Source organism: Rhododendron vialii, chromosome 4a, assembly GCF_030253575.1.
Source record: "Rhododendron vialii isolate Sample 1 chromosome 4a, ASM3025357v1".
NCBI classification, from domain to species: domain Eukaryota; kingdom Viridiplantae; phylum Streptophyta; class Magnoliopsida; order Ericales; family Ericaceae; genus Rhododendron; species Rhododendron vialii.
The window spans coordinates 35570758-35642846 of NC_080560.1; the positions used below are offsets into that span (position 1 = coordinate 35570758).

A 72089-nucleotide genomic window follows, 5' to 3' on the forward strand; every position below is an offset into this window, starting at 1 on the left:
CGTTTTCCTTTCTTTTTCCCCGACACAGTTCTTTATCTGCGATATCTTTTTTATGCTCTTCCGACGATGGAAAATACGATGTAAAAATTATATCTTGATCTCGTATGAATTGAGAGAAAACAACCAAGAAAACCCTCTCTTTTTTTTTGTCTTCATTTAAATTTTTTCGTATTTGTTAGTTTTGCGTCAAACTTTTATGACTTATTAATTTGTATTGATGAGAGAAACGGACAAAGTAAAACAAAAAATTGATCGAAATTGATAAGGCCCAAATCTGCCCCATTATTTTCTAACTACGTACAGATTTCTTATTCCGTTCATACGGTCCAAACAGAGGAACCATCAACAACACTTTTGTGTATGACAATGCAACCAACCCAACAGAGGAATCACAGGAGCAACTCAACACAACAAGCAATAGTAATTATAGTATTAAATATTGGGGAGAAAAAAAGAACAACAATTAAGTACTACTATGAACTACTCTATATTTTCCACAGCCCGACTATGGGTACACCAAATGCATACTAGATTGTGTGGGCCATCCGTTGAGATGCCACACAAATGATTTGGGTACACCAAATGTACACCAGATTGTGTGACACATATGCCGAAATGTTACACAAATGATTTGAGCCGTTTAATTCATTTAAAATATTTTTCTTAGGATCTTGGATCAAATTTGCTCAAGTGAATATCGATAAAAGCTTGAACGATTCATTAGATATTTCGTCTCTTGAAATTCAGGAACAAAAAATTAAATGAACTAGTGAAGCTTTTAACGATATTTAATTTAATTGAACTGATTTTTTAAACCGACTCTTGAAAAAAACCAAATCATTTGTGTAGGAATCCGAAGTAATGTCATAAAATTATGTGTACACCCGTAGGATTTGTTTATACTATATATATTGCATTAGTACTTCTGTTTGCGTCACTCGACAAGCCATACTTGGTACATAATCAGATAGCACTAATTGAAACGAAACTGTGCGTAACTATTTAACAAGTTACTTTGGGTCTTTTTTTTTGAAAAAAAAAAAAAAAAAAAACCCCATATCAACCTATTATATTATATAATATGGGTGGATTGGTTGAATTATAAGTGGGCGGATTTGAGCGGGTTACAAAATATGGGTTGGGATTGCCACCTCTAATAAAAACCCTATGGTGGAACTTACCCTTGAAAACTGACTTACAAGGGGAAGGTGTCCAAAAGCTTTATATGTATATGGCCAAGTCCATACTTAGCTAATGTGGGACATTAGGATCGTAACATAAACAATAATCGTTAGGGTCTCGGGTTTGAACTCATAAAACAAAGTCGAAACCCTCTGGTAGTAATTTAACTCTAACCAACCAACATCTTACCTATGACAAAGCAAATAACTAGTTAAAGGCGGGCATATTATTTCCAGAGGTCCGTAAAACCCAACATGCCGTTTGTAACACATGCGCAAGGCAATGTCGAAGACAACTCGCCAAAAAGGTTAATGAAACAAAGCCTCAAAAGATGCAGAGTCGCAGAGCAAAGATAATCACAGTATGAATGTTTCAATACATTTTTCCACACAAAAACGGAAAATCGACATTGACATTTAAACTTCAGCCTCAAGGACAATGATACCACAGTAAGAACATGTTTCAATACAGCTTTCGATACGAAAATGAAAAATCGACATTGACGTGTAGACTTCAGCTATACACGAAGTTACAGTATATACTTGATATCACATTAAAAGGAAGACACCAATTATTGCTGGTACTTTGGTACATTTCCCATCTTTAACAGCATATATATCCACACAAAGGTTTACAAATTGAATTACTGAGTGTTTCTTGTATTTTACATACCTACACGAGGATGATACCTTGTAGACAATAAACTTCACAATATTCGGCAACCCTTAACCTGACGTATTCCACCTGCAAAATTTAAGAGGACAGTAAGATTTCATGTTAATTCACGTCATTCAATTCCCGTTTCTTATTATTGCTGAACAACTTTTCTCTTGGTATGAGAAGGAAGGGGGGAGGGGTCTTTGGGCTATTGGAATCCTCATGTTTCCAATTATATTACTGAATTTAGTTTTTGAGTATCACCTACTACTGTTAAAATTTTCACGGCTGCAACATTAACCTTAGAAACAACAAGAGTCAGCCAGACATTTAAACCCATGTGTTCCAGACAATCTATATCTAAACCAGAAGAGAGGGAACAAGATGACTCCATGTTGAGACGGTGACTTAAAAAAGCATACATGATACGATTAGCATATATTTTCAGAATTCAAATTACATTATTGCTCCTACCATTTGTTTGCCTGAAATGAGGCTATAAAGCAACGACGTGCCCAAACGGTTGCAATGTCCATACTAGACGTGCCAAGGACACGCATAAACATAGGTGACACATGGGATACATAAGAGAGAATAAATGGTGAGAACTGAAGAAAGATGATGGATTTTGATTATTCCATTCTGTTTTCTTGTTTTTTAGGGGCAATTACTCCATTTTGTTGGTCGCCAAATCTAACAAAAAGAAGAAGAGTCTTGAGAAGCCCAATCCTTTTTTTCTTTCCCTTTCTCACAATTCAAAGAGGCTGTTAATACAGAAAAATGGGACCTAGAACTGAACACCAAATAATTTTGTTTTAATACTGGATAAACGATATCAATAGGTGTTAAAGGTACGAAAAGCTCACCAACCACATACATGCTTCACGATCTCTTGCCTCAATGGATTAAACAGCATAGAGGCGTACAACCAGGTTAATCTTGGTACGACACACAGGGCAACCCCACTTCTTGCCTTTGATCTCATTCAAACATGACATGCATCCAGCCATGTGCCCGCACGGAATGCAAGCCCCCTCAACGGGAGCATCCAAGCATATCACACATAATGAAGAAACACCACCATCTAAGACCGCATTCTCACAAGGAGGGGTTGAAGGGAGTGAAGAGGGAGTTTGAATATGATTCTGAATGAAATGACTTGGATAGCCACCCGAACCAACTTCTTGGAGTTCATTATGATTTCGCACCCACCCACTTTGACTGCTGGAGGATGTGCTTGCTCCAGATATAGGATTAGGATCAACATAAGGTGATCTTGATTCCATAGCGAATTGGATTGAGGCATTGATTGCCATAGCTAGTTCTAGGTCTTCTGCATATGATGGAGCGGTTGGTGGAACAACTTGTGCCTGAGCAACCGGTTCCTGAGTGTTGATGGGAAATGCAGATGCAGGTAGGTAGTTCATGGCAACCAAGAGGTTAGCAAAATGAGGAGTAAATGAACAAGATATTCAGGAAGTGCTTGTATGGGTAACGAGCCAGTTAATCTGTCCAAGTCAAAACTATGACCATAGGCCGGAATTGAAATTTCAGAAGAGTACGAGCATGGTTCTTTTTACATATAGATACTAAAGTCTGAAACTGACATTATGGGATATAATTTATTGGCCAGAGGAATTAAAATATTTCATGCCTTCACAATTTGCTTTGGGATTATCATGCATCAATTATGTGCTCATGCACAATGTGACAGGCTCACGATTCATATAAAAGCTTCGTTGTACCTGGAGAATTCCTTTGCATGCATTGCAGAAACGTTGCAGTTGTTGTTTGTCAGTTTCATTTGCAGGTGCAAGTTTAATGGGTGTCTCTGAAACAGTAGACACAAAGCTCAGGGGTGTTACATGCATAAGATAAACAATGGTTGCCTAACGTAGGATGTTACTTAATTGTGGTTTCTGTAACTTCTGAAGCCAAAAAAAAAAAGGCTCAAATCTTTTTCTAGCTGTCGGTAAAAGATTTTATCATGCGATGCAAGCTTTGCCTTTTTCTTTACTTTAAGAAGCCACAAAAACAGATCTCAAATTTTCTTTCCTAGCTAACGGGGATATAATTTTTTAGTCCAATAATATGGACAGTAGGTATGGGGGTACATACTGGCTATAATTTTCCTACCTCTGCTTGTAGCCCAATTCCTGAAATGCTTAAATGGTATTTGCTAGCCACAACCATCTTTATGTCTACCAACACTAAGCATATGCTCATACACCAACTTCAACATTTTTTGTTGTGAGTCATTGTCCCAAAGATTATCTTCCAACAAAGTTCAAGGGCAAAAACAGACGGAAAAAAAGGTACAGATGATAATTTACCCCACTATTACAGCTCCAAAGGCAAGGCAGACATGAAGCGTGCAACTCATACTTTGATTTGATGTTAAGCTTCCAAATGAGAAATCAGGAATAGGCATTAATAGGAAGACTTGGGGTTCCTAACCTCGGGCATAATATTTAACGCCTCGAGACTTACACCTTGTCTCTCAGGAGGTCAAAATACCTCGTCAGCGCCTCTAGTGTCTTGGAAATATGCATGAAAATGAAATCAATTATGTACACACATATGTGTGCACAGAAACTATAAACTCCAACTATGTTGAGGAATTACTGTTGGGAATATCAGAAATTATCACTGTATGATCAGACTGGATAAACTTTATTCCTCCCATATTGGCATTCGACAGTGCAATAAGATCACGAGGCTGGGAATCCTGCCATTCATACAAAAAACTCCATGCATTATGACCATATAATGGAGGCAGAATCAAGATAGTCATGCCGAACACAGCAAAATACTATTTTGCCCCTTATAAGACACGGGAAAGAGTATTTCAACAAGCAAGCATGCACCAGGTCAAACCGTGAAACAATAAACTCATGGCAACAATTAATGAATTGGAAATTTCTGTCGTTGAAATGGTATTTGCTAGTTGTCTTAGACCCTTTCATGCGCGCATATATAGAATTAGAATGCACTCATGACAAAAATGAACTAGTACAAAGTATGTTTCCTAAGTTATTGTCCAACAAAACATGTACGATACAGATCCCATATCCTTATCCGAGTGTTGTGTCGAGCATGTACCACAGATAACAACCATAAATCAATTCATGAGCAAGTTGAGAACCACTATTGTAAATTTGTAATCAGCACTACTGAGAACAAGAGCAACTGAAAGCGTTTCTAAAGACCATTCGAAAAATGGCCAGTAACAAGCCTGAATCTCACTTAATATTGTATGAAAATAAGCAGCAGAATGGAAGGCATGACCAAAGAGACTTCAAACTAATCCAAATGGTCAGCGAATCAGAAATTTACAAAGAAAATATTACCTTCAGACTAGAATATATGGCAAGCTCCAACTTCAAAGGCATCACAAGATTACGAGATGCACATGGTAAAACCGTCACCCAACTGCCAACGCGGAAAAATGAATAGTATCAATATCCAGTGGTTTGTGAGGATACTTGTTCTACAAAAGAATAAAGTGCAATACGTTAGCAGTTTGTAGAATGCATTGATAAGAATCCAGACGTTTGGCTATATTTCTTTCATAAAACACAACAAAACAAGCCAGAAGAGATATCAGAAATAGAACCAAAAAAACCCTCAAGTGGTTGGCTTAGTGTTCAAGGCCTGGGACTTAGGGGGGTTTGCTCCTAGGTTTCAAGTTCGAAACGTCTTAGGTACTATCAACTCCTTTGGGGCCAGTAGTCCATACAGAGCATTTGCTCCAGCTTCAAAATGGACCCCACTAGTGGATAGTGGCTTTATGGTCCCCCAAGATTAGTCGAGGTGCGCATAAACTGGTCCGAACACCTGCTTATCAATAAAGAAATAGAACAAGCAAGAAAAAGGTTGCCCGATATTTAAAAGTTAAAACACCAGACCTATGTGGCTTGTCAGTCATAACTCATATGATGCTAGCTATATATTGAAGTTGTATGCAAAAATTGTGTAAATGTGTCTGTATAACTTCAATGGGACTCAATGCCACAAAAATATTCTCCTACCAAACATGCCATGCCAGTATCCTCCTTGTAGAGTAACTTCATATAAGGGAGATCATACTCACACTTTTCTTGAAAGCAGTTGGGGAGCTAGCACTTCAAGAATGACAGGACCAAAAGGTTCTCGTAGCCAACCAGAGAACAAGCAGATATGACTCTAATCAGCATTAAACATAAAAGAGTCAAAGGACAAAATCACATTGAAAATGGGAAAAGAGTAAACACAATATCCTTGCGACTTCACACCCTCTCAAGATATTGAGAATACCTCGATTGCACGTACAACTTTGCTGCGCCGTTTAACTCTTGCAACATCAAGTGGAGTTTGGGAATCATCATTCATCACTAATGCATTTGCTGAAATTTACACGATGCTAAAAATTAAATTAGCTCAGAGAGTTTCGGAGGATTACTTCTTGTTGTGAAAAACTTAAGCTGTAAACAAGTTGCATTCTGAAATCTTTGACCAACAAGATAATGTACCACCTCCATGTGAAAGAAGTAACTTAACACTTCGTTTAAGGCCTTTTTCCACTGCATGATGTAATGGAGTCCCGGCATGGCTACCTACAATAACATAATAACTCATAAAAATGGTCAAAATTTGCAACGGTTTGCTTTAAAATGATCAGCATGAGAAGAAAACATCAGAAAAATCCAGCTACAACAAATGGACTCTTCAAACACAAACCAGATTCAGCATTAGTGTCAGCACTTCTGATTTCTTTCATCATATCCACATCACAAGTTTGATTAATGACTTAATGTCTACCACTGCAGAGAAAAGTTGGGCCGATAGACTGAGCTTCATCTTCATTATGCAATTCGTACTGATATGGCTCATAAATTATTTTAGACTAATCGTTGTACCACATCAACACCACCAATTCCTTACAACCTACATTAACAATTCTTATTTACTAATCAATAACATTTAAGCAGCGTTTTGGTTCACTAGAATGATACCGGGTAGAATTTTTCACTCTTGGAATGTTCATTCGGACATATGGGTTGTGTTAAAATGATAGAATGTTCTACATTACCGGATCCTTGTTCAGCAATTCGAGTAAATGGCGATTCGACTTTGGTTTGCTTAACAATGACAGAATGCACATTGGAAATAGAACCATCATTCACCGGGTGGATGGCCATTCGACTGAAAAATCATTTCATTGCTTCCTATAATTTTGGGGTAAACTCTTTACATTCTAGGTAACAGCAGAGTAAACTTCATAATAGAACACCAAGTATATTGGAAGTCCATATCATTTTGTTTTATGTTCAATTCAATACATCGGATAAACAAAAAAATAGTTGGACCTTAATATACAATTGGATGGCTCACCACTTACAAGGCTTAGCCTTTTAAGTGGATATGGGTCATTCAATGTATACTGGGCCTAAGTGATGTGGTGGACTCTTTGCCGTTACTCCCATACAAATTGAGCCTTGAGCACGCAGTGGCGGGTTAATGTATCAGACGAACTCCCAACAAATGGTATCAAAGCCGATGGCTGACGATCTATGGGAAAACTCTCAACGCACCATTGAAGGGGCTTCCACAGAGAACACTCGTGGAGCGGTATAAAGTCCAAAAAGGTGACTCCCGATAAAGCAAGGTGGCTCGATGTTGGAGTACTGTATTGGATGGCTCATTGTCGATGGAGTTGACTCGTCGAGGAGCATGGTGCTATTGAATTAATGAGCACATTGGCTCTCAATGGAGTTCTCGTCGGGGAGCATGGTGCTGGTGACTAGGCACGTTGGCTCTCAATTGAGATGACTCTGAATCGATTGAGTGGGTGCAGAATAAGCCCAGTTCGAGAGATAGGGCTGAGAGTATTAGATCAGAATCAAGGGGGAGCTTGGATGCAGAGAGAGGTTAAGACCCAATGTTCGGTTCACACATGAGGGGGAGATTTGTTAGAATATGTGTGAACGTTGAGTCCCACATCTGATAAACAGAAAAATAGTTGGACCTTAATATACAAATTGGATGGCTCACCACTTACAAGGCTTAGCCTTTTAAGTGGATATGGGTCATTCAATATATATTGGGTCCAAGTGATGTGGTGGACTCTTTGCCGTTACTCCCATACAATTGGACCTTGAGCACGCAGTGGCGGGTCGATGTATCGGACGAACTCCCAAGTTCCCAACACTAGACAACCAAACAAAGCATTCGGGGGAGACAATAATTACATGCCTGAAAACTAGACGAAGTATAAATGGCATGTTTTCCACTTTTTAGAGACAAATTCGAGACACATACCGGGACAATATGCATTTACATTAGCACCCAATTCAATCAACGTTTTGGCAACATTGTACTTCCTCGAACGCATGCAAGCCAAAATCAATGGAGTCCTCCCTAATTCATCAATCCACTGCCAAGAAACAACAACTCAACATTAAAAAAATAATAATAATTCGACTTGTTTCCAATCAAACAATTCACCTGGTTTCCAGTTGTCCATAACTTTGTGAACGAGAGTTATTCCCACCAAAAAAGTGATTAAAAGAAAGCAAAAAATGGATCATATTGTCTTGTATGTGTTCATTTTACAGAGAGTTTTACACAAAAAAAATCCAAAATAAAGTTGTTGACTTATATCATCATGTGGAAACTGGAAACTAGTTGGAATTGGAAAGCTATAAGATTCTTGTAAAATCTTGTACTTTACGAATTGTCGATGTCAAAAAAAAAAAAAAGAGTAAAAGGTAAAAAAGGGAACATATTTTCTTGTCCGTTTTCATTTGACAAATAGTTTCACAAAAATTCCAAAATGAGTGTTGACTTATATTATTATGAGGGAAACTAGTTAGAAAGCTATAAGATTCCTGTAAAATCTTCTATTTTTTGAACTCTGGAAAATTATCTGAGAAAGTTTAATGACGTGAATCAAAAAGTTTACTGTTGAAAATTGAAAAAAACCTTCGTGTGAATCAGGTATTTTGGTCCTCTCCTTCATGACATCGGAACGGCATTAATGGCCTTTTTGGCGTAAGTTTTTAGGGCTTTTTTGCACAGTCTTTTTGGTTGTTTTCTCTTAGGCTTCGTTTGTTTTGACGTAAAATATTTTATCTATTTTCTGACGTGGCGTTTGGTTGGAAAAAGACCGTAAATTATTTTCCCAGTGAAACATTTTCGGTTGTATGGATGAAAATATTTTACTCTTGAAACGGTGTAAGTCGTTTTTGGTTAGTTGTTACTTCACGTGCTTAATCAATATCGTGAGTCTGTCGGGCTCCTCCACAGCCTCGTGTCATGTCTTCTGCTGAGGCACCAATCTTTGAACCGGGGGCCGGTGTTGTGTGGGTGGAGCACAACATCATGCTGCGCACCATCCAAGCCGTTTGTTCGGCAATCCCACAGTCTAAATTTCATCTCCACTGTGTAACATCCAATCCGTTTATTACCGAGATGAGATTTGGACCGCTGAATTGCTAATCACGATCAATCTATATGCCATTTGTGTCCACTCTATTTTCGTTAGGGAAGATTTTCGTTCAGGAAAATACTCTTCAACTATCAACCAAACACCCAAAAAGACGAGGAAACGGGAAATTTTCTTTTTGGGAAAATTGTTTTTCATGAAAAATATTTCACACCAAAAAAAATTTTACACGAAACAAACGGAGCCTTAATCTTTACCGGAAAAGACCTAAAGACGACAAAAATACAAACTTTTTGGCTCTTTTCATCTTATATGAATTTTTTTTCCAACTTTGTTCCATGTTTTTGTACTTTCTCGATTCTTTTGCGGAGATGAAAAGTACAACGTAAAAATTTGACTTGTACAAATTAGGAAAAAACAACCAAAAAGACGTGCCAAAAAGCAAATACAAACGGGCATCTATACACGGATATGGAAGTGATCAAAAGGGTGAGGGTTAAAAAACGGTACCTCAAGTTCTGCTCCTTGGGCGAAAAGGGCTTTGATTTTGTCAACGTTACCGGAACAGGCGTGCTGATACAACAATTGGCCTTTCGCTGGTTGTTGCCCCATCCGGAAACGAAGCTACTATACTACACAGTTTCTGGAGGGATCGATACAAGAAGATCAAGATTTCAATACTTCCTCATTTTAATAACCAAATTTTAAATCATCGCAAACCCATATCCAATACTTATCCAAATGTGTACCCGTTTTTTGGTTTTACGCCTTTTGTATTCCCAAATAAAGGACAATCCAAACCTTACCCATTTTTTTTCAAAAAGAGAGGAAGAGCGTGCTGCGCCAGAGGTTTAGTAGCTTTGATGCGGAGCTTCACATTCTCTTCTCTCTCTTGTTTACATGTATGCTATTGGCTATTTAAAAAAAAAATGAATTTTGGTTGTTGCCATTGAAGATGCAAGCTCCTATCCAAGTTAAATTTCTGCAAAAAAAAAAAACACTCAAATATACGAGTATAAGAAAGGGTGTGGGCCGGAGATGCTCTTACCGGTTGGAACTTGGAACCATGCACAGTTTGGAGCCATTGTAAGGTGGGCACTTAAGAGAGAGTGCCATTATTTTTTATCAGTTGTAAGCGAAAATAAAACTTCTCTCTTTTTTTGTTTTCTTACTCCCCTTACAAATCTGGCAACTAATTCTTCTTATAGCAATAAGAGTTTTTGCATAGCTATGAAATAAGGGTTACTCTTGTTAATTTGTTTGGAACTGGAAAGGAAAAGAAGAGAATGGAAGTTTTAAAAATTTTCCTCTCCTTTGTTTGGTTTTGAGAGGAAGAAGAAGAGAAAATGACTAAATAGAGTGTTTGGAATAGTAAAATTTCCTCGTGACTTTCCTTCAATATTTTCTGTTTCTTCTTCACAGTTTCCACAAGTTCCAAACAAGATGTAAATTGCATACGTCAAGAAAGTTTATTTCAAATCCATGAGGAGATAAAGAATGTCTGTATCTATAATGTAACATTTCTTGATCTTCTCAATCCCCACAAGTTCCAAACGGGACGTCAATTGCATACGTCAGGAAAGTTTACTTTAAATCCATGAGGAGATAAAGAATGTCTATAATGTTTATAAATTTAAATACTATATCCGTCCCACTTTTTTTTTTTCCAATTTTTTTCCATTTGTATTAATTTTAAATTGCTTATATATTTTAATATGTGTTTAAAAAAAATGCAACATGAATCTTATTTGATAATTCTTGATTAGTTCAACTACACAAAGTTTTCAAAATTATGAAAAATACTATTACAATAAAATGAAATATATAAACAATTAAAAAAGAATACAAACGTCCAAAATAGACTAATAAATTGAGCCCGACAAAGTATCGTTAAAATTGGACCAATTATTTATATTGGAAAAAGGTAATGACATATATATGAGACGTGACGTAGATGGAGAAGTTGAGGTCTAAACGTAAATAGCAAATCGGATTAGAATTTCGGATGTTATTCATGATTACAGATATTACTTGCGATTGAATGAATGAGATGTGTTTTTGTTAGCTTCTTACAAGCTAAAATAAAAGCTTAGACTGTTTATGAGTTATAGAATAGTTTTTTATCAGGTAAATGCCTAGATTAATCTTAATCAGTCTACAGAAACACTTTTGAATTGAGTGCTTTTTTGTATCGGATTTTTACAAATTCAAATGATTTTAAAAATCTATTTGGAACTTAAAATAATCTCACTATTTTTTCATCAAATAACTAGAAAATCTATTTTTTTTTTTTTTTTTGCCAAGGGTTAGGATAATGTTATTGATAGGAAAAAAGAACCAATACATCAAAAGGGGCCTTTGTCCTCATGAAGAGGAACTAAAAGCCGGGGCGGGGGTGGAAATTCCCACATACGAATCCCACTCCGGGGGGGGGGGGGGGGGGGAGAATTCCCACGTACAAATCCCACTCCCTCTCACTGCATTCTTGGCCACATTATGCGCCACAGAATTGTCAATCTCTAAATTAAGCCGTTAATTCTGTCTACAGTACCAAAAATTCTCCGATGAGTTGATTTGTGTTTCACTCTCGTAGATGAGATACCTTTGTGTAAATACAAAATAACGAATCCTTTCCTTTCCTGTCAACGACTCAACTACTGCATTTAAGATGTTCTAAGATGGGAGAGAAAAGATGAAGAGTAAAAATCAAAACACAATCTTTTAATTGGAAAGATCATTATTGTGAGAAAGAATGATACAACTGGCTATTTTCTTGGAGTTCATAAAATTAAGAAGTGGAAAGAAATAAGCGACAAGTTTTACTACCACGTTCCTCCTCGCAAAATTCATTTGGGGTTAAAATATAGTATAGTAGTATTGATAGATATATCATATATAGATAGCTACGGGGAGCTGAAGAAATATTACGCGGTGTGTTTGAGGACCGGTGAATTATTCAATGTACGTAGTTGGGAAAGTCAGACGCGGAGATCAATCTCGATCTCTTTGTTCTTAGTGTAGAAGAGGGGGAAAAAAAATCGCTTTATTTCTTGTAAAGAAACTTGGGGGCCACGTTATTGAGGTCAGGTCAATTCAATTATTCAATGTACGTAGTTGGGAAAGTCAGACGCGGAGATCAATCTCGATCTCTTTGTTCTTAGCGTAGAAGAGGGGGAAAAAAAATCGCTTTATTTCTTGTAAAGAAACTTGGGGGCCACGTTATTGAGGTCAGGTCAATTCAATTATTCAATGTACGTAGTTGGGAAAGTCAGACGCGGAGATCAATCTCGATCTCTTTGTTCTTAGCGTAGAAGAGGGGGAAAAAAAATCGCTTTATTTCTTGTAAAGAAACTTGGGGGCCACGTTATTGAGGTCAGGTCAATTCAAAACCCGGACAATTACGTTGAACTTTACTACAAGTTAATAATTAACTAGATACGATTTTACAAATATATATAGTAATAATTAATCAATTTGTAGTTGTCAGATTAATACTATAAGCTATACATGAAGTCAGATGAAACCCAACTGGGGAAGTGGTCTTGCGGGCAAAGTGTGTTTAATAAGAGACGACCTTGTGCTAAAAGCTAAGAAGAAAAAAATTAAAATGATAAAAAGTGATTTATAATATTATCCTAATGATGACCCGTATTTTGCACGGGATTATAAAAAACATTACTGACATCTATATTGTATGACCTAGCGATGACCCGAGTTATGCACGGAGTTATAAAAAAAATTGTAGGGATGCCTATATTTTATGACCATGTGACTGAATTAAATAACAGGTGCTCGTCATTGAATCAATGAACATGAGATTAATATTCACTATGACATGGGAAATATCTCTCGACCTATAAAAGGGTGCGTCCAATTATTTTTCAAAATACAGAGAGATCTCGTCACATCAATCAAAATCGAAAGTTTCCACAGCATCAATTTGCAGTTGATTAAAACACAATCTTAACCACAAAACTGCTAAATAGAATATCTGAATTCAAATGGTGCATGTCACTCTAGATAATGGATTTGTCCAGGTCCAGGACAAATCCATAAAACACGGGAAGTGCTGGCAAATAGGGCTTTTTCAAATCTATTAAATTAACTTATATACGGGTTGAATGAATTAATTAGATTTCTTCTACCATTTTTAGACCGATCTTTATTCCACCGTTTCATTTGAGGGTTTGATGAGGTCGAGGTGGATTTTGGGAAGAAAAGTGTTGGTTGTAGGACTTGGGACTTTCGTCCTCTTTGTGGCTTATCTCCCCTCCTCCATGGGGATGGATGCCCATTTTGATATTTTTCGTTGCTATCATTTATAAAACCTTATCCTATTGTTTGGAAAAAAAGAAAAAAAACAGATTTTAGAATAGTTAAGTAAATTTTTTTGTATAGAATGGAGTCTGGTTCTGTGTAATGTCGGGCTATTCCTCAAGGATCAGTAGGGAAAAATGGAAGTAGAGACAGAGTTGAGATTAAGTTCGATCAACGTCGAACTTTTTATGTTTCTTTTAAAATTTCAAGCTGCCACCAATATCTTTTTTCTCACTTTCCCTTCCCCTAGGGTTTCACACCCTTGTACGATGGTGGGAGAGTAAGGTTATGGTACTAGTCCTAAACATCTCCTTCTATACTATCGTATTTGTTTTGTTTTTCTCCTGTCTCTCGAGTAGTTAGTTTCGTCTATTTTGTCTATAGATTGGGTTCTTCCGGAGAAGACGTTGATTCACAATAATATTCGTGCCAATACTGCTCTCACCCTATATGATGTTTTTGGCAGGGCAACTCCTGGTGGCTTGTGCAGGTGAAGTGGAGTGCAGTTGGTATCTCTCTTATAATGCACGTAGGCAGGGTTCGATTCCTGTACCCATTCCCCTACCTAAGTCTCATAGGATAGAATAGATTAGGATTAACGAATGGCAAAAAAAAAAACCTCCTGTTGGCTTGTTAGATCTATACCTTCGTAAATTTATTGATGCGTTTATACTTGGTTGAATTACATGTGATTGTCTGAATATTTGTTGTCTTTTGTCTTTGGTTAGCACTATATCTCTTTTGAGATTGCTAATTATTGGTATGAATTTTCGGCAGATTGTGAGTGCTATTTGCATCAGGCTCAATATCTGGGTCAGGATGAAGACATCAACTATCTTGTATTTTTCTCGTTTTACATTAATTAGTTGAATGATAATTTGACCCAAAATATTTGAGCTCCGTTATGTAAGTGCCGCTGAACTGTTATTAATATAGTCTTCTCCATTTAGTCAAAAAAAAAAAAAAAAAACCGTCAAAGTTTAGGACGTTGATCAGATGAGTTCATCCCATATTTGTAAGGTTGGGTGTCCAATTAGTTTTGGGCTGAGTGTTCAAAGACTATTAGGCCGAGGTGTCAAAAAAAATTGCTAAACCAAAATTACTACATTTATTCTACATTTTTTTCCCATGGGTGTTCAATGGACCACCTGTAGAGCCGCCTACGCCAAACAAATAGTTGTGTAGGGTCTTGGGTTCGAACTCATAAAACAAAATAAAAACCCTCTAGTAGTAATTTAACTCTAACCAACCAACATCTTAACTATGACAGAGCAAAGAACTAGTTAAAGGCGGGCATATTATTTCCAGAGGTCAGTAAAACCCAACATGCCGTTTGTAACACATGCGCAAGGCAATGTCGAATACAACTCGCAAAAAAAAAAAAACAATGAAACGAAGGCTCAAAAGATGCAGAATAGCATAGCAAAGATATCACGATTCACAATATGAATGTGTTTCAATGCTCTGGTACTTTGGTATGTTTCCTATCTCACCAACCACTTGCATGCTTCGTGATATCCTGCTTCAGTGGATTAAATAGTATAGATGCGTATAACCTGGGTAATCTTGGTACGACACACAGGGCAACTCTACTTCTTGTCTTTGATCTCATTCAAACACGACATGCATCCAACCATGTGCCCGCAAGGAATGCAAGCCCCCTCGACTGGAGCATCCAAGCATATCAGGCACAATGAAGAAGCACAGCCATCTACGACCGCATTCTCAATAGGGGGGCCCGATGGGAGTGGAGAAGAGGAAGTTTCATTGTGATTCCGAATGAGTTGAATTGGATTGCCTCTTGGACCGACTTCTTGCATATCATTATGATTTCGCATCGACCCACTTTGACAGCTGGAGGATGTGCTTGCTCCAGATATTGGATTAGCATCAACATAACGTGGTCTTGATTCCATAGCGGATTGGATTGAGGCATTGATTGCCATAGCTAATTCTACGTCTTCTACAGGTGATGGACGGCTTGCTGGAACAACTGATGCCCGAGTGTTGAATGGGAAATAAGGATGCATCACCTGAAAAGATGAAACAGAAAATGTTAGAGATTTACAAAATTAAAGAGTCGTCGTTTTGGTTTTGTAAATTTTCTTGTTTTCTTGGAATGTTTGTTTTCCTCTTTGTGAGCTTTATCCCACATTGGTTAGGTGAGAGATGTTGGAGTGGTATATATTAGGAAAAATTCATAATATGATTAAATAATGATCTAGTGTAGTGCCACCCTAGCTATGGTGCTTTGCACCAGAACACACACGCACGGTGTGTGCGTGGGCTGTGGTTCATTGTGGCGCACTTTGCACTTAACGTTAGGCGTCTTGTAGGCGCCCTTTCTTATTGCGAGTTGTCGCGTGTTACACGCGCGGCAAGTGAGTCACACGGAGTAGTTCCAATAGGGTGCAACTTGAGCCTACGGCATGGGCTGTGATGCATTGCAGCGCACTTTGTACTTAGCGTTAGGCGCCTACCTTTCTTATTGCGAGTTGCCGCGTGTGCCTAGCCTACGGGTGCACTGGTTCATGGAGTTGCGATCGCATTGGATCGAATCCGATTGAGTGTGAATGAAAAGTACACCAGTTCTGTGCGACTGGTTGATCAAGACCGTATGATTTTTAATCCAACGGTCAGACTAAATTGGGTGCGTACCCATTCGCAATGGATGCGAGTTGTCGCGTGTTACTGCTTCGTCCGCCAACCTAACCGTTTGAATTAGGTTGATTTACCCCGAGCGTAGGGCTAGGTCATTGTCAGCATAAAATCCGGAAGTCCGGAATCGTTCCCACAGAGATGGTCTTTACAGCTTGCTAGGATTTTTAGATGTTTATGTAAGGGTTTGCGGCGTTAAGACGGCCAACTTTTAGTTTTGCTTTGACAGGTGAAGATTGCTCTTATGCAAATGACTAGACTAGAAATGAGTTTAACTTAAGAATTAAAGGCGGCAAGGCAATGGAGTTCATAACGCCCGTACTTTGGGTTGGCTAACCATTCTCAACGAAAACACGGTTGAATCGCACGGCACAGGCTATCAACCGGGAGATGTAGCTATGAAAATAGTTAGACTTGATATAGAGTTTGAACAACAAGCTTAACACAAGGCGTGACATAGCTCACGGAACCATGTGAGCGAGCACATGATCACCGAAGATTAACAACGCCAAGACTTGCATTCAAACTAAATATCAAGGTCAAGAACTAGAAGCATGGGTTGGAAAGCGAGCAAGTTCTTTGGTTCTTTTGGCAAACACGAGTCGAGACATAGCTCACGGAACCATATGAGCGAGCACATGATCACCGGAGGTTAACATCGACAAGTTTTGTTACATAAAAGGCGAACCACTCACATTTCCAAACCAAACCTCACGTCTTAAGTTGAGAAAGGCAAGATTTACCCAAATCACATGACGTTAATCACTCCGTAGCCAAGTCTAATCAACTACTCATGCATATTAAGAAGGCTAGAAAGCATGGAAGGAATGATAAACATGATTAACCGATAAAAACTGAAATAAACTTGAATTTATGAAAGATCCAAAGCATACGAACAACTTTAATACCTGGCAAATTTACGGAATGCAAATACCTTAATTGTTCTTGAGAAATTACAACTTGGAAGATTAAGAAAACATTAATGGGGAAAAACTAAAAGTAGTAATGTGCTATCTCTCAAAGAGGGAGAGGGGAGGTCCTATTTATACACAAAGGACTCTCTCTCTCTCCTCAAAAGTCAGCAAAAACTCATAAAGTAACCTATAAAAAGAAACTTTCCATAAGTGGAAAGTTTGAAAAAGCAAGAAAAATATCTTCACGGACAAAAGGTTATCGATAACATAGGGATTGTTATCGATAACAATACTCTACTAGTCACCCAAGGCCACAATGTTATCGATAACCTTGGCAAATAGTTATCGATCTCCTCACTTCTGGACAAATTCTGGACCGAAATGGTGAAAAAGGTATCGATTACTTGGAAATAGTAATCGATAATGTTTGGGTCAAAGGAGCTTGGTAGAACAGGAAAGGGGTAATGTTATCGATAACATTGGTCCAGTAATCGATAACATTGCTCCAGAATTGAAGATCCAGCTTGCTGAACTGGTTGAGCATTGTATAAGACGTTGTCGCAAGGTCCATCTATGGCGGCACCACTGCTATGGCCTCGAGTGGTTGGACATCAGTGTACTATCCAAACGTTCTTTGGCACGCAAAATCGCCTTAATCGCTCGTTTTACCTGAAAGGCTCAACAAAACACCTTACGTGCAAAATCTGACTTTAGCGATCAAAAGAGCATAGCAACATTACAAATTGGAGGATTTGAACACCCAAGATCTAACAATCTTGGGTGCGTATCAGTTACACGCGCGGCAAGTGAGTCACACGGAGTAGTTCCAATAGGGTGCAACTTGAGCCTACGGCATGGGCTGTGATGCATTGCAGCGCACTTTGTACTTAGCTTTAGGCGCCTACCTTTCTTATTGCGAGTTGCCGCGTGTGACTAGCCTACGGGTGCACTGGTTCATGGAGTTGCGATCGCATTGGATCGAATCCGATTGAGTGTGAATGAAACAGTACACCAGTTCTGTGCGACTGGTTGATCAAGACCGTATGATTTAATCCAACGGTCAGACTAAATTGGGTGCGTACCCATTCGCAATGGATGCGTAGTGGCCTATAAATAGACCACTACTTGACAGAATCCAAACACACACAGATGCCGAATTTTTCTCACATCTCTCTATATTTTCTAGCATTCATTCTGCACTCTGTTTTGCTGCAGAAAACAGAATTAAGTGGTTCTCGATTCTTATATTCGTTTAGCAGGTATTCTGTCCGTTTCGTTAGGGCAAATGTAAACGGAAAAACTTCGAGTTCGGGCTTCGATTTATCTTGAAGGCAGATTTGCTGGAACCCTTTGCATACCATTTGGTGGGAGTAAATACTGTCTTTAGGAAAGCGACATAGTCGTAACTCGAAGTGTATTTCAGTATTTGTGGAGGTTTCGCTAACAGTTCAGAATTTACAGCAATCGTTTATCCTTCAATCTAAAGAGAGTATTTAGCGATGGCGATGTCTCTACAAAAGATGACGCAAGACTTTCTGAAATTGGAGCGGTTTGAAGGCGGAAATTTCGGGCGTTGGCAGAAGAAGATGCACTTCTTGCTAACTACCCTGAAAGTGGTCTATGTTCTGACTACTCTGAGTCCGGTGATACCGGAAGAGCCAGATGATGAAACTATGGAGCAGGCTCATGAAATGGGCAAATGGGAGAATTATGACTACATTTGTAGAGGACACATCCTCAATGCGCTGTCAGATGCACTATTTGATGTTTATCAGAATTCAATGACGGCAAAGGAACTTTAGGATTTACTTAATGATAAGTATCTTTTGATGACGCTACAAGTAAGAAGTTTCTTGTTAGTCAGTTTATGAATTATCGCATAGTTGATACAAAGCCGGCCATTGATCAGTTGCATGAGATTCAGTATATCCCCAGTCAGTTTAAGGTAAAGAATATGCATATGGATGAATCTATTGTAGTCTCCTCTGTTATTGACAAACTACCTACATCTTGGAAAGACTACAAAAAGAAACTCAAATATAAGACCGAGGAATTTACCCTTGATCAGTTGGCCTAACACCTTCGGGTGGAGGAAGAGACAAGGTGTTAGGAGGGTAAGGATATTACTACTTCCAAAGTTCATGGTTCCAACAAGAAATACAAGAACAAAGGCGGTGTAAGTCTTTTGGTAAATAGAAGAAGCAGAAACTGGATCCTACCGACACTGTCTACTGGCATTGCCGCAAACCTGGGCATCTTAAGAAAGATTGCCGATCCCTAAAAAGGAAGAACTCTGGTGGAAATCCAGGTGCATCTGGGGCAAAGAATTCTATTCGTTGTTGTTATTTCCGAGGCAAATATCCTCGAAGATGCTGGAGATTGGTGGATTGATTCTGGTGCAACAAAGCATGTCTGCAATAACAAGAGGTTCTTTATTAAATATAATCCAGTTGCAGATGGCACCGTTATGTTCATAGGAAATGCATCAACTGCAACAGTTAAGGGTAAAGACAAAGTGGATTTGGAGTTCACTTCTAGCAAGACGCTGACTTTGACTGATATGTATCATGTACCGGAAGTTAAGAAGAATCTCGTGTCTGCAATTCTACTTAATAAGTATGGCTTTAAGATAGTGTTTGAGTCGGGCAAAATTGTTGTGTCCAAGAGTGGTGTGTTTGTTGGTAAATGCTATGTAACCGAGGGGATGTTTAAGCTTAATATCAATAACATAGTTGTTTCTGCTTATATGCTTGGCTCTTTTTCTTTAGGGCATACTCGTTTAGGACATATCAGAACAAGAAAAATGGATTGCATGGTTAAATCAGGACTAATTCCTAAATCTGATAGTGAATCAAAGATAACCAAATTGTCGTTTCCTAATATTGAGCGGACTTCTTCATTACTTGAATTGATTCATAGTGATGTATGTGATTTTCATAGCACTCCAACTAGAGGCAGTAAACATTATATGTCAACATTCATAGATAATTATTCAAAATTTTGCTATGTTTATTTGCTTCATTCCAAAGATAAAGTACTTGATAAATTTGTTGCATATAAGACTGAAGCTAAATATCAATATGGTTTGAAGGTAAAACGTCTTAGGTTTGACAGGGGTGGTGAATATCACTTCCCTAATTACTGTGAATCAGTAGGGATAATTCATGAAGTAACTACACTTTATACACCACAACAGAATGGAATGGCCGAAAGGAAGAATAGAACTTTATCTGATATGGTAGTTGCTATGCTAAGTAATGCAGGATTAAGTAAAGGCTTGTGGGACGAAGCCATATTTACCGTTGCTTATATCTTGAATAGAGTACCTCTCAAAAAGTCTAACATTACTCCATATGAGCTCTGGTAAAAAAGGAAACCAAACCTGAGTTATTTTAAGACTTGGGGGTGTAGGGCGATTGTGAGGCTGCCTGGACCTAAAAAGAAGAAACTAGGTCCATAAGGAATCGAGTGTGTATTCCTTTGATATGCTTTACACGGTAAAGCATATAGGTTTCTAGTGGCTGAGCCTAATGATATTGTGTCCATCAACACCATCATTGAATCTCAAGATGCAGTGTTTTATGAAAACAGATTTGACAGAATTCCATGGTTAAAGTCTAGTAAGAACTTGGAATCTAATAAAGATTCAAAAGAATTTCCTTTGATATCCGAAGAGGCCAATGAGCCTTTAGAGGTTCCAGTTGAAGGAAATGAACTTGAGGAACAAGTTGAATTGAGAAGGAGCAAATGAGTTCGGACAGAGAAAACGTTTGGTCCTGATTTCATAGTTTATCTAGTTGAAGGCACTAAAGAGACTTCGTGTGCTCACAATGTATTTTCCCTTCACGTGGAAAATGATCCTTTGACGTTTGAGGAAGCAATGAAATTGCATGACGTGGCTTTCTAGAAAGAGGCTATCCAAGATGAGATGGACTCTATCATGGGTAATAATACATGGGTTTTGGCGGATTTACCATCCGGTCTACACCAATTGCTTGTAAATGGATTTTCAAGAAGAAAATGAAAATTGATAGAACTATTGATAAGTTCAAGGCCAAACTTGTAGCCAAAGGTTTTATTCAGAAAGAGGGTATTGATTACTTTGATACCTATGCCCCGGTTCCTAGAATGTCAACGATTAGAGTTTTAATTGCTCTTGCTTCCATATACAAGTTTGAGATACACCAAATGGATGTCAAGACTGCATTCCTTAATGGTGAGTTAGATGAGAAAATCTATATGAAGCAACCAGAGGGGTTCGTTGTGCAAGGTTATGAGCACAAAGTTTGCAAGCTTATAAATTTTCTTTATGGACTTAAGCAAGTGCCTAAGCAATAACATGAGAAATTTGACAAAGTGATTGTGTCAAATGGTTATACTATACACCAATTTGATAAATGCGTGTATAGTAAATTTAATGGCAAACGATGAGTCATTATCTGTTTGTACGTAGATGATATGCTCATTTTTTGTACAGACCAAAAGAACATTCAGAATACAAAAGATTTTCTTTTTGCTAACTTAAGTATGAAAGATATGGGTATTGCTGAAGTAATATTGGGTATAAGAATTAAAAGAAGTGGTGATCATTTAATTCTATCCCAGGAATATTACATTGAGAAGATTTTAAAGAGGTTTAATCACTTTGAAAGCAAACCGGTGTCTACTCCGTGTGACTCTCAATCGCCATTAGATCATAATGAGGGGAGAGCGGTGTCACAACTAGAGTATTCTAGAGTGATTGATAGTTTGATGTATGTCATGACAAATACAAGACCAGACATTGCATATGCGGTAGGGAGGCTTAGTAGCTATACTAATAGTCTTGGGCATGTGCATGTGCATTGGCACGCAATACATAGAGTACTGCGATACCTCAAAGGTTCATAGACTATGGAATAGTCTATAGTGGGTATCCTTCTGTTCTAGAAGGATACATTAACGCTAGTTGGATTACTGAGCGAAATGATCACTCTTCAACGAGTGGTTGGGTGTTTACACTTGATGGAGGGTCAATCTCCTGGGGATCTAGGAAGTAAACGCTGATAACAGACTCGACCATGGCAACCGAGTTTGTAGCATTAGCTTCTGGTAATAAGGAGACAGAATGGCTGAGAAATCTGTTGCTGGAAATTCCAGTGTGGCCTAAGCCTATGCCACCTGTATCGCTGCATTGTGATAATCGAGCTACGTTGTCGCGAGCATATAACCAAGTGTATAATGGAAAGTCCAGGCATATAAGACTAAGACATAGCTATGTGAGACAATTGATTGTTGATGGGGTGATAACCATTGATTTTGTTAAGTCAAGTCAAAACTAGGCGGATCCTTTTACGAAAGGCCTTGTAAGTGATTTGGTGTTGAAAACGTTAAAGGGACTGGGACTGTTGCCCAATTAGTTTAATCACTCCTAGTGGAAACTCAACTCAACTGGTTGATACTCTCATCTCTTGAGTTCAATGAGAAATTACACCACATGTCGTGATTGGGAACACTTTAAAGTGATATTGCACATTCCAAGGTAAAGTGTTTTGTTCCTATAATGTGAATACAAAGGAGGTTGAACTACTTAGTTCTTAATAGATTGTTTGTGCTAATGTTAGAGGAGCACGGATAACGATTTACTTATGTGAGTGTGAAGGTGGTGCCACTTCCTATAGGTCACAGGGCTAGACCTTAAAGCATTCATGAATTGAAGATAAAAGACCCAAGGCTAGTACACAAGTCAACCGATTGTGATATCTACATTAATTGGAGGATTATATGTGAGACACGTCCGGTTGGTCAATAGACGGCAACTAGTTCAAAGACACATTTATTATGCTGCCCTGACCAGCTTTGATATGTTTTCACTAAGTGAATAGTTGAAGTCGTAAGACACTATTTATGTATGCATAAACCTTGTAATAAGAACTGAGAATATTTTATTTGTATTTCGAAAATGGTGGGGGATTGTTAGAGATTTTCAAAATAAAAGAGTCGCTGTTTTGGTTTTGTAAATTTCCTTGTTTCCTTAGAATGCTTATTTTTCTCTTTGTGAACTTTGTTCCACATTGGTTAGTTGAGAGATGTTGGAGTGGTATATATTAAGGAACATTTCTAATATGATTAAATAATGATCTAGTGCGGTGCAGTCCTATGATGCTTCGCATCATACCGGCTAGTGATTCGCACCACTACACACTCGCACGCGCACGCAGCGTGGGTTGTGGTGCATTTTAGCGCTTTAACGGCGCACTTTGTACTTAGCACGTTAGCGCTAGCTCGCCCTTTCTTATTGTGAGTTGGCAGTAAGGTGATACTGACGTGGTTGCCGTGTGTCACACGCGTGGCAAGTGAGTCACGTGGAGCTGTTCCGATCGGGTGCAACTCGAGCCTACGGGTGCACTGGTTCGTGAATTTGCTATCGCAGCCGTCGGCCATGAGTGGGCACGATCCAACGGATTGGATCGAATCCGATTAGGTGTGAATGAAGCAGTACACCAGTTTGGTGTGACTGGTCGATTAAGACCGTAGGATCTGATCCAACGGTCAGACTCGATGAGGTGCGTACCCATTCGCAACGGGTGCGTAGTGGCCTTTAAGTAAACTACTACTTGACAGAATCCAAACACACACAGATGCCGAATTTCTCCACATCTCTCTCCATATTTTGTAGCATTCATTCTACATTCTGTTTTGCTGTAAAAAACAGAATTCAGTGGTTCTCGATTCTCGGTTCTTATATTTGTTCAGCAAGTATTCTGTCCTTTTCGTTAGTGCAAACGTAAACGGAAGAACTTCGAGTTGGGGTTTTGATTTATCTTGAAGGCAGATTTGCTGTAACCCTTTGCATACCGTTTGGTAGGGGCAAATACTGTAACGACTCGCTCCATCTTTGTACAATATTGTCCGCTTTGGACGCCCAAAGCCCATAGACTTCCCAGTGGGGTCACCCATCCTTGGATTGCTCCAGGATGAGCACGCTTAATTGTGAAGTTCCTATGCGCTTTGGCCCGCCCTCACGGCTTTAAAAGGCCTTGTACAAATAGGAGGGATATTTTCTTATAAACCATGACTTGCCTCATTCCGTCTAGACGCTTCCTGCAGTACCGCCGGCCACCGGAAAGCGGGGTGTCACAATCTACCCCCCTTAGGGATGCAACGTCCTTCTAGACGCTTCTTGCAGTACCGCCGGCCACCGAAAAGCAGGGTGTCACAATCTACCCCCCTTAGGGATACAACGTCCTCGTTACACAGGCCCAGCAACCTTCCCCTGGTGGCCATGGTGTGGCACTTAGTTTTGTACAGCACAATCAATGTGCTTGTACCAGATTCTAGAGGTGGCCCCCACCATGTAGACCAGGATTGTGCTCTGATAACATATGTAACAACCCGCTCCATCTTTGTACAATATTGTCCGCTTTGGACGCCCAAAGTCCATAGACTTCCCAGTTGGGTCACCCATCATTGGATTGCTCCAGGATGAGCACGCTTAATTGTAAAGTTCCTATGCGCTTTGGTCCGCCTTCATGGCTTTAAAAGGCCTTGTACAAGTAGGAGGGATCTTTTCTTATAAACCATGACTTGCCCCCTTCCGTCCAAACGCTTCCTGCAGTACCGCCGGCCACCGAAAAGTGGGGTGTCACAAATACTGTCTTTAGGAAAGCAACATAGTCGTGACTCAAAGTATATTTCAGTATTTGTGGAGGTTTCGCTAAAAGTTCAGAATTTGTAGTGACCGTTTTTCCAACATAAAATTTTCTTTTCGGGGAAATTGTTTTTCATGGAAAATATTTCACACCAACAAAATATTTTACGCGAAACAAACGGAGCTTTAATCTTTACCGGAAAATACCGAAAGATGAAAAAAAAACACGAACTTTTTGGGTCTTTTTTGGCTTACATAATTTTTTTTCAACTTTGCTCTATATTTATGTACTTTTTCGATTTCGTGTTCTTTTGTCGAGACGAAAAGTACGCCGTAAAAATTTGACTTGTACGAATTCGGAAAATACAACCAAAAAAATGTGCTAAAAAGCAAATACAAATGGGCATCTATATACGGATATGGATGTGATCAAAAGGGTGAGGGAGAGTAATGAAATTACTAAAACGGTACCTCAAGTTTTGCGCCTTGGGCGCGAAGAGGTTTGATTATGTCAACGTTCCCAGAACAGGCATACTGGTTTAGCATCAACCCACTTTGACAGCATTCTTGGATTTCATTATGATTTCGCATCGACCCACTTTGAGGGCTGGAAGATGTGCTTGCTCCAGATATAGGATTAGCATCAGCATAAGGTGGTCTTGATTCCTTATCGGATTGGATTGAGGCATTGATTGCCATAGCTAATTCTACGTCTTCTACAGGTGATGGACGGCTTGCTGGAACAACTGATGCCCGAGTGTTGAATGGGAAATAAGGATGCATCACCTGAAAATACTCTTCAACTATCGACCAAACACCCAAAAAGAAGAAACATAAAATTTTCATTTCGGGGAAATTGTTTTTCATGGAAAATATTTCACACCAAAAAACATTTTACGCGAAACAAACGGAGCCTTAATCTTTACCGGAAAATACCTAAAGACGAAAAAAAACACAAATTTTTTGGGTCTTTTTTGTCTTACATGAATTTTTTTTCAACTTTGCTCTATGTTTTTGTACTTTCTCGATTTCTTTTGTCGAGACGACAAAATTTGACTTGTATGAATTCGGAAAAAACAACCAAAAAAATGTGCCAAAAAGCAAATACAAACGGGCATCTATATGCGGATACGGATGTGATCAAAAGGGTGAGGGAGAGTATTGAAATTACTGAAACGGTACCTCAAGTTTTGCGCCTCGGGCGCGAAGAGCTTTGATTTTGTCAACATTACCAGAACTGGCGTACTGATTCAACAAGTGGTCTTTAGATGGTTGTTGCCCCATCCGAAAACGAAGCTAGCTACTACGTACTACAGAGTGTTTCTGGAGGGATCAATACAAGAAGATCAAGATGGGTAGTCCACTCTAAAAAAAAATTTCAAATGCCCTCATTTAACACCCTTTGATATTGAGGCTACTACACTATAATGAGATTTCAGTAGAACCAAATTAAAAATTTGGGTAAATCATCGAAAACCCATCTCCAATGCTTATCCGGATGCATACCCTTTTTTTGGTTTACCCTTTTGTATTCCCAAATAAAGGACAACCCAACCCAAACTCTTGCCATTTTTTTTCCAACGGTTATTTCAATAGAAGGAGAACAGAACGGGAAGCTCCGCATCTTTGATGCGGATCTTTTGCATTCTGTTCTCTCTTATTAATTTACATGTATGCAAAGGGTATTTGAAAAATGAAAAATTTTTGGATTAAAATTTTGCTTAATTTGCCATTGAAGATGCTCCTATCGAATTAGATTTCTACACAAAATTTTACTCAAAAATGAGTATAAGAAAGGGTGAGGGCCGGTGATGCTCTTACCGGTTGGAACCATCATGAGCCTAACCTTGCACAGTTTGGAGGTGGTCACTTAAGAGAGAGTGCCATGATTTTTGATTAGTTGTAAGAGAAAATAAAACTTCTCTCTTTTTTTGTTATCTTCCTCCCTTGTATAAGAGTTTTTGCACAGCTTTGAAAGTAAGAGGGTTTGTTTGGAACTGGAAAGGAGAAGAAAAGAATAGAAGTTTAAAATTTTCCTCTCCTTTGATTGGTTTGAGAGGAAAGAAGAAGAGAAAATGACTAAATAGAGTGTTTGGATTAGTAAAGTTTCCTTTGGACTAATTTCCTCACATTTTCCTTCATTATTTTCCATTTCTTTTTCTAACAAGATCCAAACAGGACGTAAATTGCATGCGTCAAGAAAGTTTATTTTAAATCCATGAGGAGATAAAAGAATGTCTATAATGTTTACAAATTTATATACTATATCGATCCCACTTTTTTTTTTTTTGTTCATTTTTGAAATTTGTGTTTATTTTTAATTGCTTACATATTTCAATATGGGTTTAAAAAAATATGTTATATGAAATCTTGTTTGATAGTTGTCGATTAGTTCAATTACACAAAATTTTCAAAATCATAAAAAAATATTATAATAAATTGAAAAATATAAGCAATTAAAAAAAGGTTACAAACTTCAAAAATGAATTAATAAATTGGGACGGACAAAGTATCATAAAAATTGGACCAATTAGAGGTATCATGACATAATAGCCGTGAGCTTGTAGATGGAGAACTCGTTCGTTCCTTTTGGGTGTTTGAGCTTTTGTGTGGAAATTTAGCTTATGAGTCTCCTAATGATGTGATTGCTTTTATTTTTTATCAACTATGTTGGGCGTAATGAAGTTGTACAAATGAGAATGTTCTCTCCAAAGCCAATTTGGCTAATAATGATAATCTAGATACTGTGTTTTTCTGGGGTGAAATCTGCTACTTCTCGTCCCTCTCGAAGACCCTCTTGGAGTGGAGGCTGGAATCCACCTCCGAGTGGTGACTCCAGGATTTTGGAAGTATGGGATTATTCATAAACATTAATTTTCTTTAAATTATAAATAAAAAATACTTAGCAATGACAATGACTAATCTAATTCGACAAAAACACATAAAAAAACTCAACAAACATTTCAACTAAGAAAATAATAAAAGGGTATCAAAGGGCATGTATTAATAATCTTTTTTTCAGTTGTACCAAAAAAAAACTCAAGAAGTAGTGCCCAAACACCCTTCCACGGCACACATTTTCGTGGAGTCCATACACGTAGTGATAGACTCCATGGAAATGTGTAGTATTTAAGAGTATTGGGGCACCACGAGACGGTGCCCCAAGACCACCAAATATTTTTTTCTACAAAGGGTGAGGTGGGCTTCAAGTGAAGAAGTAATTTGATGTGGTGTGGTCATCAAATTGTATGGTGATGTTTTGCATTTTAACTTTTGCGGAGGAGAAGATGGATTTTAAGTGAGAAAATTATCTAGTGTGGTGTCATCATCAAAATATAATGGTTTAGTTATTAAATTTGAAAATAAAATTAATATATTAATAGTAGTTATTTTTTCCTCCGTGGGGTCGCCCGACCCCATGGCTAATACTGTGGCGTCGCCACTGCCACCTCCCTTGTCTATTTTTAAAGTTAATTATGATGAAGCTTACTCTTCCTCCTGTAGCTTAGCTACTTTTGGCATCGTTGTTAGAGACAGTGGTGGAATTGCTCAATTGTGGTGTTGCGGGAAAGCTAAGGTCTCCTTGGCGGTTGCTATCGAGGCTTGGGCGCAGAATTGCCTGTGGTATGGCAATTCTCGAGACTAATTGCAAGATTATACTAGTTGACTGCATGAATGGTTGTAACAGAATTAAGGCCTGTGGGAGATTTATGACATGATAGAAGATATGAAGAGTTGGGCGGCTAGTAAGAAGTGGACCGTTGTCTGGTGTAATAGGGAGAAAAATAGAGTGGCGCATTGGCTTGCCTCTAATATTTTGTCTAGAAGTTTACGCTTTTCTCCACGTTGTATTCCGCCTGATTTAGCTTCTCTTGTAGCCTTTGATAGGCGTGCTTAGTTCGTTAATGTATTTTGATCTCCTTTAAAAAAAAAACCTGTTAATAGCAAATCGTATTAGAGTTTTGGTTGCTATTCTGATTACGGATATTACCTGCGATTTGAATGAGTATGGAAGATTTGTTAGTAATGTATTGTAGTCGATGATTACTTTATGCACTTCAAAGGAAACCATGCCATACTCCGTTGACTATCACTTATAAATTGGATTATAAGATTATGATTATATGTTATATACTTCAAAAACTTAAAATAAGTTTAAGGGATCATGTGTTTTTTGGTAGCTTTTTACAAGCTAAAATAAAAGTTGATTTGTGTTTCACTCTAGTAGATGAGATGCCTTTGTAGAAATACAAAATAACGAATCGTTTCCTTAATTTCCTGTCGACTACTGTATTTAGTTCCGTGGTTTTCGGTGTGGTTTTGTTTCTCTTGTTTTTTGATTTTGTTCTATCGGCTTGTTGATTTTTTTTAAGGTTGGGGTTTTTCTTAATTTGGCGTTAGATTCTTTTGGTGTTAGCCATTGTTAATTTGTTTCGGTGTTAGTGGGTTTTCGGCTTTCGTTTTGATTTGTGGTGTTTTGATTGGCATCTTGCCTTCGTGTGGTTCTGGTTCTCTGGTAGTGTATGCTGGTGTGCCAGTGATCCTTTTAATCTTTGAATTTCTTTTCAAAAATTAATCAAATTTCTTTTTGCTGTTTAAAAAAGGAGTAAAAATCAAAACACAATCGCTTGGAAAGATCATTACTTTGACAACGAATTATACAACTATTTTCTTGGAGTTTATAAAATTAAAAAGTGGAAAGAAATAAGCGACAAGTTTTGCTACAACGTTCCTCCTCACAAAAAGTCATTCGGAGTTATAATATAGTATAGTTGTATTGACAGATAGGTATATAGATAGAAGTATAGATAGATACGGGGGAATTGCAGGATGGTGTTGTGCAGTGGTGCGCACAGCACCGTGTTGCCGCGCAATTTCGAGCCGTCGGATTGTACATTCGACGGCTCGGATCTCATCTCGGTAATTAACGGTTCTCGATCGTTGGTTGCCAAGATAAGATCCGAGCAATCAAATGCACGATCCGACAACTCGGATGTGCGCAGCATAGTGTTGTGAACCTCACTGCACAACACCAACCCGAAGTCCGATATGGGGGAGTTGGAGAATTACACGGTGTGTTTGAGGACCAGTGAATTATTCAATGGCGCGCTGCCAATTCCGGAACCATTTTCATGATCAGAAAAAGTTATTTGATGGTTGAACAATCGCAACACATTTGTCTTCAAACTTCACTTTGCAAGACCATCCATTTCTTTTCCGACTAATAACATCCATTTTTTCCCCAGCTAGCATTGTATACATTAGTGGAGTTAACAGCCAAAGACATCTCTCTGTAGACTTGAACTCTAGTCTGTCTGTAAATGAATTAAGCCATTCGTGAACTGTTCGGGGCTCAACTCGGTAAATGCTCATTCGAGTTGGATTCATCTACTAAATAAACCGAACCTGAACCCCAATTTTAGGTTCGTTTCATAAATGAACCGATCATGAAACGTAACAGTATTCGACTCGATTAGGCTCGCGAACCTAAAGTATATGTATATCAAGGGGATTTTATATAGTTACATAGTGAAAACTTTAAAACTTATACAAGTCTAAACGTTTACAATTATTATATAAAAACTTACTTATATATGTTTTTATCATTTTACATGTACATGGACAAATTTAAAAGTTAACTAGATACGATTTTACAAATAGTAGAATGTACTAATCAATTTGTAGTTGTCAGATTAATAGTATAAGCTATAAATGAAGTCAGGATGTACATAATTCTCCTGTCAAAGTGTGTTTAATAAAGAGACCTTGTGCTAAAAGCTAAGAAGAAAAAAATAAACAAAAGAAAATTGATAAAAAGTGATTTATATGATGACCCGTATTATGCACGGGATTATAAAAATAAATTATTGACATCTATATTGTATGACCTAGCGATGATCCGAGCTATGCACGGAGTTGTAAAAAAATTTATTAATGTCTATATTTTATGAACATGTGACCGAATCAAATAACCGGTGCTCGTTATTGAATCAATAAACATGAGAATTAATATTCACTATGATATGGAAAATACCTATAAAAGGGTACATCCAATTATTTTTCAAAATAAAGAGAGATCTCGTTCACATTTATCAAAAATTCAAAGTTTCCACAGCATCAATTTGCTGACCCACATGCCAAATATTATTTTAACTCATGTATATCTATATCTATATATACAACAACAAAATCAATATCCCACTGTTTTTATAATTTCAAAATATTCCAATTAGAGCTAACATGAATTAATATCACTAATTAAAGTACTGTGTATATATTCTTTTTTTCCAACAAAAATTTCAGTAATGTTCCTCTGGCTAGCTAACAATGTTGGAAGTGGGGCAAGGTGATGAAAAAAAAACTCATTTTTAAATTCACGACTTGATATGGCCGGCTAATGGAAATTGATTAAATTAAAGCACATTCTTAAATGGTACATGTCAAATGGTGACACTCTAGAATCTAAGGTTGTGAGCCTTAACCACAACGCGGTAATAAGTCAGCTCACCAAATTTGAGTCTAATCCGAGCTTGTCCGAAATTTGCCTAACTGGGTAATTTGCAATTAAGCATCGTTTGGGCTTCCGAGGCTTCGACCGGTCTAATTGATCATGAAATTGGGTCTTCATGTATTCTACATCATGGAGTTTGGTTCTGTGTAGGGGTGATATTAAAAATCGGAAAACCGAAGGGAAAATGACGGCCAAGGGCTTGTTTTGATAATTAATACCCGTCAAGAAGATTTTCAACATTAAAAAATGTTCTCAGCATGTCCTTGGTGGATATTAATAATCAAAACACGTTTTGGGTCGTCATTTTCCCAAACCAAACCGGCCGAAAAATATAACGCTTTGTTCTGGTCTTTAAGAAGAACCGGTTTGGTTCAGGGTTTTTTAAGGCTAATTTTGGTTTCAGTTCCGGTTCGGGTTTTATTGGACAAAAACCGATTTTGAACCGAACCGAACTTCTGTGTAATGTTGAGCTATTCCTCAAGAATCAGTAGGGAAAAATGGGAGTAGAGACAGAGTTGAGACAAAAGAGGTTGGACGAATTTCCGTTTGACCAAAAAAAAAAGAGTTGGACTTTTTACATGAACGACGAGATTAAAGTTTGATCAACGTCGAACTTTCTATGTTTTGCCAAAAACCCTAGCCTGCACCAATATCTTTCTTCTCACTTCCCCTCTCCCTACGGTTTCACACCCATGTACGATGCTGGGAGAGAAATGTCGTGGTACTAGTTCTAAACATCTTCTTCTATACTTTCATATTTGTTTTGTTTTTCTCCCATCTCTTCAGAGTTTTGTCTCTTGTTTTCTTGATCAAGAGAGTAGTTAATTTCGTCTCCAGATTGTGTTCTTTTAGAGACAATGTTGTTTCACGGTGATGTTAGGTCCAACTCGTGGTAGCTTGTCAGATCTGTAGCTTCAGAATTTCATTGGTGCATATAATTGGTTGGAGTATATCTGATTGTCTGGGTATTTGTTATTTTTTCTCTTTTGAGACTGTTAATTCTTGGTATGAATTTCGACAGATTGTGACTGCTACTGTTTGCACATCGACTGCCTTGTGTTTTTCTCGTTTTACATTAGTTGGATGATTAGTTTGACTTTGTCCAAGATAGTTGTAATGAGCTTAGTTATGTAAATGTTGTTGATCTGATATTAATATAATCTTCTCCATTTTGTCAAAAAAAAAAAACGTCAAATTAATTTTAGAACGTTGATCAGATGAGTTTATCCAATATTTTTAAGGTTGTTGAATTAGTTTTGGGCTGAGTGTTCAAGTCTATCAAGCCAAGGTGTTCAAAAAAATGGCTAAACCAAAATTACTACATTTATTCTATTTCTTTTTCCCATGGGTGTTCAATTAACCACCTTCTTATTGTTGTAGAGTCGCCTATGCCAAACAATAGTCGTGTAGGGTCTTGGTTTTGAACTCATAAAACAAATTTGAAACTCTCTGTAGTAGTAATTTAACTCGATAACCAACTAACATCTTACCTATGGCAGAGCAAAGAACTAGTTAAAGGCGCGCATATTATTTTCAGAACTCTGCCAGGTTTGTGCTTAGAGCCTTATCTTTATTCCCCAGCCGGTCCCAAGCCCGGATAAAGGAGGAGGGTTGTGCATTAGATAGCTGACAGCCAGTATGTAAAAAAAACCCGTCAGATCTCTATGACATGAATCCAAATATGATAACGAAACATGCTAGGGGGTTCCCTTTAAGCGACACGTTGTGCCTGCCTTCGGGTGCTTCGAAAAATGAGCAAGAGGCGCCACACCGGCGCCCGGGTGTGGTGATAAGTGAGCAAGGGTTCCCGTGTGTACCTGGACGAGCACGGGTAAAGAAGCTAGCCCAGAATTATAGGATTCGTTTAGCAACTTGGAATATAGGGACATTAACAGGTAAGACTAGGGAGCTAGTTGACACCATGCTTAGGAGGAAGATTAGTGTAGCTTGTCTTCAGGAAACTAAGTGGGTAGGGGAGAAAGCTAGGGAAATAGAGAACACAGGTTATAAGCTCTACTATACGGGTAAGAATAGACATAGAAATGGAGTAGGTATCGTAGTAGATAAACACCTACAAGATTCGGTAGTTACAGTCACGAGAAAAGGAGATCGGATTATTTTAATTAAGCTTGTGATCGGAGGGAGCATAATTAATATTATTAGTGCTTACGCACCCCAAGTAGGTTTGGATGATCTCACTAAAGTGCAATTCTGGGAGCAGATGGATGACGTGGCTCAAGATATACCATTTGGGGAGAAGCTATTTATAAGAGGCGATTTCAATGGCCATGTGGGAGTGCATAAGCAAGGGTATGAGAAGGTGCATGGTGACTTTAGTTTTGGTGACCTTAACGATGTTGGTCGAAGAATTTTAAATTTTGCAGTAGCTTTTGACCTTAAGTGGGAAATACCCGCTATAGGAAGCGAGAAGAGCATTTAATTACCTTTAAGAGCGGAGTCAATAGAAGCCAAATTGACTACTTTCTCGCTAGAGGTGCGGACCGCTTGACATGTAAGGATTGTAAGGTTATTCCCGCAGAGTGTCTAGTGGCACAACATAGACTTTTGGTGTTAGATATTAGTCTCAAGGGGAATATTAGAAGGAGGAAGGAAACTAGATGCCCACAAACTAAATGGTGGGGCTTAAGAGGGGAGAAACTAGAGGTATTTAAGGAAAGAATGTCTCAAGAAGTACAGTGGGGAGTGGAAGGTGATAGTGACAATATGTGGAATACCATAGCTGACGGTATTAGAAGAATATCGAGAGAAGTTCTCGGAGAGTCGAAGGGAAAATGTCCAATTTCTAAGTGACATGGTGGTGGAATGACGAGGTTCAAATTAAGGTAAAAGCCAAGAAGGAGTGCTTTAAAAAGAGGCAAAAAGACCGGAATGAGAAAAATTTTCAAAGCTATAAGCAAGCTAGCAAGGAAGCTAAGAAAGCTGTTAGGGATGCTAAGTTGAAAGCCTATGAGAATTTCTACGCTAGACTCGATAGTAAAGATGGAGAAAAGGTTATTTATAAACTTGTCAAGTTGCGAGAAAGGAGAGGTAAAGACGTTTCTCAAGTTAAGTGTATAAAAGATATTAATTCGGTGGTGTTGGTAAAAGACAAGGCGATCAGGGATAGATGGAAGTCGTATTTCAAGAAGTTGTTAAATGAGAAACATGAAGGAGGCTTTGGCGGGGAGGAAGAGTATGTACCTGGTAAGAATATAGAATATGAATTTTATCGGAGAATACAAAAATTCGAAGTGGCCAAAGCTTTGAAAATGATGAAACCGGGTAAGGCCTTAGGACCAGATGATATCCTTATTGAAGTGTGGAAAAGTCTAGGTGACCTGGGGGTGACTTGGTTGACGAAGTTGTTTAACAAGATTATTATGATGAAGAAGATGCCCGACGAATGGAGAAGGAGCACTCTAGTACCTATCTATAAGAATAAATGAGATAACCAAAACTGCAACAACTATAGAGGTATTAAATTGATGAGTCATACGATGAAATTGTGGGAAAGAGTTATTGAGCATCGCTTGAGGATGGTGACTACGGTGTCAGAGAAACAGTTTGGGTTCATGCATGGAAGATCAACCATGAAAGCTATCTACTTATTAAGGAGAATGGTAAAAAAACATAGAGCAAAGAAGAAGGATCAACATATGGTTTTTATAGACTTAGAAAAGGCTTATGATAGGGTGTCTAAAGACATCATATGGTGGGTTCTGGAGAGAAATGGAGTGACCAAAGGGTATATCCAGGTGATTAGAGACATGTACGAAGGTGCCGTTACTACCATTCAATCACCAATAGGGGAAACGAGTGAATTCCCAATTACTGTAGGATTGCATCAAGGGTCAGCCCTGAGCCCGTACCTTTTTGCCTTAGTTATGAATGAATTGACTAAACAATTTCACGAGGATATCCCATGGTGTATGATGTTTGCAGATGATATTGTCCTCGTAGATGAGACCGCTAGAAATGTTAATACGAAACTAGAAATTTGGAGGGATGCATTAGAGTCAAAGGGTTTTCGAATAAATAGAAGTAAAACTAAGTATATAGTGTGCAAATTTAGTGGTACCAGCAGTGTGCACAGAGAAAGAGTGATGATCCAAGACCAGGAGGTACCTAAGAGTGATCATTTTAGATACTTAGGATCACTTATTAGTGGAGATGGAGAGATTGCCGATAATGTGACCCATAGGATTCAAGTGGGGTGACTTAAGTGGAGGAACGCTACTGGTGTACTATGTGACAAGAGAGTTCCTATAAAATTGAAGGGAATATTCTATAGAACTACCATTAGACTAGCGATGCTTTACGGGACAGAATGCTGGTCTATTAAAAAATAACAGGTGAACAAGATGAGTGTAGCAGAAATGAGAATGTTGAGGTGGATGTGTGGTAAGACTAGAAGAGATAGGATTAAAAATGAAACGGTTCGTGACATGGTAGGTGTAGAATCCATAGAAAAGAAGTTGAGGGAAAATAGGCTAAGATGGTTTGGGCATGTCTACCGTAGACCAGGAGATGTAGTAGTTAAGAGAGCAGATATGATAGCTTTGAGTAGCAATGTTACAGGGAGGGGTAGACCTAAATTGACATTAGATGCTGTGGTACGCAACAATATGAGTATAGTAAGTTTGTGTGAACAAATGGCTCTTGACAGAGCTCAATGGAGGAAAATGATTCATATAGCCGAACCCAAGTGATTGGGAATTAAGGCTCGATTTGGTTTGGTTTGGTTTGGTTAGTAAAACCCAACATGCCTTGTATAACACATGCGCAAGGCAATGTCGAATACAACTCGCAAAAAAAAAAACAATGAAACAAAGGCTCAAAAGAAGCAGAATTGTAGAGCAAAGATAACACAATATGAATATGTTTCAATGCTGGTACTTGGGTATGTTTCCTATCTCACCAACCACTTGCATGCTTCACGATATCCTACTTCAGTGGATTAAACAACATAGATGCGTATAACCTCGGTAATCTTGGTACGACACACAGGGCAACTCCACTTCTTGCCTTTGATCTCATTCAAACACGACATGCATCCAACCATGTGCCCGCACGGAATGCAAGCCCCCTCAACCGGAGCATCCAAGCATATCACACACAATGAAGAAGCACCGCCATCTACGACCGCATTCTCAATTGGAGGGGCCGATGGGAGTGAAGAAGAGGGAGTTTCGTTGCGATTCTGAATGAGTTGAATTGGATCTCCTCTTGGACCGACTTCTTTGATTTCATTATGATTTCGCACCCACCCACTTTGAAAGCTGGAGGATGTGCTTGCTCCAGCTATAGGATTAGCATCAACATAAGGTGGTCTTGATTCCATAGCGGATTGGATTGAGGCATTGATTGCCATAGCTAATTCTAGGTCTTCTACAGATGATGGAACGGTTGTTGGAGGAACTGATGCTTGAGTATTGAACGGGAAATAAGGATGCATTACCTGAAGTTGTGAACGGACACAGTTAGGAAGGTAGTTCATGGCAACCGAGAGAGGTTAGTAAAATGAGGTGTAAATGAACAAGATATTGAGGAAGTGCTCATATGGGCAAGGGCGGAGGTATGTAGGGGCCAGGGGTGGCCCCGGCCCCACCCAGTTTTATATTTTGGAGTATATTTTACATAATTTTTTTAAAAAAAAATTGATAAAAATTTAGAAAACTTACAAACATAATTAAAAGTAAGAACAATTTTTATTTTGAGAAATTATACCTTGCAGTAATGATAATGTGTATGCCGAATGATATGATAGCAACAATATTTGAGATTAATCCTTCAATTTATCAAACTCGTCCCATGGAAACTCGAATGATCGGATTTAGTCTTGAAAAAATCATCGAACCAAAATTTGTTTAATATTTCGGCCCCCTCCGACTTCGATTCCTGGCTCCGTCATTGCATATGGGTAACGTGCCAGTTAGTTTGTCTAAGTCAAAACTATGACCATAGGAAATGAAATTTCTGAAGAATAAGAGCATGGTTCTTTTATAGATACTAAAAATGGTAACCCGGGCCCAAGTCAGTTGGCAGTAGCCAATCAACTTAAACTGCACCATAGGAAGTCTGAAGCTGTCATTATTACATATAATTTTTTAGCCCGAGCAAGTAAGATAATTCATGCCTACGAAATTTCCTTTGGTATAATCATGCATCAATTACAGTTAGTGCTCATACGAGTCATACACGACGTGACAGAGTTACGATTCGTTGAAAAGCTTTGATGTACCTGGGGAATCCCTTTGCATGCATTGCAGAAATGCCGCAGTTGTTGTATGTCAGTTTCATTTGCAGGTGCAAGTTTAATTTGTGTCTCTACAGCAGAACAGACAAAGCTCAGGGATATTACACACATAAGATGAACACTCCTTATCTATGGCGTTAAATAATACTCCCTCCGTCCCGCAATTTTGGTCCATCTGTTTTGGATTTCCCATAATTCTTGTCAATTTTGACTAGTCAAGGAGACAATTAGTTCTACCCCACTATTACAACTCCGAAGGCAAGGCAGACATGAAGCATGCAACTCATACTTTGATGTGAAGTTAAGCATCCAATTGAGATCTCAGGGACAAACATTAATAGGAAAACTTGGGTTCCTGACCTCTAGTGTAACATTTCACGCCTCAAGACTTACACCTTGCCTCTCGAGAGGTCAAAATACCTCATATGCGCCTCCAGCGTCTTGGGAATAGGCATGAAAACGAAATCAATTATGTGCACACAATAACTTTAAACTTCAACTATGTAGAGGAATTATTACTGTTGGGAATATCAGAAATTATCACTGCATAATCAGACTGGATAAACTTTAGCTCTTCCATATTGGCATTCCACAGTGCCACAAGAGTGCGAGGCTGGGAGTCCTGCCATTCATATAAAAACCTCCATGCATTACAACCGTGTAATGGAGGCAGAATCAAGACAGCCAGGTCAAACCGTGAAACAATAAAATCATAGCAACAATTAAAGTACTTGAAATTTCCATTGTTGAAATGGTATTTGCTACTTGCTAGTTGTCACAGACCCTTCCATGCACATGAAGGATTTCTATGCACAGTTCATGACAAAAATGAAAACCAAAGTATGCTTGCTAAGTTCTTGTCCAACTAAACATGTACGATACGGATCCGAGCATGTAACAAAGATAGGAACCATAAATCAATTCATGAGCAGGTTGAGACTCACTAAGGTAATCAGCATTATTAAGAACAAGAGCAACTGAAAGTGTTTCTATAGACCATTCAAAAAATGGCCAAAAACAAGCCTGAATCCCACTCAAGTATTGACTGAAAATAAGCAGCAGAATGAGACTTAGAAACTAATCCACATGGTTAGCAAATCGCAATTTATAAAGAACATATTACCTGCAGATTAGAATATATGGCAAGCTCCAACTTGAAAGGCTTTGCAAGATTACGGGATCCACAAGGTAAAACCACCACCCAATTGCCAATGCGGAAAAATGAAGAGTATCAATATCCAGTGGAATGTGAGAATACTTTTTCTGCTCGAGAATAAAATGCAATGCGTTAGCATGTTCGTAGAATGCATCTATAGGAATTGAGACATCTCGCATATTTCTTTCAAACAACAACAAAAAAACAAGCTGGAAGAGAGATCAGAAACTTAACAAGCAAGAAAAAGGTTTACCGATATTTAAAACACCAGGCCTATGTGGCTTGTCAGTCATAACTCGTAAGATGCTCGACATCTATTGAAGTTGTATGCAGAAAATGTGTATATGTCTGAGTATAAATGCTCCTACCAAACATGTCATGCCAGTATCCTCTCCCATTCTCCTTCGTAGAGTAAATTCAAATAAGGGACATCATACTCACACTTTTCTTGAAAGTAGTTGAGGAGCTAATACTTCAAGAAAGACGGGACCAAAAGGTTCTCGCAGCCAACCAGAGAACAAGCAGATATGACTCTGATCAGCATTGAAGAAAAAAGAGTCAAAGGAAAAAATCGCATTGAAAATGGGAAAAGAGAGAACACAATATCCTTGCGACTTCACACCCTCTCACAATATACCTCGATTGCGCGTACAACGTTGCTGCGCCAGTTAACTCTAGCGACATCAAGTGGAGTTTGGTTATCATCATTCATCACCAATGGATTTGCTGAAATTTACAAGACACCCAAAATTAAACTAGCTGATAGAGTGGAGGAGGATTGTTGTTTGGTATGAAAACTTAAGCTGTAAACAAGGAGCAGTATGAAATCTTTGACCATCAAGATAATATACCCACCTCCATGTGAAAGAAGTAACTTAACAATATGTTCATAGCCGTATTTCGCTGCATGATGTAATGGAGTCCCTGCTGTTAAGTTACCAGTAGCCCAAAAGCCTAAGCTGTTAGAAAATGGACCCAACAATGTATACTACGCCTGTCTTGAACATAGAGATGCAAATATCCATACATACCGCGAATGAATGCAAAAGGGGGAAACATAGTGCAAACGGGAAACAAATGCACATAGAGAGATTTGAACTCAAAACCTCTTACAACCTGCGCTCTAATACCATGTGAAGTTATCAGCAGCCCCAAAGGAAACAAGCCCAACAATGAATATCGGGAAAATGACGGCCCAGGACGTATTTTGATAATTAATACCTGCCAAGAACATGCTGAGAACATTTGTTAATGCTGAAAATGTCCTTGGCGGGTATTAACTATCAAAACACGTCCTTGGCCATCATTTTCTCATGAATATCATGCTATCTAACACTTGCATTGCTATGTACAATATCATACTAATAAACTCATAAAAATGGTCAAAACTAGCAACGATTTGCTCTTTCAAAAATAAGAATGACGAGAAAACATCAGAAAAATCCAGCTACATCAAATTGACTCTTCCAACACAAACCATATTCAGCACAAGTGTCAGCACTTCTGATTGCTATCATAATATATATCCTCATTAGTCATTACAAGTTCGGTTTATGACCTAATGTTTTCCACTGTAGAAAAGTTGGGCTGATAGAGTCTGAGGTTCATCTTCATTATGCAATTCTTACTGATATCGCAGCTCACAAATTGTTTTGGACTAATCTTCGTACCATGCTTCAAAGTTCTTACACACTAATCACTAACATTTAAGCAGCCTTTTGGGTCACTAGAATTATATTGGGAAGAAATTTTCACTCTTGGGATGCTCATTCTGACATATGGTTTGCCTTAAAATGATAGAATGTTGCTTACTACTGATATCCTTGTTCAGCAAACGAGTGAATGGCGATTCGATTCCACTTTGGTTTGCTTAACAATGACAGAGTGCACCTTGGAAATAGAATCATCACTCACCAGGTGAACGGCCTTTCGACTGAAAGATTATTTCATTGTTCCTTATAGTATGGCAGTAAACTCCTTACATTCTGGGTAACAGCAGAGTAAAGTTCAGAATAGAACACCAAATATGCTGGAAGTCCAAATCATTTTCTTTTATTTTCAATTCAATTCTAGACAACCAAACAAAGCATTCGGGGGAGACAATAATTACATGTCTATAACCTCGACGAAGTATAAAAAGCATATTTTCCACTTTCCAGAGACAAGTTCGAGACACATACCGGGACAATACGCATTTACATTAGCACCCAATTCAATCAATGTTTTGGCAGCATAGTACGAAAGCGTGCAAGCCAATATCAATGGAGTCCTCCCTTTTTCATCAATCCACTGCAAAAAACGGGGGGGAAAAACCAACTCAACAGCAAAATAAATTCCACTTGTTTCCAATCAAACGATTCATCTAGTTTTCAGCTGTCAATAACTTTGTGCACGAGAGTTATTCCCCCCAAAAAAAGGGATTAAGAGAAATCCAAAATCTATATATTGTTTTGTATATGTTCATTTGACAAATAGTTTTACGAGAAATCCAAATTTAAGTTGTTGGTTTATATTATCATGTGGAAACTAGTTGGAAAGCTATAAGATTCTTGTAACATCCTGTGCTTTAACTCTGGTAAAAGCTAATCCAAAAAACTTAATTCTGAACAATTCAATAACTTTGTGCACGAGAGTTATTCCCCACCTCCCTCCCCCCCCCCCCCCCCCCCCCCCCCCCCCTTACCAAAATTCTTGTTTTCTTTCCAATCGACGGAGAATCGACGGGAAATTGTATCGTAAGCTTGCTGGAATGTGGATGTGAAAAGTGGAGTTTGGTTCCTTGCCGTATTTCAGGACTTCTTTGGAAACAAACAATGAAGTGGATGAAGTATGGAAGAAGATTAACAAAATGGACTTTATTAACCCTCAAAGTAGAAGAACAATCAATCGAGATGATTGAGTGAACAATTACAAGTTAATTCTACTCCTAGAAAAGAAAAGATAAAGGCCTGATTGGCGTTGTTTGTGTGTCCTTGAAACTGCTACTAACTTGTACTTAAATAGGCCTCCTTACATTACATTTGAATTCAAAACTTCCCCCCCAAAGTGGCAGTTGAAAACTTCTCGGATTCTGATTATGAACCTCCTTCAACTGTTGATCATGCCCACGTTGAGAAAATTGTCTCGTTGATTGCGGTTTCCATCCTCTTCAATCGTGGAATCATGGGATCCACGTCCATTTGACACCTGTCACCCGATCGACGGTCCAAAATGCCACAAGAATACGCCACGTGTAGGCCAATCGATGGACAAGACTTTTTATAGTTTCACCATCGATTCACCTCCACTCTGAATCATTAAGTTAAGTCCATTCTATCCTCACATTTGCTCATATTTACCCCTGCCACGTGTCACCTGATCGACGGGTAAAAATAGAAATCTTAATTGTGGTACAAACAATGCCCCCTTTATTTGTTTGAGTTAAAAAATCATTTAACTCGAATAAATAATTCCTTCGCCTTTTCCAAAAGGCGTGATTAACACACGGGGCTCTTCCAACGTATATATATTCTCTTGTTTATAAAAAAAATTAGGGCATCGTTTGAAACCATCAACTCCCGAATCGATGGCGCGCAAGAAAGCTCCTCAAGGCAAAGCAATGGCTTCCAAAGCTTTCTCCAAATCGTCGTCTCCTCAGTCAACTCAGAAGAAAACATCGAGTTCTCAGAAAACGGAAACCCCAACAGAGTCCTATCCCCCAAGGTATCCTCAATGCCTACGGGAGGCACCACAGTTTCCTCTTTATTTTATTCCTGTAGTTGGTTGTCCCTCTAGATTCATACTGGGCCCTATTTACTCTCCAACTCCTCCTGATTCACTACCAACCTACTATCCGGTGAATTTTGATGAGCCCTTGCTCCTCTCGCTCCCAGGTCTCCATCGCACTGGTTGGAATACCAGAGGGACAATCCGATCATGGCCCTCTGTATTTCCATCTTGGACAAAATGGGTAGACCGTATGAGGGGATACTTACACCTCTCGTGGCGTGCCATGGGAATTTACGAAACCATAGACCTATCCACACAGGCTTTTGAATTTAACCCTAATTTGATTGCTGCTGCCGCCTGTTTTTGGTCTGTTTCATCCAACACCTTTGTTTTTCCGTACGGCCCCATGAGTCCCACAGTTTTAGACATTGCTCATCTGATTGGCCTACCGTGTATAGGTGCAGAAGTTAACGCTGCCTTGGATCATCGTCCTTGTGATCCACCGTTTGAGGCCTCTACTGATAATTCGTGGAGTTATTCACACTTTATATCCCTTTTTTGCACTTCTGATCTCAGAGAACCATCATTTACTGAGAAAGTGGCATTTTATTTGTATTGGCTCAACAAATACGTGCTATGTGTGTCTGGTTTAAAGATCACCAAGGAATATGTCCGTTTGGCTATCTGCCTAACTCAAGATGCACAGCTTGCTTTAGCTCCCTTTGTACTAGGGACATTATATAAAGGGTTGTGGACATTCACAAATAATAAGATCACTAGTAACTGTGGTGGCCCTTTTTGGATTCTCCAGGCATGGCTGTATGCCTATTTTCCATTTCTTAAACCCTTAAGTTATTTTCCAAGAAGGAAAGATGGGGGTAAGTGTTTGAGCTACGCAGAATATTTTTTAGCTCATGAGCCCAAGCATGAAGACTCATCCTTCAAAAGGTACTTCACAGCTTTCCATAGCCCTCTTCTCGAGGACTATCCTACCTGGCTGCCTTTTAAGGACTGTCGGTACTCGTCATCACGAAGGATTGAACCTATCCTCAAATTTTTGGTGCCAGCCCAAACAGTTAATGAATTTTGGGCTAGTGTTTTGATATCAAGATTCCTGTCGATAGGATTCTCCCCATCCACCACACGTTTTTCCAATTGCAGCTTCGAAGTTTATATGCCAAACCAGTGTGCTCGGCAATTTGGTCTGTCACAAGGGATCCCTGTCCCTCATACACATCCAAAGATTAAGGACTTAGCCAAAACAAGGCCAATTGTGACCCAGACCTCTCTAATTACAGAACTGATTGGACAATTTCAAGGCATCAAGGCCAGCTTCCAACTAGCAAGTTTTATGGCCGAACCTTCTCTTACTTCAGAATTCAAATTGTTTTGGGACTGCATCAAGCCCACCATCTTCAATAAAGATCTGAGCAACTGTCTCTTGAGACTTGATCCTGAAGAATCCTCGTCAGGTATCTTTTCATAAAATCATTCCTCTTTATTTTGTAGACATAGAGTCCTAAACCTTATTAACTATTTCTCATTGTTTTAGTTCCTAAGGAAGCTTATGTCTCAAGAGGCCCAAAAGGCCAAGACAAAGGGAAGCAACCTGAGGTTTCACTTCCCTCTAGGAAAAGAAGCAGGACTCTTCAAGCTCGAAGTGCTTTGCAAGATCCCCCACTGATGGCGGATGCAATGAAAGGTCTTGACTTGCCTGATCGACAAGCCAGTTCTCCAGAAATTGCTGAAGATTCTGAAACACTGGTGACATTTAAAAGGGTAAAAATTTCATCCTTCTGTCAATTTGGACTATAGATATCATATGTTACTCCTCCATTGATTTATTTCTTTCACATTTAGAAAACAAGGAAGAGACTATAATTGGCACCCCAATCAGGTGATGAATGCAGTAAAGATGAAGGTTTAACTACAAACCAATTAATTCCTGTCAATTCTTCTTCTATTATTCAATTTGACCTTCCATTTAATGTCCCTTCACTTTTAACATGTCCAGCACCAATTTCGGATGAAAATGTCAAAATTTCTGAAATGGACCACGAATCAACCTTTCCAGAGGTTCAAACATTTGATCCAATTACTGAGCTCATCTTAAGCTCAGCACCTAATTCCCCTGTGACTCTGGGAGTTGATCCCCTTGTGGAACAAGGAACCACTAGTGTTGAGCAACCAGAAATCCACTCTCCTACTCAAGGAGACAGAGTACGGGAGCCTCCTTTTGATCAATCAAGAATTCGTTCTCCTATCCAAGGAGAATTTGTGTCAGAGCCTGTAGAACTATTGGTTGAGGCTACTGAACTCTCGGGGCAACAGCAAGTTGAAAGGGAAGCCCTCACTCCAGAGTTGATCCTCATCCCTACTACTCCAATAACTTTTTCCTCACCTGCCCATGGGGCTGATGCTGAGTTACCAACCAACTCACTAAATTCTGACTTGGACCTCATGCTGACTAAAACCAAGCAATACTCTGAGTTCTATTCCAAGTCCATTTCTGAGTTTTCTGAATCTCTGACTTCTCCACCATCATCTGAGCTTAGTGAGGAAACAAAAGATGAGATAAAAACCTTTTTCGGGCTACTTGAACTTCCACTGTTGGAGCTTGCCACTAAACACTCTGCAGCTTTTTCTGGCTGTATCACTTGTTTGATATCCAAGAAAGTTTTCCCACTGTCTGAGCAAATCAAGCTTGAAGAATTTGGCTCAATTGTAAAGGAGAGTTTGACAGTAGCAGCCTACTGTCAGAAAGAAATGAAGAGCAAACAGGATACCCTTAATCAATTTGCAGCCATCTCAGCTAATTTGGACACAATGGGGAACAATATACATCAATTGAAAGATGAGTTGCAACAGATTGAGGACGAAAAGGCAGCCCTTCTTGCTCGTTTGAGTCAGCTTGACAATCAACAAAAGATCTTATTATCACGCAAGGAGTTGATCAGTCAAGAATTATCCAAGGTCTCCTGTGATGAGCAAAGCACTAAGGCCATCATTGCTATGGCCAACACTGATCTTTTGAAATATCAGGAAAAATACAATGCTACCAACAGCAAGTGGAGCTATTTCTCCAAGTTGCTCTTAGAAGCCAAACTCAGGAACCAATGATTAATCTGTATATTACAACTTATCATTTTGGCCTCTATGTTTCAGGCATCTCATTAGTTGGATTCTGTATTTTCTTGCAATGTTTAGCCTTGTTTGCAGGCTTTTACACTTCTTTTCTTGAAATATTGGTATTAATTTCGAAGTTTGTTTGTCTTATTCCTGTATTTATCCAAATTACTAGAATCTCTTAGCAACTCACGTCCCTAATCGATAGGGAAAATCAACCCTGCTTACTCATTTCTTTTAAAATTTGAAACAAACCCACTGATAGGGTCAATTCATAGGAAATCACGAAACCACTAACCAAAGTTATTCCATTCCTTGGTAATTGATATAAATTGTGGCTAACTATTTCCTTCTTTACCGATGGGATAAACCAATGACAAACCATGGAAAATACCAACCGTCATTTCCTCCATTTCCTGTTAGTGGGAGCTGATCATGGGTAATAACTGCTTTTAATTAACTGCTTGGAAACTGAACCGTTGTTCATATTTTCCTTATAAATTGGACCTTTGTGGAATGATTATACATCGATCCTTTTCTTTTCAATTGACTTCTCATCTTCATAGTCAAATTAGCACCATGGACATCGATCTAAGCACTCCCTTGCCTTCTTTTGATACCGTCGATCGGCCACTCTCTCCCACTACAGCCATTTCAGGCTGGGATGATCCTTTGCCTTCTAACCCTCCATCCAGTTGGGGTAATAATCCACCCACTGAAAGGGTTGTCGTCAGAATGGAGGATCCTCCTCTATATCCTAATTCGAGTGTTCGACGTTCACACGTCAAAGTCAGTTATCAATTTCCCTGGGTCAGAGAGGAACCCCAAGCAATGTTACTGGATTCACTACTTTCTATGCCATATAGGCCAATGCCATTTCAGCTGGCAGAGGTAGGTGGCAAACCAAGCTTGGAGAATCATGAATCCCTTTTCAAGAGGGCCAAAAATCAACAAGCTTATTGGAAGGAAATGGTTAGAAAGCCACTTTTCCCTGTTGGCTTTTCTGATGACCAACCTGACATCTCCCCCCTACCTGAGAACCCTGATTGGTTTCAAGAGTTAGAGAATTTGAGGTATAATCCTCCACTATCTCAAGCCCATGTTGGGTATTCGATTTATAGAGATTCTGACGAAACTACAGCCAAAGAGCTATTGGCTGCTTTTGCCTTTTTGGATATTCACATTCTGGAGGAACATGTCCCCTATTTGAACTTCTTATGGGCATGTGAAACCCTTCAATTTTATGAGAGTAGCCTCATTACTACCCATCTTCATGGGTTCAAATCTGCACTGCCTCTTATAAGGCTTTGGATGAAGACCAGCATTGCTGCTTTCTATGATCCCTTTTGGGTTGATTATGAAGTTCAACATGACAAAATGGTTAAACTTCATAACAAAGTGTTAGACTTAAACCACTTCAATTGGGAACTGCCACCAAACTCCTCAAAAGCTCTGTTCAAAAAGCATCAAAACTGGCTTCGGAAGAAAAACCACAAGAGAGCTCACCTCTTGGCTCAAGCTGAAAAGAGTGTGATGGCCATGAGGCCATTAGTAGATAAGAAGATAAAGATGGATGCAGAGGCAATGGCTAGGGACAAAGAGCATTCATTCCTGACTTATGCTTGGGAAAAATTTCATGTTTTTGTTACTTGGAGTTTCCCACATTATTTTGAGATCATTCGGATTGATGCTGAGGGTAACCCTATCAATGCCTAAATTTCCTTTCTAGATAGGAAATTTTATGTTTATTTCCTTTTGTGAGCAGGAAATACAACTTGTTTTGTTCTGAATGAAAAGTTTAGCCTAAGTTTATAGGCTATTATCAATGATCTGTTTAAGTTTGAATTATTTATCCATCCGTCGATTTATGTTTTCATTCGTTAATTAACTCCCAAGGGGATGGAAAATATGCCTTTAAATACTTTCCATTGATTGTTCTTTCATGGACACTTCCAAGAATAGATTCTAACTGATAAGCACCACCTCTTAGAACTTTTAACACACGAAATGGTCCCTCCCAATTTGGAGACCATTTACCAAAGTACCCTTTCTTTTTCTTATCTAAAGGCAAAATTGCTTTTCAAACCAAATCACCTTCTGCAAATGATTTCTCATGGACTCTTTTATTGTAGACTCTTTCTAAATTCCTTTTCTGTGCTTGTATGTTGTTTAAAGCATCTATTCTGGATTCTTCCAGTCCATCTAATTCTTGATACATTGCTTCCTCAAAATCCATATTGTTTGGGCCATAATGCTTAGCCACTCTGTGAGATATAATATTAACTTCGACGGGTAAAACTGCGGCTTGGCCATATACTAACTCATATGGTGTAGCCCTGGTGCTCTCCCTTTTTGAAGTCCTATAGGCCCACAACACTCTTGGTAGTAGATTATGCCAATCCCTTGGATTGTCAATTATCATTTTAGATAAAGTATTCTTAATAATTTTATTTGTAGATTCTACTTGCCCATTTGCTTGGGCATAATAAGGAGAAGAATTCAAGATTTTAACTCCATATGAGTTAACATAAGTCATTACTTCATGACCATTGAACACAAATGCTTGGTCAACTGTGATTGTCTCAGGAATACCAAATCGACAGAAAATATGCTCCTCAATGAAATCAATTACTTGTTTCTGTGCTACATTCTTCAATGGGATAGCTTCTGTCCATTTTGTAAAATAATCCGTAGCCACCATTACATACTCATGCTGTTGAGAAGAATGAGGAACTATTTCCCCAATCATATCAATTGCCCATCCCCTGAAAGGCCATGGTTTAACAATTGATTGTAAAGGAAAAGCTGGAACCCTTTGAATAGGTCCATATTGCTGCTGGAACCCTTTGAATAGGTCCATATTGCTGACATTTCTGACATCCCTTAGCATATGAGATACAATCTTTCCTTATTGTTGGCCAATAATAACCATATCTTTTAAGTAACCATTTCATTTTCTCTCCAGACTGATGAGAACCACAAGTTCCCTCATGAACTTCTCCCATAACTGTCATTGCTTGGGATTTATCAATACACAGTAATAGTACCTCATCTGAAGATTTTCTGAACAAATCATTGCCTACTATAACATAATTAATGGCCCTTTGCTTTATATTTCTGTCTGTTTTCTCCTTTGGGTTCTCTAAGAACTTTCGTATTGGAACCCTCCAATCATCAACTAAACTTATTTCCATGATGTCAAAATCATTGCTATCTCTTTCAATAGAGAAAGGCAAGAATCTCTTCTGGACCTTTATTAATTTTTCACTCTGTCCTTCTGGGATCCTAATTCCAGAAGCAATTTGTGCCATCTGGTTGGCTTCACTATTTTCTAACCTAAAGACATGTTGCAAATGCACTTCATCAAAATATTCTATAAGAAGTTTAATTTTCTGTAGTTGTAATTCTAATAAGGGATGATTACACTTATATTTCCCTGTTATCTGTCGAATCACCAACTGTGAATCCCCTGCAACATTTAAATACCTGATATTCAATTCTTTTGCAATTTTCAAACCAATAATTAAAGCTTCATACTCAGCTTGATTGTTGGTCAAAATTCTGTTTTCATCTAACTGAAAAGAAAACTATAAGAATTCCCCTTTTGGAGATGTAAGAACTACACCTGCTCCAACCCCTCTGTCGGTTTTAGAGCCATCAAATGACAATTTCCATGGTTTTACTTCAACCATATGTATCTCAAATTCATCCTTTTCCATTAACATGTTAGGATGATTAGCTACAAAGTCAGCCAAGGCTTGCCCTTTTACTGCCTTTTGAGGCACATATTGCAAATCATACTCTATTAAGGATAATAACCATTTTCCTTGTTTACCTCTTAATATGGGCCTTGTTAACATATATTTAATGACGTCCGTTTGTGCAATCACATGTACCGTCGATGGTAACATGTAACATCTTAGCTTGGTGGCAGAAAAGTATAATGTCAAGCATAGCTTCTCAATAGGCTTGTATTTTATCTCACATTCATTTAATCTCCTACTAAGATAATATATGGCTTGTTCATGGCCATTTTCATTATCTTGAGCCAAAAGACAACCAATCGACTGGTGTCCTGCCGAGATGTATAATTTTAAAGGTTTTCCATTTATTGGTGGCATCAAAACAGGAGGCCTTACCAACGATTGCTTTAAAAACTCAAATGCCTTCTGATGTTCTCCTTCCCATTTAAAATCTTTCTGAGATTTTAACTTTAATAGTGGGGAAAAAGCAAGAGTTTTTCCAGACAAATTGAAGATAAATCGCCTGAGAAAATTTACCTGTCCTAGAAACTGTTGGAGTTCCTGTTTATTTGTTGGAGGCTGTGCTTCTATTATAGCTTTTGCTTTATCTTTATCAACCTCAATCCCTTTATTATGAACCAGAAATCCCAAAAAATTTCCAGCAGTAACTCCAAAAGCACATTTCATTGCATTCATTTTCAGCTTATACAGTCTCATTCTCACCAAGACTTGTCTTAAATAGTCTACATGCTCATCAAATGTATGTGATTTTACCACTATATCATCAATATAAACTTCCATAAACCTTCCAATTAGGTCATGAAAAATCACATTCATTGTTCTTTGATAAGTTGCTCCTGCATTCTTTAATCCAAACGCCATAACAATCCATTCAAATAGTCCAATATATCCTGGACATCTAAATGCAGTTTTGTGTGTATCTTCCTCTGCAATAAATATTTGGTTATATCCAGAATAACCATCCATAAAGGAAAGAAATCGATGTCCTGCGGTTGCATCCACTAGATGGTCTACCACAGGCATGTGATACTCATCTTTTGGTGATGCTGTATTCAAATTCCTAAAATCAATGCATATTCTAACCTTACCATTTTTCTTGATTACAGGAACAATATTTGAAATCCATTCAACATACTTAACAGGCCTAATAAATTTGGCCTTAAATAATCGTTCCATTTCTTTCTTTACTTCTTTTTGAACTTCAGGTGTCATCTGTCTTGGAATCTGTTGATATGGGACAAAGTCCTCTTTAATAGGAATTTTATGTTCAACTAGTGATCTATTCAAACCAGGCATATCAGGATAATCCCAAGCAAAGCAATCCTTGAATTCTGACAACAAGTACTTCAAACGATCCTTCATTTCATCAGGTAAAGCAGCACATACATGAAGAATTCTAGGATCTTCCTCTGTTCCTACATTAAAATCCTCTAATGGATCTTTTACTTCTGCTTTATAATCATCAAGTTTAGCAGGAGCAGCTTTAAGATCTTCCATAGCTAATTCCTTAACAGAAAAAGGACTATCATCAACTACGCAGTCTGCCCAATTACAAGAAATAGGCTCATCAGCCTCTAATTTCCTAGATACAATGAAAGAAAATAATCTCTTAAAAGTAGCTTTTAAAGTAGCTAACTCTTCATTCACATGACTTAGATTGTCACTGATCATGGGAAACCTTTGATGTAGAACCACTAGACCTTAGTATCATGTTAGGTCTAACAAAATCTCCACTTATTTCTTTAAAACCATCTGTAATGTATTTAAGGAATTGGCTTTCAGTAACGCTTATCCCCATCGATTTCACTTTTGAACCTTCCACCTTGATTGGCCATAAGTCTTCATCATATAGACCTGCTTCCACATTGTTGGTATCTGCTTTAAATAGATGTTTGTCTGCCCAGAAAATTTCCATACCGTCGATATCTTTATCCTCTCCTTGTTTCAGAAATATTAATGCCTGATGTAAAGAAGAGGGAACACACCCATTTATATGAATCCAATCTCTGCCTAACAAGGCATTATAATTGGAAGAAGAATCAATAACAAAGAAAGTAGTGTTCATCTTTCTGTTTCCAATTTGTAATTGCAAAGAAATCACACCTTTAGCAGGTGAACATCCTCCTGCAAAATTTCCAACTGTCACTTCTGTTGGGATTAGATCTGACTCATTTTTGTTCAGAGTCTTCATCATTCTCGAAGGCAAGATGTTTACTATAGCTCCATTATCAATCAAAACCTTATTAATAGGTTGCCCATTAATATGAACCATAATATATAATGGCTTTAATGCCTGACCAAGGCATTTTCAGGAGCCCTCAAGATAACCATATCTTTTCCTTTTGCATCTTTCTCAATTTGAATAGACTTCTTTTTAAAATCTTCTTCCTGCTTGTTTATCTTCACTATAGCATCCGTTTTGTCTTCAACATCCCCTTCTAAACTTGTGGGCTGATTAGGTTTTGCCTGAAAAGGTTTTGGCAAAACTAACATCATATTGCAATGAATTCTAGTAGGGGAAACTGACCCGAATTGGATTGTATCCAGTGCTTGACCAAAAGTAGTAGACTTTTGAGAGTCTACTTCATTCTTGTCATCTTTGAAATCTTCCTTCATCATATCTGAACTGCTAACTGACAACAGATCATCATCTTCATCATCTTCTAACAATACTTGTTGAAACTCTTCCATTTTCTTCTTTAAGCTCTTCTTGAATTCTGCCTTTTGCCCCTTAATCGACAGAGCAGGGGAAGAACTCGAGCTTTGCCCCCCAAGCCTTTGAGTAATGGTTGGTTTGTTTGTTTGCCCCCCAAATTTTTCTACCTCCTTTGCTTTCTGTTTAGGTATTGCTGAAACTGGCATAGTTGATTCTCTAGTCCAAACCATAGGGGCTGGTTTGGCTTTTATTTCTGGCCATTGTGTTGAATCCATCACTATCTGTTGGTCTCTTCTTTCTCTTTCTGAGATCTTCCTTTGTAACCTCCTTTTCTGAGTGTTGGTAATGGGCTCAAATTCCCTTACATTTGGGAATTTAGGATGTCTCACCGTGTTCCACCCATTATGTTCGATATTCGGTGGAGTCACCATCCTTCCTTGGTATCCACCCCTAACAAAAGGCATTCTTCCCCTTGATCTTACACCTCTTGGGTAAAATCCTCTTCCCCTTCCATTCATAAATGAAGGTGGGTATATTAGGCTTACATCTGGCCTCCCAGGGAGTGCTGGAATCACAGGATATCCTTTAAACAGGAATGGTCCATCATCTTCCCCATACCATTTGAGTGATTCGGAAGGTATAAAAATTCCAGGGTCTTCACCTTCAAAAATCAACTTTGGTCCTACATAAATCTGCAAATCACTACTTCCCATAGTGTTGAATCTAATGGAACCTTTAGCATAGGTACCATTGTATTCTTTTTCCGCAATCATTTCTTCTCCTTTCTTGATCTTCTCATCACACCTTAAACAAAAGTAATTTTCAAACTTCTGCCTCACTTGAACTTCTTCTTCCATAATTTCTTCTTCTTCTTGAATCCTTCTTTCAATTTGAGATGCCATTTTTCCTTTCTTCGATCTGGCAGTCACCATATTGACCTCTACCAAAGGAAAAGGATCAATATCAATACCCATTACTTCTTTATTTCCTTTAGCATACTGTAACAGGCCCTTCTGGATCAGGTCCTGCACACAATTTCGAAATGTGACACAATTGTTAGTATTATATCTAAAAGAATTATGCCACTTGCAGTAATCTTTTCCTTTTCTATCCTTTTCAAGAGGAATCATATGCCCTGGTGATAAAGTTAAGAACTTTTGATTAATTAGTTCATCAAAAAGTTGATCAGCTTTAGACAAATCAAATGAGTATTGTCTAAAATTTGCTTGATTTCTCCTATTCGGATGTGATGAAGGCATATTCACAGGTTTCTCAGCCTTTGTTAAAGTATCACAAACAATTGGTGCCTTTCCAATTACTTGGGCAACATCAATCTCTACATCTCCTTCTATATCTTGGTAATATGTGCCAAGTGATTTACTCTTCCTGTATTCTCCTTCCATAAGAATAGCCTCATATCCTATGACTTTGGAAGTAAAATCAAATAAATCTCTGAATTCAGTCCCAGTAAAATGTTTCTTAAAATCATAATCTAGCCCTTCTTGGGCTATCTTTACTATTTCAGATTCAGGAATGTAAAAATGACACTGATTCCTAATCTTTTTGAATCTGTTCATATATTGTTCAACAGACTCTGAAGGCTTTTGTTTGATTTTAGCCAAGTCTGCTACTGAAATTTCTGGTGCATGCCTAAAGAATTGAGTATGGAACTGTTCTTCCATTTCCCTCCACGAATGAACAGAATTTGGAGGCAAGTTAATAAACCAAGCAAAAGCAGTTCTAGTAAGAGAATGAGGAAACAATTTTAATTTCAGAGCCTCATCCAAATCCGCTTCGCCTATTTGCAGGCAAAATCTCCCAACATGCTCTATTGTTGATTGATTTTCCTCTCCATTGAAAAGAACTAAATCTGGGATTCTATAATGCCTAGGAAAAGGCACATTATCAACCCAATTTGGATATGGTTTTCTAAACATAGGTTTTTCAATTCTCCGTAATCCAGGGCCATACATGTCTTGCATAATATTCGTGAGTTGAGCCCTTAAATAAGGCTCTTGAATTCTTCCAGTTTGATTTGGAGGAACAAGAGTTTCAGGCCTAATATCATATCCATATGGATAATCTTGTCTTCTTACGTTTGGTGGATCATACCCATAAAGATTTGGATCACCATTAGCCATACCTGGAATATTCCTATTATCATTCCTAAAAATACTTGCATACGCATTTTGCCCTCCATGGGCATTATTTCCAATGTTCCCAGTCTCTGTTCCCATAGGGACAGTGGTTGGTATACTTTGATAAAAGCTCTGATTTTGACCATTGCTAACATTATTTGGGACTTTATTCATACCAGTAAAAACAGTTTCAAAAGTTGGATTTTGAAATACCTGCGTAGAAGGTATTTCAGTACTTCGGTTAGCATATCCACTGGTCTGTCCAGGGTTAACGTGTACGTTAACTGGGACTTCCACCGTTGGTTGATTTTGTACCACTGCTGCCTTAAACATAGCCATCAAAGTTTTGGCTACTTCACTTTCTGGATCATTTAAAACTCTTGCAATTTTTTGGACCAAGTCACGTGACTCGCTTTCTAGACCAATTGGTTGGCCTACTTCTGGACTTCTCTGGTCTGGATTCCCATTATTGACTCCATTTGCATCACTTCCACCATTAGTGTTGGCAGAATTATTGTCATTGTTGCCATCTGTTGGCAGTTGATTCCTAGTCTTTGGTGCCATTACTCACTTCCAAATTAGTAATGAGCCCTCCTTCTAGCGCCAAAATTGTTACCAAAATTCTTGTTTTCTTTCCAATCGACGGAGAATCGACGGGAAATTGTATCGTAAGCTTGCTGGAATGTGGATGTGAAAAGTGGAGTTTGGTTCCTTGCCGTATTTCAGGACTTCTTTGGAAACAAACAATAAAGTGGATGAAGTATGGAAGAAGATTAACAAAATGGACTTTATTAACCCTCAAAGTAGAAGAACAATCAATCGAGATGATTGAGTGAACAATTACAAGTTAATTCTACTCCTAGAAAAGAAAAGATAAAGGCCTGATTGGCGTTGTTTGTGTGTCCTTGAAACTGCTACTAACTTGTACTTAAATAGGCCTCCTTACATTACATTTGAATTCAAAACTTCCCCCCCAAAGTGGCAGTTGAAAACTTCTCGGATTCTGATTATGAACCTCCTTCAACTACTGATCATGCCCACGTTGAGAAAATTGTCTCGTTGATTGCGGTTTCCATCCTCTTCAATCGTGGAATCATGGGATCGTCCATTTGACACCTGTCACCCGATCGACGGTCCAAAATGCCACAAGAATACGCCACGTGTAGGCCAATCGATGGACAAGACTTTTTATAGTTTCACCATCGATTCACCTCCACTCTGAATCATTAAGTTAAGTCCATTCTATCCTCACATTTGCTCATATTTACCCCTGCCACGTGTCACCTGATCGACGGGTAAAAATAGAAATCTTAATTGTGGTACAAACACCCCCCCAAAAAAATGCGAGTAATAAAAAGTGAGAAATAAAACATATTTTCTTGTACGTGTTCATTTGACAAATAGTTTTACCAAAAAAAAAATTTCCAAAATAAAGAGTTCACTTATATTATCATGTGGGAAACTAGTTGGAAAACTATAAGATTCGTGTAAAATCTTCTGGTTTTGTGAACTCTTTTTTTTTTTAATGGATGAATCAAGCAACACACGGCTGAATCTTAGTGGATCGTGGTAGCAAGGCCACTCTGTCACTTACAATACCCAATCACGTATATAAGTCATCTGCAAAGGGTTCCACCCCGCCACTTGATAGGGACATCTATCGCGCTGACTAACGCCAAAGACAAGTGCCTTTGGGGCCTAAATGGCATCATTTGGCTTTTCAACCAAGCACGACGCCGTTGTTTTTTGAACTCATAGAAATGCTAATTAATCCGAGAAAGTTGATAGTGTGAGTCCAACAACTAGTTTTGTAGTGGTACCTTGAGGCCTGCGCCTTGGGCGCGAAGAGTTTTGATGTCCTCCAAGTTACCATTCCGGACGTTACAATCACGAACGAGACGATACACGTCTTCCGCTTTGGAAGAGCTTGGTACTTGCCCCATCTCAAAGTAATGAGATTCAGTACACAGTTGATTGGAGCCATTGTAAAGGTGATCAGTTGATGTTAGAGAGAGTGCCGTGTTTTTTTATTCGAAAAATCTGTTAATTTAAATTAAGCTTATTAAAAAAATATTTAAATTCTTATAAAAAAAAGTTTGCACAGACAAATAGTCACAGATCCTGCACAGTCTTTTGGCGGGGATCATTTCGGATCTCGCAAAGATGATCCGAACCGCTCATTTTTTCTTAAAACACACTTTTGTGCATTCCTTAAAAATAAATCAACTGAAATCTGAATTTTTCAAAATTCATAGGGCAAAATTGATGGCTTTGCGCAACAAATTTTGAAAAAACTGGTTTGCCTTTCGAATTTTGAAAAAGATGTTACCGATATACGATTCACATGAATTTTTTTTTATAGGAATGGCTGCCTAAAATAAGTTTAAAGAAAAATTAGCTATACGAATCATCTTTACGGGATAGTTGCCTTGCAATTTACTAGGTACAAATACTATAATGTCCTAATTAAAAACTGTCCCCTTGAGAAAACCATTGAGGATAGCATTATTCACATCCAATTGCTGTAGAGGCCACCCATAAGAGACAGCCAAGCTGTGAACTGTACGGATTGTGGGTAGGCTTAACCACAGGGCTGAAGGTCTCATCATAGTCCAAGCCCTGCCGCTGATGAAAACCCTTAGCCACAAGACAGGCTTTGTGCCGCTCAATCGTGCCATCTGCTAATCGCTTAACCTTAAAAACCCACTTCGACTCACCAAGGAGAAAGTAAGTACCGCTATATCGTTTCTTCTGAAGTGATATGGATCAATGCCTGGACTAGGGGGCGTCGGTCCACGGGAAAACGTGTTTGCAGATGCGACAGTTGTCAGATTAATGTAAGATATAGATGGAGTCAAGATGTACCAACTGGAGTTAATTTGACAACATATAACTTTTCGGTGATGAGATTGGTGGAAGCTAGTGGTCTTGGGGGCAAAGTGTTATAAGTGACCTTGTGCTAAAAATGCTACGAAGAATAAAAAAAAGGGGGTGATTTATATACTATACTAACAATTACCCGTACTAAGCATGGGATTATAAAAAAAAAATTAGCGACTTCTATATTTTATGACCTAGCGATGACCCGTGCTATGCACGGAGTTATAAAAAAAAACGAAGCGATGTCTATATTTTATGACTATGTGACCGAATTAAGTAATCGGCGATCCTCATTGAATTAATAAACATGAGGTTATTTATCACTACGTTGTGCATAATGTCACTCGACCTATAAAAGGGTGCATTCAAAGTTTCTACAACTCACCAAAAGTACTGTATATATTCTTTAGCATGGTCCGAGACTAAGTGTGAGAACCTCGCAATAATGTGTAGTGGGGAGAGACTTGGGGCGCCATATGATGGTGACCAAGGGCACTAAATAATCTCTCGAGGGTTGACAGCGATGGGGTTTTGGAAAGATGAAAATGAGCAGGGCAATGAAAAAAAAATCGTTGTTAAATTCAGGAGTTGATATATATCGGAAATAGTAATTGGTTAAAGCACAATATTAACCGCAAAACTGCTACATAGAATATTTGAAGTCAAATGGAGTACTCACTCGAGCTAATGGATTTGACCAATTCCATAAAGCATGAGAAGTGCTGGCTAATAGGGGCTTTTTCAAGTCTTTAATTAACTTAGTTTTTGGATTAATTAGATATTAGAATATACTTAAATTATAAATGAGTATAGAAAGGAGTCTGGTTCTGTATATATGTTGGGCTATTCCTCAAGAACTGGAACTCGAGATAGTGTTGGGACCAAACAAGTTGGGCTTTTTACATAAACGATGAGATCTATTTCCCTCGGAGTACATGCCCTAATTAGAAAAGTACGGGTAAGGATTTTTGATTATTTCTCCCAAAATTGCCCCCTCGTCCCTCACATCTCCTTCCCCCACCTTCTCACCCCTCTCACAGTTCCACTCCTTCAACGCTGTCGAAGCAGCCATCGACCGCGACGACGATGTCGTTGAATCAGATCCATCAAAACAATTTACCCAGATGACTTCTCGCTCTTTTCCGACCCCTTACTTATGGGCTATAAGTGCAATGCCTTAGGTTTTGTGGGTGTAATTTTACATTTTTACCCCAATTTAAATAACAACAAACGAGGGCACGACATTCATAACAGCTAGAAATTTTTCAATGCCCAGTGGACACTACGTGATGGCGTTGCCCGAGCAGGGCATCCCAGCCGTCCATTCCGATTTTGGATGGCTCGGATTTGAAGAAAGAAAAAGGAGAGAGAAGGAGGAGAGGGAGTGGTTGGGTGAGAGGAGAGAGATAGAGTTAACCTGTGGTAGAAACCTTGGTTTTCCCGGCCCCACCAGGCATTTTTTTTTGTTTTAATTTGAATCGTGCATTTTGTAGGACGCACGTAATAGTATATTTATACAAAAAATGAGTTGGATCAGACATGAATAGGTATATTAAAAATTGAATTTCGGTGAGAAAATGAACATGGGCAATTTAACTTTAAAATCTATGGTCGTTCATTTTATAAACAGAAATTCAAGTTTTAATATACCTATTGATATCCAACCAATCTGATTTCATAAATATACCCAACAAGATGAACAATTCGGATTATAAAAAAAAAAGTCTTGTGGAGCCCACAAGCTTTGGTGGAAACCATGAAATTTCCACCTCTAACAAATAGAATTTACTCTCATAACTTGAATATAATATACTCCATTCGTCCCAATTTAAGTGTCCACTACGGTTTTGTGTGTCATTTTTAATCGTTTATATCCCTCAATATATATGGTTAAACATATGTAATATGAATTTTATTTGATAGATCTCAATTATTTCTATAAGACAATAATTTTAAAAACATAAAACATAATATATGTTGAGAGATATAAGCTATTGAAAATGATACGCAGAACCATAATGGACACTTAAATTGGGACGGATGGAGTAACATAGTATATACATTTGAAGAAGTTCCAAAAAAAGTTTCAGAAAAGGAATTATGTGCCGAATTGCGAAGTGCTTAGAGAATTTGACTCTGTATAGGGAGACTTAGATAAAAATTCTCATTTTTATATTTTTTGACCTCAAGGACAAACACACTTTACAATCAAATATTAGGACAAATGTGCCTATGAAAGTATCTAAAACTCTATGGTACCCTATGAAATGCCTAAATCCTAGGGTACCACATGCCTAATGCCTTGTTTGGATTTGATTTTGAAAAAAAAATTCTCTCTCTCTCTCTCTCTCTCTCTCTCTCTCTCTCTCTCTCTCTCTCTCTCTCTCTCTCTCTCTCTCTCTCTCTCACAAAAACCTTATGAAAGTGCCTAAATATGTTTTGGCATTATGGTTAAAAACCTCAAAAAAATTGAAGAACCTCCACTGAAAACTATTTTTCTGGCATCCTTCCCCTAAATAAAAACTATTTTACGGTCCTTATGTCTAATTTTTCCTATTTTTTATTTAAAATTTGTTAAAATAAAAGAGAGAGCGAGCGAGAGAGAGATGACAAAAGAGAGGAGAGAGAGAGAGAGAGAGAGAGAGAGAGAGAGAGAGAGAGAGAGAGAGCAAATGGTGTTACAATAATGCTACACACACAACCTCTCACATACATGTGAGGCCCACACATAGTAGTGTGTGGGGTCTATATGTATGTGAGAGGTTGTGTTTGGTGTTGGTGTTGTGTGAGTAGCATTTTTGATGGTGTGAATCCGCGGGTGAAGGGTATTTTTGGAAGGATTTTAATGGACAGGACTTAGTTGGCTATGGTCTTCTTTTGAAATTAGTAGACAAGACGTATTGGGACATTGTCTACCTACATAGGACCAGCTCGGAAGAATCCTACATGTATTCTACAAATTTTTTTCTCAATGGTGTTTAATTGATCACCTTTTCATGGCTGTACAGTCGCCTCTGTTAAACAAACAGTCGTAGAAGAGCATCTCTAGCGTTCACCCGTTTTTTTAATCCAATTTTGAGTCAAAATTTGGGTGAAAATCCAATTTGGAGGAGAGCATCTTCAATGGTAAAAACCCATTTTTTACCCAAATTTATTTATTTTTAAATACTCAATGGCATATATGTAAATAAAGGAGGAGAAACTCATTCGACCAAAGCTCCGGCGGTGAAGCTCAGCACATCTCTGGCAGAACTCAGGTACAACCGTACAAAGCTTTGACAATCGATCAGGTCCATCCTCTCATCTCAAACAAATCTTCCACAGGTATATGTAATTTGGCTCATGTTTACTCCAGTTTCAGACCTCGAAGGCAACAAAAATGGCGCTCTCTCGTCTTCAGTCTCGTTTGCTCTCTCTCTCAAGAACCACAAAACCCAAAAATGGGTATGAGTTTGGCTTGTTATGGACAAAGAAATGGATAAAATCCAAAAAATGAAAAAAGGAATTGGGTCATGATTGGAGATGGATTTTTGATAGTATTGCCCAAATTTTGAGTTTAGGTCTTAAAATGGGTCAAGACTGAAGGGTCTTGGGTTCGAACTCGTACGACAAAATAGACACCTCTAACCAGTAACATCTTATCTTTGACAGAGCGAAGAACTAGTTAACTCTAACCAGTAGTAACATCTTATCTATGACAGAGCGAAGAACTAGTTAAAGGAGAGCGTATTATTTCCAGAGGTCCGTAAAACCCAACATGCCGATCTTGAAACTTAAAAAACATGCTCAAAGGCAATTTCGAATACAACTCCCAAATAATTAATGAAACGAAGGCTCAAAAGATGCAGAACAGCAGAACAATGATATCACAATGAGTATGTTTCAATACAGCTTTCCATCCCAAAACAAAAAAATCGACATTGACATGTAAACTTTGGCCTCGAGGATACGGCCACTCACGGTATACAAGAAGTTACAAAAAAAGTTACATTATATACTTGATTGACATCATCACACTAAAAGGAAGAAACCAATTATTGCTGGTACTTTGGTACATTTCTATAACACCATATCCACACAAAGGTTTACAAGTTTAACTACTGAGTGTTTCCTGTATTTTGCACACATACATGGGAAGATGCCTTGCAGACGATAACTTCAGAAACATTCAGCAACCCTTAACCTGGCATATTTCCACCTGCAAAATTTAAGATGACAGATTGATTTCATTTAGTTCACGTTATTCAATTCTTACTCAATAGTCAATATTACTGTACAAATTTTTCATTTGGTGGGAGGGAAGGGGGAGGGGGATTTGGGCTATCGGAATCCTCATGTTTCCAATTATATGGCTGATCTCCCCTTAAGTGTGGGGTGTTACCTACCACTGCTGAAGTTTTCAAGGTTGCAACACTAACCTTTCCTCTATGCTAGTAACAACACGAGGGCTTGGAGACATCCCATATGTTACAGGCAATCTATGTCTAAACCGTAAGAGAGGGAACAAGATGATAAAGCTTCAAAACTTCATGTTGACATGGTGACTCGAAAAACCATACGTGGTGCAGCAAATGCTTACAGAATTCAGAATGCGTTAGCACCAGTTGTTTGACCGAAATAACAATGAAGGCTACGACGAATCAACATGCCTAAACGGTTGCCACATTCATGTAGGACATGCCAAGGACACATAAACAAAGGAAAACATGGGGTACATATGGGACATGCCAAGAGGCATATTGAAACAATTACATCACTAGGGGTCGTCTACAAGACACGTCAGGGACACACCTCAATTGAGACACCTGTGGACACCAAGTGGTCACTTCATAACATATGGAATCAAATGGCGGCAAACTTAACTCGCTTTGTTTGTATTTTGATGGATCAAATTAACCAAATTAGTGCTAGATATCATTCTTTTGCTACGTTAATTTTCCTTCATTTTGGTTGTTCGACAATATGTTATTGGCCACTTATCTTTTTATTTTAGCTGTAGTTTATGACGTGCCTTTCACTGTGTTCGTGTCCCGTATCCGTTTTCACATCTGGGTCCTTGTTCGGGCTTCTAAGGGGAAAGGCCATACTATTCCTTGTGATAAATAATCCCACTAGACTAGTAGTAGGAGAAGTAATAACACGACATCCTTATAGTATTGTACGTCCCATATTCAGTGGGACTTTATATCTACCATATTTCTCAATCCTACTCACAAGAAAATGTAACCAAAAGCATAAAATATGATCCTCTAGGACTTGTAGTCAAAGTTGACAAACCCGTTAGAAGTCTTTGAGTGGTGAGAAATGATGAGAAAAGAAAAGAAAGGAGACTCATGTCAATCATTGAGGCAAATAAGAGAAAAGAAATTGTGAGAAATGAAGAAAGATGATAGATTTTGATTATTCCATTCTGTTTTCTTGTTTTTTTTATCGGCAATTATTCAGTTTTTTTGCTCACCAAATCTCACCCAAGAAAAAAAGATTTCTTGAGAAGCCCAATCCTCTTTTTCTCCCCCTTTCTCACAAGTCAAGGAGGCTGTTAATATAGATGAATGGGGAATAAATTTGGACACCAAATAATTCTATTTTAGTACGGGAAAATGATATTAATCGGTGTGTTAAAGGTACAAAAAGCTCACCAACCACATACATGCTTCACAATATCCTGCTTCAGTGGGTTAAACAGCATAGAGCCGTACAATCTGGTCAATCTTGGTACGACACACAGGACAACCCCACTTCTTGCCTTTGATCTCATTCAAACATGACATGCATCCAGCCATGTGCCCGCACGGAATGCAAGCCCCCTCAACAGGAGCATCCAAGCATATCACACACGATGAAGAAGCACCACCCCCATCTTCCTTCCCTTCATCAGCCTTAGCAGGAATTAAGTTCTCCACTACGGGGGAAGACAACTCGATAGGGCTAAAATCAACTGATGGATATTGAACTGGACCATCATCTATGACTGCATCCTCAATAGGTGGGGCAGACGGGAGTGAAGAAGAGGGAGTTTCATTTTGATTCTGAATGAGTTGAATTGGATTGCTACTTGGACCGACATCTTGGATTTCGGACCCACTGGTAGTTCCTTTTCGAGGAGGGGCTGGTGAGGTGGCCCACCCACTTCCACTTTGACTGCTGGAGGATGTGCTTGCTCCAGACTTAGGGTTAGCATCAACATAAGGTGGTCTTGATTCCATTGCAGATTGGATTGAGGCATTGAGTGCCATAGCTAATTCTACGTCTTCTGCAGATGATGGAGTGGTTGGTGGAACAACTGGTGCCTGAGCGTTGAATGGGAAATTTGAATGTGTTACCTGAAGTTGTGAACAAACACGGTTAGTAGGTAGTTCATGTCAACCAAAAGGTTATTAAAAATGAGGTGTGACTGAACCAGATATTGAGGAAGTGCTGATATATGAGTAACGACCATGGATTCAGTGCATAATTCATAGTTTCAGACGTTCATGAAAATAACACAGTCAACCCCACATTCTATATCCCGAAATAGAGAAAACAGGTCAAAAGACGTTGACAGTTCTTTTGTCCAACTCAAAACTATGACAAAGAACACAAGCATGGTTCATTCTAGATGCCAAAAATGGTAACCAGGGCACAAGTCAGTAAGCAGTAGCCAATCAACTTAATCTGCACCTTACAAGATCTGAAGATAACTAGGGGTGTCAAATGGGCGGGTTTGGGTCAAAATGGGTAAGTTGCAAGTGGGTTGGGTCTTTAATGGGTCATTGACCCATTTAAACCCATTAATTATGAGTCTAATTACCCATATCCAACCCAACCCATTTATTTAAAAGCAAACCCGACCCGCCCATTAACCCAATTACATACCATATACTAAAATGACTAAAATACGTATGTAACTAAAATGACCATATTACCCCTGTAAATTTAAAGGACTAAAATACCATGTAAACTAAAATTACCACACTATCCCTCTACTACAAAATGACCAAATTACCCCTATACACTTAATTACCATATTGGTCACTCTTAATTACCGAATCAAAGCGTATCCAAGTGGCTTTTTTTTTTTTTGGTATTTTTTCAAATATTTTTCGCATATATTAGTTTTTTGTCATTTTTGAGGATTATTGCTTTGTCATGACGAGAAGAATCTAAAAAGTAAAAAATTACGATCGAAATTCATATTTTTTTGAATAAAGATGAAAAAATTAGCTTATTTTTGTCTTCATTCAAAAAATTTAGGTTTTGATAATAATTTTTTACTTTTTAGATTTCTCTTGTCGTGTCGAAACAATAATCCACAAAAAATTAATGAAAAACAAACAAGTGCGAAAAAAATTTAATGAGGACAAAAAAACAAACCACGAACAAGCCAACTTTCCATTCATAAGTTGAATTTTCCATTCGATCAGAATCAAAACTAGCCCGTTGCGAGATGCATATATCTTTTTTTTTTGTCTTTATTCAATTTTTTTTCGTATTTGATAGTTTTGCGTCAAACTTTTGTGACTTAATGATTAGTCTCGTTGAGAAAAATCGAAAAAGTAAAAAATCATGATTGAAACTCATAAATTTTTAAAAAAAGACAAGAATAAGTTTTTTTTTTTTTTTGTCTTATTGACTTATTTTTGTTTTTATTCAAAAAATTATAATTTTCGATCAAATTTTTTTACTTTTCTGATTCCTCTAGTCGAAACGAATCAATAAGTCACAAAAGTTTGACGCAAAACAAAAAAATGCAAAAAAGATTTGAATAAGGACAAAAAAATAAGTCACTTAACTTTTTAATCCAAATACTATGCGGGACTAAATACCACAAGAGAAACTTAATTCACAGCAGAGCCGTGAATACGCGCAATTTCACTAGTCCATTCGCGCAATCAATAGATGAGATGTGTTTTCAATTTTGACTGGTCAAAAATAATTATTACCAGTCACAATTGATTTTTAATATCGTACAAAATATTTTTGGACACAAGTGATTTAGCACAGAAGAATTGAATAAACGGTACACACAGAGAGAGAGAGAGAGAGAGAGAGAGCTCCTCTTCCCCTGGGAGAATCTTTTCGTTCCTGGACAATGGAGTACGTGAAAGCCATGGATTCCTAGACAATGGAGCTGCCGTTCAGCTTTTTTTTTTGTGAGTTACTTTCATGACCCATTGGGTCATTTAAGTTAACCCAATTAAGACCCAATTAATAATGGGTTAGTTGGGTTTGAACCCATTTTTACCCAACTAATAAATGGGTTGGGTTGGGTCTATTTTTAAGTTGATGGGTATGGGTTTGTTAATGGGTCTGGGTTCAATTTGCCACCCCTAAAGATGACATACTTGGGTATAGTGTATTGGCTGGAGAAATTAAAATATTTCATGACAAACATAATTTTCTTAGTGGTTGTGAACTTGTGATACATCAATTGCGTTAATGCTCTGCACAACATGAGAGACTCACAATTTACATAGAAGTTTGGTGTACCTGGGGAATTCCTTTGCATGCATTGCAGAAACGCTGCAGTTGTTGTTTGTCAGTTTCATTTGCAGGTGCAAATTTAATGCGTGTCTCTGTAACAGAAGAGATGAAGCTCAGAGGTATTACACTCATAATATGAACACAGATCAAGTAAGGTACTAGTAAATAATACTTAAATTATGGTTCTATGAAAGCACTGTTTTTTCTGTAATTTCTGAAGCAAAATAAAAGCCTCAAATCCTTTTCAATGTAGAAGAAGAAATCATGTTCAAGTCCCCACTAAAATAGACACCAGGTGTGCATGATTAAAAAAAATACTCAAATATGATGCTATGCAAGCTTTGCCTTTTCCCTTGGGTTTTTTTTTTTTTTTAACGGCGCCTTTTCCTTTAGTTTTATTAAAAGTCACAAAAACAAATCTTCCCTAGTTCACGGGGATATCATTTTTATTCCACTAATATGGACGGTAGATCTGGGGTACATACTGACTATAATTTTCCTTTCTAGTCCCTGTTTCTTTGCTTGTAGCCTAATTCCTGAAATACTTATTTGGCGTTCGCAGCAACAACCTTCGTCATGTCTACGAACACTACGCATATGCTCATACACCTACTTCAACATGTTTCATAGTAAATCACTGTCCTAAAAATTATCTTCCGACAAAGTTCAAGGGAGAAAGCAGTCGATGGAAAGCTCCAAACATAAGGCATCTCTTGAAGCATGCAACTCATACTTTGATTTGACGTCAAGCTTCCAATTGAGTTGTCAGGCACATTAATAGGAAGATTTGGGTTCCTGAACTCTGGCACAACATTTACCAGTATTCTTCTTCATGAACTGATATATCATTTTTTAGTGAATAAACAATAATGCAATTCCTGTTAACCACTTGCCAGGTTTGAAATCCAGGTAATAACACTAATTGATTGCAGAATACAATTGTCTCTGCGTCTGTCTTCCCCTTCTCTACCTATTGATTTTGGCCTCAGTTTCTTCAGAATTCGTATCAACGGATTTATTGACTTTTGTGTATCGGATGTCAAGACATACAAGGACAAAATGGACAATTTTGGATCTAAGGATTTAACTTCAAGGTCAATGAAGAGAAGCACAGAAGATAACAGACTCTAATTTTGCATCTACGGCTTTTCCCACTTTTCTTATGTTCCTTAGCATATTTTGTACTTCCAAAATTTCTAAATTTTCTCAATTCTTATCAGTCCAAAATTCAATGTACTTACGCCTAACGCCTCGAGACTTACACCTTGCCTCTCGGGAGGTCAAAATACCTCGTCTGCGCCTCCAGCGTCTTGAGACTAGGCATGAAAATGAAGTCAATTAAAGTACACACACACACACACACACGATAACTATAAAGTTCAACTATGTTGAGGAATTACTGTTGGGAATATCAGAAATTATCACAGTAGGATCAGGCTGGTTAAACTTTGGTTCTTCCATATTGGCTTTCCACAATGCGATAAGAGTGCGAGGCTGGGAATCCTGCCATCCATACAGAAGCATTAAAATCATATAATGGAGGCAGAATCAAGAAAGTGATACCGAACACAGTGAAATATCATTTTGCCCCTTATAAGACATGAAAAGAGTATTTTGACAAGCAAGCAAGCACCAGGTCAAACCAATGAAACAGTCAAATCATAGCAACAATTAAAGAACTGGAAATTTCTCTGCAACGTGAGATACCCAGTGTGTGCGATTACGAAAAGAATGTATCTGGATAAGTTAATGTGTTCTTGGCAAATGATGATGGGTTTTCACTTTTAAGCAACATAACAGAAAGTATGAAGAAAAGCTCAATATGATCCTATAATACCTGGAAGAACAGAGTTGTCCACTGAAGTTCACCATGCTTGTGAGCCCATGGGGCCTAATGGACCCATTTCGATGATCCAAGCTGTTCTTAAAGTGTAGATCATCCATGTAAAGGAAATTCACTTGTGGTATCGGAGTAGACACCTTCAATACATTTATCTTGGAAGAAATGGATGGTACATTCCTTGGTTCATCGTGGTTAAATCTTTCTAAGAGGGCGATAGATAACTAAAATCCTTTACGTCAGAACCAAGGTGTTACCATTTCAATTGAAGAAACTTGTGAATTCTCAACTTGAAAGCAGTAGGCACAGCTACGTAGCTCTACTATGTGGCACTAGCACAAAGCCTCCATTAGGGATGGCAATGTGAACCGAACCGATGGGTACCCGAACCGTAACCAAAGTTTTTGCCCAAACCATAACCGAATTTTTCCCCGTGGATATGGGTATGGTTGAGCCCTTTGAGAACCGAACGGGTATCGGTTCGGTTATGGTTTAACTGTTACCCGAACGGATACCCGAACCGAACTGAAATACTAAAATTACATAAATACCCTTTATATATATACACGTGTAGCAGCATCAATGTTTAGGGTTTCAAAATTTTATTTGAGTCATTCACTCCCCTTCACAGCCGCACCTCTCTCTCTCTCTCTCTCTCTCTCTCTCTCTCTCTCTCTCACAGCCAACTCCTTTCGACAAGAACCCATCATCATCATTGGCGAGAACATCATCATCGGCAATTTCTCTGCTCTTTCATTGGCGAATCGAGATTGGGAACCAGATTCTTTCGGCTAGTGTAAAGAACACCAGTCAGCTGCCCTTGGGTAATCAGATCTGTGGTGGAAGACGTGAAGCTTTGGGCTGCTACCAGAAAACGTGGTCACCTGCCCTCTCTTTCTCTCCTCTTCTATCTCATCGTCTGGTTTCCATGGTTTCGATTTATGAAATCTTGTTTCATTAAATTGATTTCAACTGATTTGGATCTGAGATGTATGGCTTCAGCTGTTTGGTTGATTTTGATTCACATCTTGTTTCAGAAACCATTAAAGTGAAGAAAAAATGCGATCTGGTGATTTTTGTTGTTCATTTTGATGGTGAATGAATCAGTATTTTTTGGTTGATTTTTTTGATCGATTTTTTGGTTTTGCAATCCCTGATGCAGTTATCTGTTTGGGGAATACCCGAAACCCATTTGGTTCGGTTATGGGGTGACCGGTCTCCACCCGTTCGGTTATCGGGGCGGATTCGGGTAAGTGGGGATTTTCGGGTATCGGGTACGGATATCCCAATATCCGCCCCGATCCGCCCCGTTGCCATCCTGGCCTCCATACCAGTGTCTCAACTAAAATGACGCCAAACGTGCGCTTGTTCAGGATACATGGGAGCACTTGTCTCCACTCATCAAAACAAGCTTGTAGTCTTGGCCTATTTCAACTGATCATATTCTCCCCTCACCTGATCCCCCACCCATGCTCATTCTATGGTGGAGCATGCCTCCACCACGTCCGTTCAGTACACATTGGCTTTCCTAGGCAGCTCTCACTGAGCAATGCCATTATCCCTTCCAAGATAAGAAGCACCACTGTACAAGCCAAGGTTCAGAGCACAAGACCTCATAGGATTACCAGAAGGTGGGTGGCCCAGATCACGAGTTAAGAGAGTCGGCCAAATTCCCTTAGGAGGGTACTGTCATGCTGATCATTGACCACGTTAGAGAGAGGGCTAGACACAGAAGAGAAGACCATCTTTGACTTAAGGCGCAAGAAGCATGGGTACTTCTAAAAGGCTGTTGTACTTGTTATGTAACGGGTACCGGTATTTTTCATGGTACTTCTAAGTTCTGAATATGTACCAGGTACACGAAATTATGTACCAACATCTTTCTCTCTCACTTTTGTTGTAGTCCAGAAGTACCCCAATAAGCCATTCCCAACATAGAGATGAAGCTAAGTTGATAAGACTTCCTTTTCCCATGCTTAGCACTATTGTAAGATAATGATGGTGGTCCATAATATCTCCAGCATAATGGCATTAAAAGCTGATTTGTACTTTGACTTTAGTGTTAAACTGTTATTTGTTATTGGATCCAAAATCGCCCACGTCATTCAGCTATTTCCTTTATTTGAGTGTAATCATTCCGTGTAATATATTGCTCTAAGAATACTACGTTCATTTTGTTATAGTAGTACCCCACGTGTACCCGTACTGACCATACATTTTTTAATGGCATTAAACGTGACTGTTTGGTATGGTACACATTCTCATACCTATTACTGCTGGTCCTTCACAGAACTGCTGATCCGACTCTCAAGACTCAACTACCTACTTCCTGACATACGATAAGAGCATCCCATCGAGCAATGGAAAAAAGTAAAACAAAAGAGCATCTCTAGTGGGCTTCCCAAACCCTTTGTTTCGGGAGATTCCTACCTGACCCAATCCAGTTAGCAAAGCCACACCCATTTTTCTCCTTCAATAGGCTCCTTGAATGCATTATTTGGCAACAAAAGACATTTTCAGATGCTAGATGGCTCCCAAGTCCCAACTATGGAAACCCCTGGAGAGGGCTCCTGACATAATCTCATTTCTATGTGTATACTTTGTACACTTTTTAACTACAGCACTGCAGCGCCCACTCTCAATGTATATTCACACCCCGTTACAGTACAAAAATGGATCCCACTTTTCACACCATTCAACATATTATATGCATTTAAACTTAATTTTAGCCTCCCCCTTAGGGCTACTATGCAAACCCTGAAATGCACAGGTGAGAAAACTCTGGATGGTTAAACCAAGGGGGGTTGAATTACATGTCCGTGAGCATGGCGCATTGTGCTCAGTAAAAGGCGGCCACCATTGAATGACCCACCCACTAAAGAGGTTTTCGATGCATGTACGAGGATCTTTCTCTCTGCCACCCTTTTGCGCTAGCCGCTAGTTGACTTTAGACTCTAAAGTACTACTGTCTCTATCCAATGTATCCATTAAGGGTTGCCTCAACTCTCACCTTCACCTCTGTCCAGCTAAATGCCTACAATCTTCACAAAGAGCATAACATCGACAAACTCGCTCTATACCTCCTTATGCCAGCAAATCTAGGAGATTCTTTTTACTCTACGAAAAAGAGCAAGAGGAACATAAAAAAAAGTAAGTTCTATCTAAAAGTCTACAGTAATATAGCTCAATAAGTAAGAAAAGAAAAGAATTACACCCAACAATAACAACCTATGTTATATGGACCCGGGTGCCAGTACATGCCTATCAGATTCATCTATTGTTAAAATGGTATTTACTAGTTGTCTTAGACCCTTTCTTGCACATATAGAATTTCTATGCATAGCTCATGTGAAAATTGAATTAGAAAATTTGCTTGCTAAGTCATTGTCCAACTAAACATGTCAGATAAAGATCCCATACCCTTATTCGAGTGCTGAGTGTTCGAGCATGTAAAATAGATAGCAACCATAAATCAATACATGAGAAAGTTGAAACTCACTAAGGTAACCAGCGCTATTAAGAATAAGAGAGAGTGAAAGCGCTTCTAAAGACTATTCAAAGAATGACCAATAACAAGCCTGAATCTGACTTAAGTATTGACAGCAAATAAGCAGCGCAATGAAAGCCGTGACCAATGAGAATTTGAAACTAATCCAAATGTTCGGTGAATTGGCAATTTACAAAGAATATTACCTGCAGAGTAGAATATATGGCAAGCTCCAACTTGAAAGGCTTTGCAAGATTACGGGATCCGCATGGTAAAACAGCCACCCATCTGCCAACGCAGAATAATAAATAGTAACAAATTATCAATATCCAGTGGTTTGTGAGAAATACTTGTTCTACAAGAGAACAAAATGCAACATGTTAGCATGTTTGTAGAATGCATCGATAAGAATCTAGCTGTATAACAAGCCGGAAAAGATATAAGAAATTGAACAAGCACGAAAAACTTTGCCCGACACACCAGGCCCATGTGGCATGTCATCCATAACACATAGAATGCTTGCAATCAATTGAAGTGAATGAAAAAAAAAAAGTGCAACCGTGTGAGTACAACTTTAATGCAGCTAAATGCCCAAATACTAAGCTGTTGCCAAACATGTCATGCCAGTATTCTTTTATTCTCCCTTGTAGAGTAACTTCATATAAGGGGCATCATACTCACACTCTTCTTGAAAGCAGTTGGGGAGCTAGTACTTCAAGAAAGCCAGGACCGTAAAGTTCTCGCAGCCAACCGGAGAACAAGCAGATATGACTCTAACAAACATTGAAAAGAAAAAAGTCAAAAGACAAAATCGCATTGAAGATGGGAAAAGAGAAAACACAGTATCCTTGCAACTTCACACCCGCCCAAAACATTGTGAATACCTCAATTGCACGTACAACATTGGTGCACCCTTTAGCTCTTGCAACATCAAGTGGAGTTTGGCAATCATCATTCATCAGTAATGTGTTTGCTGAAATTTACATAAAGTTAAACAGTTAAACTAGTTCAGATAGTGGAGGAGGATTGTTTGTTGTAGCGAAAAACTCAAGCAGTAACCAAGTCGCTGTCTGAAATCTTTGACCATCAAGATAACATACACACCTCCATGTGAAAGAAGTAACTTAACAGTTTGTTCAAGGCCTCGTTTAGCTGCATGATGCAATGGAGTCCCAGCATTTCGACCTATAAGAACATAATAAACTCTTACAAATGGTAAAAGCTTGCAATGGCTTGCTTTACAAAATAAGCATGACAATAAAACGCAGAAAATTCAAACACAAACCAGATTCATCACAAGTGTCAGCACTTCTGATTGCT

At 38.5% G+C, this 72089-nt stretch overlaps 4 protein-coding genes across 8 annotated transcripts in view; all 4 read right to left on the reverse strand.

Annotated features, from left to right (window-relative positions):
- Nucleotides 1-1561: 1561 nt before the first annotated feature.
- LOC131322175 (putative E3 ubiquitin-protein ligase XBAT35) lies at nucleotides 1562-9928 on the reverse strand. The gene is made up of 10 exons (XM_058353414.1): nucleotides 9776-9928; nucleotides 8140-8254; nucleotides 6354-6434; nucleotides 6136-6224; nucleotides 5933-6024; nucleotides 5190-5271; nucleotides 4465-4567; nucleotides 3585-3670; nucleotides 2706-3224; nucleotides 1562-1926 (listed from the first exon to the last, which is right to left on the reverse strand). The coding sequence occupies exons 1-9, from the start codon at nucleotides 9875-9877 to the stop codon at nucleotides 2745-2747; spliced, it is 1230 nt and encodes a 409-aa protein (XP_058209397.1). The 5' UTR covers nucleotides 9878-9928; the 3' UTR covers nucleotides 1562-1926; nucleotides 2706-2744.
- Nucleotides 9929-15171: 5243 nt separating this feature from the next.
- On the reverse strand, nucleotides 15172-17725 carry LOC131323951 (putative E3 ubiquitin-protein ligase XBAT35). Its single transcript, XM_058355784.1, has 2 exons — nucleotides 17633-17725; nucleotides 15172-15615 (listed from the first exon to the last, which is right to left on the reverse strand). Exons 1-2 carry the CDS (start codon nucleotides 17723-17725, stop codon nucleotides 15172-15174), a joined length of 537 nt encoding a protein of 178 aa, XP_058211767.1.
- An 8965-nt stretch (nucleotides 17726-26690) lies between these two features.
- LOC131323952 (putative E3 ubiquitin-protein ligase XBAT34) lies at nucleotides 26691-56042 on the reverse strand. The gene is made up of 10 exons (XM_058355786.1): nucleotides 55920-56042; nucleotides 40886-40996; nucleotides 39563-39641; nucleotides 39345-39433; nucleotides 39149-39240; nucleotides 38675-38756; nucleotides 38071-38173; nucleotides 37537-37622; nucleotides 36277-36753; nucleotides 26691-26781 (listed from the first exon to the last, which is right to left on the reverse strand). The coding sequence occupies exons 1-10, from the start codon at nucleotides 56040-56042 to the stop codon at nucleotides 26719-26721; spliced, it is 1305 nt and encodes a 434-aa protein (XP_058211769.1). The 3' UTR covers nucleotides 26691-26718.
- Nucleotides 56043-60822: 4780 nt separating this feature from the next.
- Nucleotides 60823-72089, reverse strand: part of LOC131322173 (putative E3 ubiquitin-protein ligase XBAT35) — a 12852-nt gene continuing 1585 nt past the window's right edge. The window contains exons 3-11 of one of the 5 annotated variants that reach the window (XM_058353409.1): nucleotides 71874-71954; nucleotides 71654-71742; nucleotides 71451-71542; nucleotides 70976-71057; nucleotides 66843-66945; nucleotides 66684-66758; nucleotides 65449-65534; nucleotides 62619-63302; nucleotides 60823-61177 (exon numbers count right to left, since the gene is read on the reverse strand). In XM_058353409.1, coding sequence (XP_058209392.1) covers nucleotides 62658-63302; nucleotides 65449-65534; nucleotides 66684-66758; nucleotides 66843-66945; nucleotides 70976-71057; nucleotides 71451-71542; nucleotides 71654-71742; nucleotides 71874-71954 — 1253 coding nt within the window. In that variant the 3' untranslated portion in view covers nucleotides 60823-61177; nucleotides 62619-62657. Of the gene's footprint in view, nucleotides 61178-62299; nucleotides 63303-65448; nucleotides 65535-66683; nucleotides 66759-66842; nucleotides 66946-70975; nucleotides 71058-71450; nucleotides 71543-71653; nucleotides 71743-71873; nucleotides 71955-72089 lie in introns of those variants that run through there. The other 4 variants (XM_058353410.1, XM_058353412.1, XM_058353413.1 and 1 more) reach the window with 4 other exon arrangements.

What these genes read in the sequence shown, in the direction of transcription:
- LOC131322175 (XM_058353414.1), bottom strand. Translation starts at nt 9,877, where the DNA reads ATGGGGCAACAACCAGCGAAAGGCCAATTGTTGTATCAGCACGCCTGT. An exon ending in GTTACTTCTTTCACATGGAG is followed by an intron (nt 6,225 to 6,353) that starts GTGGTACATTAT and finishes TGTAAATTTCAG; the next exon opens with CAAATGCATTAGTGATGAAT. An exon ending in AAGTTGTACGTGCAATCGAG is followed by an intron (nt 6,025 to 6,135) that starts GTATTCTCAATA and finishes AATGCTGATTAG; the next exon opens with AGTCATATCTGCTTGTTCTC.
- LOC131323951 (XM_058355784.1), bottom strand. Translation starts at nt 17,725, where the DNA reads ATGGACCTTGCGACAACGTCTTATACAATGCTCAACCAGTTCAGCAAG. An exon ending in TTATCGATTACTGGACCAAT is followed by an intron (nt 15,616 to 17,632) that starts GTTATCGATAAC and finishes TCATCTTTTCAG; the next exon opens with GTGATGCATCCTTATTTCCC.
- LOC131323952 (XM_058355786.1), bottom strand. Translation starts at nt 56,042, where the DNA reads ATGGGGCAAGTACCAAGCTCTTCCAAAGCGGAAGACGTGTATCGTCTC. An exon ending in GTTACTTCTTTCACATGGAG is followed by an intron (nt 39,434 to 39,562) that starts GTGGGTATATTA and finishes TGTAAATTTCAG; the next exon opens with CAAATCCATTGGTGATGAAT. An exon ending in CCATATATTCTAATCTGCAG is followed by an intron (nt 38,174 to 38,674) that starts GTAATATGTTCT and finishes TATGAATGGCAG; the next exon opens with GACTCCCAGCCTCGCACTCT.